Below are 72,089 nucleotides of genomic sequence, written 5' to 3'. Positions count from 1 at the left end.
AGGATTTTCATAGTTTCATAGTTGTTGGGGCAGGCCTTTAAAACCTTTTCAAAGCACTGTGCCGCCTTCTCCTTGTCTTGTTTATGCATATACATCTGTCCCAGGCCGAACAACGGCAACACAAAAGTGGAGGAAGCTAACTGTGATGCCTGGTAGTAGTACTGGAAGGCTTGGTCATAGTCTTCCTGCACATGAAAGTAGCGAGCCAACTGGTAGCAACTCTCCGCCTGTATGGCCTCCACCTCCGTGTTATGAAAAGCATGGAGCGCCAACTGTTGCACTTTACTATAGTCTTTTTTGAAGAAAAAATGGTTGGCCAGGTGGTTGCAGACCGTTGGGTTGCTGCGGTCAATGGCATAGGCTCGTGAGAGGAGCTGCACCCCATTCTTAATTGAATCCGCTTCCTTACTGTTGAGCTCTAGTACTGCCAGGCCGACGAGGGCCCCAACACACTGGGAGTCGAGTTCCAGGGCTCGACCAAAAGCCACAAAGGCCTTCTCCAGTTTATTGAGCTTGACGAAACAGTGGCCCATGCCGAGTCTCACTTCAGCTGGGCAACCAGGGTTTGCGTGCAGAACCTTTTTGTAGTAAGCGAGTGCTCCTCTGTAGTCTTTTTTATTGAAGGAGATGCAAGCCTTTCCGAGCAAAGCGGGGATGTTGCTGGTGGACTGGTTCAGGACGAACTGGAACTGGGCTTCAGCCTGGTCCATTTTGTCTACTTCTAGAAGGCACAAGCAGGCTCTTCCCAACAAGTGATCGGGATCATACATGATGATGTTGTCTGCCATGGTGTACAACTGTGTGGCCTGTATGACGACCTTCCTCTTGTTGTCTTGGGTCCTCTCTTTCCGGGCCTGCTGCACGTAGTGTGCTGCCAGTGTGTCGAGGCAGGTCATCTGGTCTTTTTCATGATCTCCGTAATCCAGGTTGCCATCGATGCGGGCCGCCTCGAGTAGCTTCACAAAGTCATCCGTCTGCCCCTGCTTGTAGTACTCAAGTGCCAAATCGATCCATATATGCAGCCGGGAGTGTTCCTGCTTCAGAATACTGATAAGCTCATCCCCTTCTGGCAGGTGGTCCAACTCTAGCTCAATCACCTCGTCTGTGTCCCGCAAAGGGATGTCTATAGAACCCCGAGACATCCTCAGTGATGGGAACCCCACCCGCTTGTCGTGTTTTAAATACTCTCCAATGCCATATATGGAGCACATGCTGAGGTTATCAGTGGGGACGAAGATATTGATGATGTCACTGTGATGTTGCCCGTGATGACGTCAGTGCGGGCTCCATATTTGGGAAGGTCCACTGCTCAACATCAGGTCCGGGGACCACCAGCGGGTCCAGATAGACCATTATGGGTCTGTGTTACGGGTCCATTGTGTTCCATTAGTACACTCTCATAGTTAAACTAGAAAGATGCAATCGGAAATTGCAAGTGTGGCTGCCGTGACGCGGCAGCCACACTGACCATTGACCATTCAGTTCAATGGGGAAAATGAATTCACTCATACATTAATGGACATATATGGAGATCTCTGTGTCAGTCCTTGTCCCTTTTATGCCCATAAATAGAGATCCCTGGTGTTATCAATATTAAGCCCATATCTTCGAAAGCCCATATACGGACATACTGTGTCAGTCTCCATATTTGGGAAAAGTTAAAATTTTAATGAAAGTCAATGGAGAAAATGCATTTACGAATACCGGTACATTTATATAAATTAAACTATATAACGTATCTCTTAGAAAACGCATGCGTGTCAGTCGATTTGACATATGGCCCACCTGAATGCAACCAAAACTATGTGAGTAGCGTGGCAAAAAAAAAAAGTTTACTTAGGAGACGATGGAAGATGGAATAAAGTCGGTAAAGTACTATAGTCTGGTTGCCACACTAACAGTGTATAGGGCCTATTGGGGACTGGAAGAACCTCTCTCCAAACGAGAAGAACAAGGCTCGAGGCCCGAGCCTCTCTACTCCGCCTAAGTTGCACTAAAACTTCAGAAGGTGAGGTTATGCGTAGAACAAGAATGAGTATGGATGTGCCAGTGAAATCAATACTAAAAACAGGAGACTTCTATTTAAAATAATAGCAGTTAACTTTATTATATCAATACCGTTTGCACAAATGGGCTATTCTAAGTTCTAAGTAAAATCTATGTAAGGAGACAAAAGAGAAAATAATCCAAGTACCGGTACCAAGAGGTTCGTTCAGTAAAGTACACAACAGCAAGCTGTAGTGTTCTCGTAGAGACGGACGCAAAATGAAAGTAACAAGAGTCTTTATAGTATTTCGCAGGTCTTCAGCAGGGGAGGTGAGACTTTTCTGATTGGTTCGTGGGAGGAGTCCCGGGCTGGACTCTATTGGCTGTTTCTTCAGCTGAGCAGGCATGATTGGGCCATACACTCAGAGGGGCAAGGCTGTCTGCCTCCGCCCCATCACCACGTGATCTTCACTCCTCCTTCCCCCGCCCCTGGGCTGTGCCAGGAATCGTTGGGTTTCTCTTTACAGATAACAGAGAAATGTAGCTTTTCCAAGGCGGCTGAGACCCCGCAAGTGCGTGGGTGCGGGTATCTGCACGTACAGGCTGACTTGTGCAAAACAGGTGCAAAACATCATTCACAGAAGATAACAGAGAAATGTAGCTTTTTCAAGGCGGCTGAGGAGTATCGGTGCGCACAAGCTAACTCATGCAAAACAACATTCACAGAGCATGCACTACTATATCATTGGTGACATGAGGTGAGCATGAGCTGATCACGCTCTAGGTGCATGCTGGCGTGCGTGTGAGACAGGACTGTGCGTGAGTGGATGAACCTTAAAATGAACTCTAGTAACCTGACTGTGGGACAATACTGTAAAACATTGGCTTTTGGTACTTAGATATAATATAAAAATATAGACTTACTTAAATCAGCTTAGACCAGATATTTAGCAAACGTTTTGGTACAAAAAGTATTTACAATGTCATCACATCATATCATCAAATCCCCCTTTGATCTGCCTCCAGGGCAGATCACTAACTAGTGATGTGATACTTGGCACATTTTTCAGAAAAGTTTAAACTCCCCCTTTGGACTTCTTTTAAGAAGTCCACCTAAACTGGGTAACGTTTCTGAAAAATATGGTGAGCGGGGGTCAACAGAATCAACACTTGTTTTTTTAATAACTTAGAAACAATAAATGGCACCCCCTTTGGGATGCAACTAACACATAAACAATGGCACAGGATTCTATGTTTCTGATGACATCTATTTCATACTTGTCAGTTTCTATCTTTTGACCATAAGGTCAACTTGGTCCCTGAATCCAGAGTTTTCACTTGGTTGGACAGACCACAGTTTTTAGCCACTGACATGTCAGTCTATAGTGGGGTATTGTTGGTCAGATTCCCTAACTTTTTCTGTTACAATTGTGATCAACATACCCCTGTCATTCCTGTGTGACTGTCCAACTTTACTTTTTTGGTTGTAAGACAACATCCATAAGATGACATCAGAAAACATGAATTGACACAAGACCCCCTTCGGGGTAAAACAGAAATCTGTGCAGAAAATACCTAAAACTATATCACCTAGTCCTTTGGGGATGCTAGGGATTCACACAAGCAGGGAAAAACAATTTCTTATAGAAAACAACGGGTTCAATGTGTAAGTAGACTGGAGGCTGGTCTATGCGTGGGTGGATTTAAACCATCAGTATGTAAAAAAACAAAAGCTCACTCAAATGCCTCCTCGTAAACAGGAGGTGGACGGACCTGGTCCGTAACAAGATCCAGGAGAGGTTGGTGGACCTCTCCTTCGGTCAGTTGGGCTAGCTGGAAGTCAGTAGAAGGGTAAACAGTGCGGACAGCTTTGTTAATCATGCATTTCAACATTGGTATGGCTACGAAAATGATGAGCCCTACGATCAACAGGACTGGGAGAATGGTGGTGACAAACCAGTTGCTAAAGCCCCCTAGTAAGCTAAAGTCAAACCAAGTGTTTGGAATCTGGGGCTGTGGGATGGTAGCTATGGCATCACGAGAATGGGAGATGAGGGAAGAAATGTTAGCATGATTTTTAGGGATTAAGAAACAACATTTTCCACCTAGCATTTTGCACACACCACCTTCCTTAGCCGTCATCCAGTCCAGGGCAGCACGATTTCTGAGGACTACTGTCCTGATTTGGGACTGTTCGTTGGTTAGGAGCTGACCTGCCAGCTGGAGGTCAGAGAGGGAGTCATGTAACATTAGCAGCTCGGCAGCTAGAGTGTTAATCTTTTTCAGGGTGAACTCTTCAGTCACACCAGAGGTGATAAAGGTGGTGGCACCTAGGCCATAGGCCATTTGGGAGTCTGAGTCAGTCCATGGGTCCTTGAATGTGTAACCTGGATATTTGGCCCTAATGTATTCTAAGTTAGTCTGAGTCTGGTCTGGAGTGGCCCAGGCAGTGGTGGGTGTTAGGCTCCTCTTAACTCTATTGTGGGCATTGTCATCTTCTGGGGGAACAACAGGGTAAATTATAACACTGGTAAAAATATAACCCGGGTGGCAGCAGCCGTTCCATTTGGGTGGGAGAAAATGTCTTGCGGCTCTGCCGCAAGTCCACACAGCTGCATAGCTGAGGTGAGAAACGGATACATTAAACCATGGACATGAGACATTTAGCAGGGTGCCATCTAGAGCCACAGAGGTGCAATAACCGTCATTAAGATGGATATTGCGTTCGCACAGAGATATACCTAACGCTACAGTGCCTGGGGAGGTGTCGTGGGAACACAAACATACGGGGGCCTTGATGGGTTTGACAGGTAGAACGTGAGTACGTTGGGTCATTGATTGGGCTGGTTCAATACACTTCAGGGTACCATCTAGGGAGGAGTTGGTGATGGTTATGTTCCTGTCTATTAAATGGGACATTGCTAGTAGCTGGAGCATGTCACGGGGAGAGGTGCAGTTTTCAGTGGAGCTATCATGGTCAGTGAGAGAAATGGGGGTTACCCTAAGATCAGGACGGTGATGGACACAGACCCAACAGTCAGCGTCCTGCATTGCATGGTGGGCGGCAATCGCTGCCTTAACACATGCAGTATTACCTTCGCACCTCTCCAGGTATCCGTGGACACGATGTTTGGTGATGTCTGGCAGTTCAGAGTTGAGGTCTCTAGTAAGCCATTCATCGAGCTCCTCCTCATCATTGATTTCTTCTTCATAAATGATGCGTTCAGGAAGTTTAGCTGTGGCGTTAGGTTTGGGAGAAACGTCAATAAATAGTTTGGCATAAGAGTCTCGTCCTGACAGAGACACACTTAACCATATTTGACCTGTGTCGCTGAGTTGAGGGTTTTTTATTTTTACGATCACGTAAGGACCAGCCCGAGCTAGAGTTAACCTTCCGTTAGCTCGCCCAGTTGAGTCACCATCAAAGGATCCCCAATGTTCCCTTTGGGCTCTGCAGTCTCCGTTATGGCGATTGGACAGGGGGCGGGATCCTGCAATAATTTGACAATTGTCTTTGCAATTTCCTAAGCATGCGTATACATGATAACCAGTGCCGTAGTAAGTATACCAGTACCCTTTCACGTGAGTGGAACAATCCACTCCCTCAGTACAGAACATGTAATGATGATAATAATCTGATGCTTGGTAACTTCCGGATATGCGGTTTGCACTTTGGACAGGAGTTAGCAAGTGTACAAACATCCATATTTTGAGGAGCGTAAGTACAGTCAAGAGCATGGTATACTTCAGACGGCTGGGCTTGGTGTTCCTATATATCCTAATATCACTCTCTGACTTACTATATGTTTTCAACTCTTTCTTTAAATCTGGGCATAGTCAATTTCTAAATTATGTGTAAGTGTAGGTTCTTATCTAAACGCCCAGATCTCTCAGTTATCCTGTTTTGGCGTCAGAGGTGGTGTTCATGCAGTTTATCAATGGAAGTTTCTGTGGAGACATAAAACAACAAACATTAGTACATGACAGCACAACATTTAACAGACTTACTATCATTTGAGCAAAATCTTTGAGTAGTGTGCTATTACACTACGTTCCCCACCATCCCCCTTATGTTTCTGATACAGGACTACATTGAAAATGCCGTCCTTCTCGGAAACATCTAATAAATGGCTTAATGGCTTCCTCTGCTGCAGCTACCCTCAATCTTCTTGGGCAGCCCTAGTAACCTTGGTCTTGGGCGTAATTTTGGTTCTGGCTGAAGTAGTCAGTCATTGCTGCTTGTACGGCTATGTGTATGTCAGGTGGGGCTGTAGTGGGGGCTGCTGGGTATTGCCCTTAGAGAGACCTTGGAGGGACCCGTCCATCCCTGCGGGAGAGGGTGCTGTGTAAGGGGGGGGGGGGCAGGTTATATGGACTGTGAGTGGGTGCATTTTGGTGTGACGGAGGCGGCCCCTGGTCGCTTCGCTGATTTGGAGGGAAGCCCTCATAATCCTTTCTTTTCCTCTCTTCTGCTCTTGCAACCTGGTCCTGCCATTCTAACAACCTTTCTCTTTCCAACTCTAGCTTTCTCATCTCCTCAATCCTTCAGCTGGGTGTCTATCCCTCACCCTGGCCCTTTCGTCATCTAATCTCTCTCGCTCTGAGCCCTCAGAGGAGTGAGCATTTTCACTTCTCTTTCCCCTTGTGTCAGAGCTCCTCCCCTTCAACTTACTTTTCTTTCCTGTTTTCTCATCCTCGCTGGAGGACCGTCACTATCTTTACTTGCGGTTTTCCTTCTTCTCTCTTGCTCCCCCTTCTCTTACTGTTACTCTTTCTTCCCCTTTCCCCTTCCTCAGATTCCTGACCAGGGGAGCCTCCTATGGGTGTTTCGAGTGATATGGGTGTTCCTAGAGTTGCTAAGTTAGGGTAGCAGCCTCGCATGGGGTCTAGCGGGGTGGACTTCAAGAACTTCTCTCTGTATTGGTCTATTTGTTGCCACTCACCGTTATCAGTTAAACAAATGGGACAATCCAGCTGGAACAGCTCTTGAATACGGCGATGGAGCTGATCGTAGTGGGTTAGTTTTTCAGTGAACAGAACTTTGGGACCTATTTTTATTTTAAAATACCACTCTGGGCTTAGGTGGGCACCCCAGCTCTGCAGTATACCTTCTAATGAGAAGCAGGCACAGTAGACTAATGGATGTACGCTTGAGGCCTGCATGAATTTAGACTATTAAATGTTGAAAATCCCCAAATTATATAGCCTGTAAGGTTCCCTGCCTCCACTCAAAAACGTAGGGTCAAACACGTTCGTTAGCACAGGTTCATACATATACAGTTCGCAGGGATGGTGTGTGCAGACAGGCTCTTCAATTGGACGGAATGGGTCTGTTCTGAAATATAATTTATTGAAATGTATAGAACTATTAGAGTCTGTTGTCCTTCAGTCTCCTCTCCTAATGAAACAGAGACAGCACTGACGGGTTTCGACCTCAATTATCCTTGTTCCTAATTGTGCCCTATTTTCTAAAATCTCTGTAAACACACAATGGCAATAACCAATGACTATGTCGAAACACCATTCAGGGCTGGGAGTTGAACTATAACCTATAAGTTTCCCATCTCTTGTAAAGTAGGCCGGTACAGTAGTACACATTGACAATTGGACTTCTTAAATTTGACTGTTCAGCTCACAATATTAAACATGCAGGGATTATCAGCCCTTCAATGATTGGATTGGGATTGTCAGCAGGGGGAACAAAGTCCTGAGGCGGAACCGGCGCTGCAGCAGGCACCCCAGATGGGACGTCTGGGCTCTGGGGCGGGGCTGATGCTACTGTAGGTACCGCTGGGACGTCTGGATCCTGAGGCAGATCAGGCACTGAAACAGGGGCCGCAGGAAGTAACAATAGGAAAGGAGTTGACTGATTAAGAGAACGACGCTCAGCGTCTGGGGGCAAGAATGGATTAGCCTGCTCAACTTTAGGGAGTGGAGTCAATGGAGTAGCACAAGTCCGACCTGTGCACTTGTGGTCTTTCCAATTAGGAATAGTGCGGCCTGCCTGTAAGTCACTCAATATTAGTCTTGCTCTGAGTTTGGTAATTTGGGACGCCCAAGTGTGGGTCCGTCCATATCCTAATTTCACCACTACTCTGCTGCCTTCCGAGTTAGTGGACAATTCACAGAACCTCTGGATTTCTGGGTTGTTCCAGATTACAGTCGGGTTTTTCGGGTTGTATGTCACCGAAATCGCGACATGTTCAGAGAACCCTTCAGTTTCAGGTTCGGAAGTGAATGGATCTCTGTCGGGCAGCAGAGACACAGATCCTGATTGGTGCTGGTCAGACACGTGCCTACAGTTTGCTAGAAAATGTTTGTAATGAGTCGTAGACCAACTTATAGTCGGGGGAAAGTCCCTCTCGGTGGAGTTTCTAGAGTGGAGTAGTACTGTGTGTATGGGCCTTAGCCCTTCATTTTGTGTTTGGGAGGAAGAAATAATGGTTTCAGTTTCTTCCCCGGGTCTGTCGGTTCTGATCACAGCTACCAAACACTCATTTGGCAAAAAGGGGAAAAAGGGAAAAGCCCAGGGATCATTTCTTATACTTTCCAATTCTTTTAGAGTGTAACTAGTTCTGGTCCACCCAGAAGGCTCTCTAAGTGGTTTGGGGATTTTTCTCGATGTCTTGCAACCCTGGCTCACTGGTTGAGTCATAATTGGATTGTCTTTGCCTTTTGAGAGTCTGTGTCCTGATTTTTTAGGTCTCACTAATTTGTCCATGTGTCTTCTGAATTTCTATGAACCAATGTTTATGATAATTGACGGCAATTTTAAAACACCAATCGAGACTGGGAGATGAACTATAACTTGTTAGTACACCAGCTTCAGTAAAATAGGCTGTTACTGTAGTACATATTGACAAAGATATTCTTACTTTAGCTGTTCGTCTTACAACAGTACACAGGCAGGAATTGTCAGACTTATACTAGGTTTAATTAATGATTTAACACTGTTTAAGTATTTTTATCCAAACCATCTAATGGTCGGAAGCTTCTTAAGACTTTCTAATTTCTGGACTCTTTGAGACAGTCAAGATTGGTTTTTATTCTAAAATGTTCAAAAATGGTTTTAATTCAAAAATGTTCACTTAGAAGGAATCGCGCGGCGCAGTCAGCGAGGACAGGGCAAATAGTCAAACCAACACTTACAACACCTCAAATGACAACCTTTGGTCAATCACATCTCAAACTCGACTTGTACTTGGCATCTTATGCTATGTGTATAACATTACCAACTGACTTGCTTGTTTGAAACTGTTAACCAATATTGTCAACGCTCACAATAACCACACTCACTAAATGCCTGCCCTCGCAGTGAACCACCAATATCAATAACAACAATATACATGTCCCATGCCTCAAACTGTAGTCCCCGATTTATATGCTGACAATATATATAATATATATGCTCAGAAGGAACGCTGGGATGTATTCTATCTACTAAAATTATTTAGAGAGCTTACAAAATTGTTTAACTATTTTTAAAACAGTCCGTTATACATTGAGTTCATTCAAATCATCAATCATTCACTTTATTCCATTCGCTCTCACAATCTCTCACAGTCCCTCTTGTCCTCCAGAGACACTGTTTAAACATTCACAACACGGCGGAGAAACCGTAACAGCCCCCCTTGTACTCCAGAGACACTGTTATTATTTACAATACGGCGGATACACCGTTGTGTTATTGGGAAATGCACTCCCCTCACACTTTTACACATAGGCAACTTCTTTATACTGCGCTCCTTACAGTAGGCAACTTCTTTATACTGCGCTCCTTACAGTAGGCAACTTCTTTATACTGCGCTCCTTACAGTAGGCAACTACTTTATACTGCGTTCCTTACAGTAGGCAACTACTTTATACTGCGCTCCTTACAGTAGGCAACTACTTTATACTGCGTTCCTTACAGTAGGATGCAGTTATACTACGCTCCCAAGCAGTGTTTGTCCCACAGATTTTACTGTAATATTCCTATCGAACTAGAATGTTTGACAGTTCATACAACAGCACAACTAAATTTAGAACCTATGCCAATGTGCACAATTTCAGTTTAAGAGGTTTGTGCTTACCTTTTTAGAAGATGTAGTAGGCGGCCGCCCGTTGTACTGGATGGAACTGGAACACTCGGGGAAAGCAACAACGCGTTTTTTCCGAAAATTTTGAATCTCGAAAATTGTTAAAAAGGCACAAAACTCATCACGTCGGGGTCACCAGGTTTTGGAAGAACCTCTCTCCAAACGAGAAGAACAAGGCTCGAGGCCCGAGCCTCTCTACTCCGCCTAAGTTGCACTAAAACTTCAGAAGGTGAGGTTATGCGTAGAACAAGAATGAGTATGGATGTGCCAGTGAAATCAATACTAAAAACAGGAGACTTCTATTTAAAATAATAGCAGTTAACTTTATTATATCAATACCGTTTGCACAAATGGGCTATTCTAAGTTCTAAGTAAAATCTATGTAAGGAGACAAAAGAGAAAATAATCCAAGTACCGGTACCAAGAGGTTCGTTCAGTAAAGTACACAACAGCAAGCTGTAGTGTTCTCGTAGAGACGGACGCAAAATGAAAGTAACAAGAGTCTTTATAGTATTTCGCAGGTCTTCAGCAGGGGAGGTGAGACTTTTCTGATTGGTTCGTGGGAGGAGTCCCGGGCTGGACTCTATTGGCTGTTTCTTCAGCTGAGCAGGCATGATTGGGCCATACACTCAGAGGGGCAAGGCTGTCTGCCTCCGCCCCATCACCACGTGATCTTCACTCCTCCTTCCCCCGCCCCTGGGCTGTGCCAGGAATCGTTGGGTTTCTCTTTACAGATAACAGAGAAATGTAGCTTTTCCAAGGCGGCTGAGACCCCGCAAGTGCGTGGGTGCGGGTATCTGCACGTACAGGCTGACTTGTGCAAAACAGGTGCAAAACATCATTCACAGAAGATAACAGAGAAATGTAGCTTTTTCAAGGCGGCTGAGGAGTATCGGTGCGCACAAGCTAACTCATGCAAAACAACATTCACAGAGCATGCACTACTATATCATTGGTGACATGAGGTGAGCATGAGCTGATCACGCTCTAGGTGCATGCTGGCGTGCGTGTGAGACAGGACTGTGCGTGAGTGGATGAACCTTAAAATGAACTCTAGTAACCTGACTGTGGGACAATACTGTAAAACATTGGCTTTTGGTACTTAGATATAATATAAAAATATAGACTTACTTAAATCAGCTTAGACCAGATATTTAGCAAACGTTTTGGTACAAAAAGTATTTACAATGTCATCACATCATATCATCAGGACCCACCTTTTTATCAAATAGGGGTCTATGGCCTATATCAAAATGGAGGTCCAGTGTGAAGTGAGCGGTGCAAACGCGACACACGACCTTGTATGGGCCGTTCTGTTTGTGACGTCAGCTACTTTATGTGTATGAGCACAGACCTCCATACATGGAGATCCGTACTATTACATTTGGCGCTCCATACTTCCGTACTTTACACACAAAGTGAAATGTAGGAGCAGTTTGCACCGCTCTCAAATAAAAATTGAGAGTTGAGAATCACTGACGTCCAGGGATATGGAGATCCCTGGTTTGTTTATGGCCCAATACGTCAGTCATCTGTGATGTATAGCCTATCTATGACCTATGACTCCAAGTTCAGGCAATGTTTCAGCCCATTGACTTATACATTATTAGGTTATTAACTGTATTATATGAAAAAATAAACATAATATGGAATGCATGGAGGTGCTTATTGGAGATACCGACAGTGTGTAAGATATTTGTCACACTGTAATAAAGTCTGATGGAATAACCTTTCAGTTGTATTGCTGTTTTTGATGATATGATGCACACTTATTTGTATTTGTGTATTTACATTATGTTTTAGTTTTTCTATATTATATATTTGATATACTATAACTAGTTACTATCTAGTATATGTTACAGTACCAGTGAGAACAAATAAATAAATAGGCTTTCTGGTGTTCTGTCCATTTTGCGAGATCAGCCACACAGGCACACAGAAAGACATTCTCATAGACCAGCCATTCTCAACCTGTGGGGCAACAAGGGTATTACAAATGGGCCCCAAATAATTTCCAATTTGGCCAGATTTTAATGATAAAAAAAGAATAATAATCTCTTTAAAAAAAAGGTTTTGTGATACCCATAACTCTGAACTATATGTATAAATAAACTAGATACCAATAATTAGGAACTATATGTATAAATAAACTATCTTAGTTCCATTGACGCCTATTCCATTGATTGATCACTAAAATAAACATGCTCTGAAAATGCACGTGACCACGAAGGCTTTTAAGATGTTCAAGTGGGCCCTGACCCAGGAAAGTTTGAGAACCACAGTTCTGTAGACCATGCTATAAAGGATTGGCTGTCAAAAGTCGGCAGCGAGGATATTGCAAGTGGGCCTGCAAATACTAGGTAAAACACTTAAGGTTAGGTAGTAACGATAATATAATATTAATATTAAAATAGGCCTAATGAATATTTTAAAAAAAGTATCATGGTATATATTCTCTTCTTTAAAACAGGGGTCTTGAACGATTTTCAGGCCAAGGGCCCCCTTTGCTGAGATGAATCTTCAGTGGGCAGCCGCGGAGTGAAAATAGCTGATCTACAAGCTCACAAACGCGACGTAGCGCGACACTGTATGAGCTTGTAGATCTGCTATTTCTGCATTTCTCTCTAACATTTCCTGCATGTCCCTGGACAACTCCTTAACACCTTCCTCCTCTGCCTCCTATTCAACCACACAGAATGTTCACGGCCTCTCCTCCTTTTCCAATCTCTTTGTTGGCTTCTGAATGCCAACCTGGATGCTACTGATGTTGGCCTACAAGGAAACCAAAGGCATGGGCATTGAAACACGATCCATCCCTACAACCCTTCCCTCTCACTCAGATCAGCTAACACAAGAATGCTGATCGTCCCTTCCCCAACACACCATGGGCAACGCTCCACATTACTAGACTCTTCTCCCCCGTTGCCTCTTCAACTGTAGAATAAATTCCCCATTCATCACAACTGCTGACTCACTTCCAGTTGCCTGCCGTCGTCAGACTCCGCCTCACTCTTCTTGCACTTCACTCCCCTTCATTGAATTTACCGTAGGTCACTTATCTCCACAAATAGGGCAAACATTTTTTATTCCAAAAACTTCCTGATCCATGTTGATGACATGAGTGTAGACATACTGTGTAGTGATTTTCGTGATTGGAGGGTCAAAACTGTAGGAGCAGTGGCCAAAAATGTGTTTTAAAATTCGGCCTGTAGGTGGCGCTAGAAGAGGGCCATGTGAGAAATGAGGGGTGGGGTGTCCGCGTTGCCTTGGCGGACGAATAGGTACTGGCCCCGGCTCTCCCGGACGCTCCTAGCCCGAGTTACGGCATTTTATGTGAGCTGCAGTGGCAGGGGGTCCTCCACTGGGGGCGCCACCACTTTTGCATCCGTCCTGGAGCAGCAGGAGTGGGTGGTCCCCAGGAATTCCCCGTGAGCAGCTCCGTTGGGGTGGTCATTTGGTAATTTTTGCACATGTGCTCATTTTTTACACTTGGGGGTCCCCGAGGGAGCTGGGGGTCCCTGGAGCTCCGGGGGTCCTTGGAGGTTGTAGTTTGGCAGGTAAGGAGTGTGTGTGCAAAATCTGGCATGGATCGGGGCAACGGTTGCGGAGATATGAGCAGGGCAAAAGTGTGACGTGTGTGACGGAGTGACGGAGTGACTGACTGACTGACTGACTGACTGACTGACGGACGGACACCTCGAGCAGCTTTCTGTAGTAAGTGCGACCTACGGTCGCAATCAACACACCCACTCCAAGCTATTATCACTGCGACAGTGTCCTTCCACTCAGACCCCCCGCACACAGAACCTGTCCCCACTAGTCAAATCTGTCTGGATGTTGAGAATGGAATACTGGTTTGGCTCCTTTATTCAACTGTTTCTCAACATCGGGTCAGGGGACCATCAGGGGTCCAAATTGTCCCCTATATATGGATCTGGGACAGGAGTGTATAGTAGATTGGGGTCCCGGAGATGAAAAGAATCATATCAAATGGGGATCTGTAGCCTAATGTATATCAAACCGGGTGTCCTTGAGTACATTGTATTTCACATAATAAACTAAGATACAACATAATCATCATTTGCTAATGCGAAGTAAGAATGCCTAAACCGTCCAGGGGCTTGAGAAGTCCTCCGACAAAAAAAGGCTCGACGGCGGGAGGTTTCCGCCGACTGCGCTCGGGTCCGACGGGGAGCGCGGCTGTCCGTTCCTCCCCTCCCTCCTCTGGCACCCGCCTTTCTTCTTCTCCTCCGCCTCCACCTCGTCCAGCCTCTTCCCCAGCTTCAGCATCTGGACCTCCAGCGTCTTCCTCTCCTCCTCCATGGCTCTGATCTTCTCCTCCTGCGAGAGGAACCTCTCCAGCAGCTTGTCTTTGGTCTCCTCCCACTCGCTCCTCTTCACGAAGGTCTGGTTCATCTCCTCCGAGGCCCGCGGGTCTCTCTTCTGCATGTGGGTGTACCCGATCATGACCGACGCCAGAGCGACGCTGGCGCCGAAGAACTGCAGGTTCGTCATGTGGGCCTGCGGCGACATCAAAAGTTCCGTCATGATTCCCGAACTAGATTTTCGTAGGGGAAAAGGAAAGGTTCATATAAAGGGCCAAGGCCCAGGCACCGAAAGAAGGCTTGAAAAGTAAAAGCGGGCTCGATACAGAAGTAAAATACGGCAAGGCTCGCGCCTTCTACGGGGTGTGATTATGAACCTGTTGAGTGCTTCATCTGCGAAAGCAACTCCAACTACTGAGTCTGTGCACTTGCTGTTGATGTTTATATCCCTGAACTGTCATGGGTTTGCGTCATACCTACGCGCTGACTGGCCAGAACACTTTGACGATGCCACGGTTACCATGGCAACCACACTGTTTCATGACCACCAGGGGCCCAAATGGGCCCTTATGGGTCTGTAACTTTGACAGGGTTTGTATACTGAGTTTCACTTGTACACTTGTTTGATTTAGATTAACACTAAGGATTTTACAATGATTCTGGTCCCGGAGATGGAAATAGTATCAAATTGGGGGACCGTGGTCTAATGAATTTCAAACTGGGGGTCCTTGAAATTACAAACATTAAGAACCACTAGCACAGATGGTACGGACTCTTTTTTGAAGCGGTGAAAGGAGTGGCTTTGCGTGTCCCGTACCTGTCCCGTGCATCTCCGCGCTGTGATTGGTTAGTTTTGTCTGTCCCGTGCATCCAGAATAGGCGCTTTACAGAGATTGTCCATTCACTCACACACACGCACGCACGCACGCACGCACGCACACACACACACACACACACACACATACATTCATACACCGATGGCGGAGGAAACCAAGGCACCAACCTGCTCACCGGGAGCAACTAGGGGTTCAGAGTCTTGCTCAAGGACTCTTCCACACTAACTCTGGGGGAGCCCGGGATCGAACTGGGAACCCTGAGCCACTGCCGCCCCAACAAGTAGGTTGGGAAGTGGCTTATTGTCGGTATCAGCCGGTAACACGCGGGAGTCTGTCCCCGTTACAATGCGCTAGACCCCTGGGAGATGGATTGCTAAGGTGGAGCACCAGACCTACCATCAGCTCCCAGTACTTTCCGCACGACTTGCCGCATCTGCGGGGAAAAAAAAGAAAAAAAAATTAGCAGACCTTGTCAATCAATCAGTCATTCAATCAAAATCCTTTCCCCACACTTTCTTAAAGGAGCTATTGTCAACTTTTTCTTGAAAAACGGACGCTAAAATAAAAAATAATGTCGAAAATATTTTATAAAAAAGATTATGCATCATATATGTGTTTCACATCTGGTGCCAACCCCGAGTTTCCCGAGTTTGTATTGATACCAACGCTGTGCCAACCCCGAGTTTCCCGAGTTTGGGCCGTTTTTGAAAAAAAAATATATATATTTTTTCAAATATTTTTTTTCCAAAAAAAAATTTGGACCTCCAGAAATGTATTAGGCATGATCGCGATCGCGAAATTGCATGTTTAACCCCCATACCAACCCATTCTTTCAAACATGGCAGCCATGTTTGTTTACATCTGAAGAAAACATAATGGCCTATAAATCATGAATGCCTGAACGGATTTCCAAGCAGATTTTTTTGTTTGAAAGCTGTGAACAGCATCTACACACGTGGTGCATCATCTAGGCATGGGCGTGCACTTTTTACACAATTGCACAATTACATGGAAGTCTATGGTAACCATGGCAACGCGAGACATTGAAGAGAAAAAATCATTGCAACATAAGTGTTAAAAAATTACCACAAAAAGCGTAAAATATTCATAAAATAATCATTTTGGCCATTGTCAGGCTGACTTTGTTTACATCCCTTATCAATCCATATAAAAGAATAGAAGAGGGATATAAACAAAGTCAGCCTGACGATGGCCAAAATGATTATTTTATCATTATTTTACGCTTTTTGTGGTAATTTTTGAATAGAAACACATAAGAAGCTTAATCTTTTATAAAATATTTTCGAAACATTATTTTTATTTTTAGCGTACGTTTTTCAAGAAAGAGTGGACTATAGCTCCTTTAAATGAACGATAATGCCATTGCCCATTTAGCTCTTACAATAGTAAATTACACTAATCATCATCTACCTTGGCTGTCATTTTACAGTTGTTCCATCTGAGATCCAGAACTTTGAGATGGGGAAAAAGTCAGCTTTAGTGGGTGTTTTTGTCCACTCAGCCATTGCAGCATTAAACAAACTGCCTTGCTGATGTTGTTTGTGTGCTCTGGGGATTACATAGCTTTCGGAGTTCTCATTAACGCTGTGACTCTTCGGGAATGTGTTTTATAACACCGGTAGTGCAGTCTCTCTACTTTAGTTAAAATAATGAATACACTATTGCTACTCACACCAAAACAAAGATGGTGTTAATGTGTCTACTCCCCTTGGTGGAAAGAACCACCACTTTCCGTGTAAAATACATTTTCTGGCCAGAAAAGAACATATTCCACCGGACAGAAAAATATTTTAGTTACTCTAGTGCGGCAATTTTTCTATAGCGATATGAAACAAATGCCTGGAGAGTGAGAGTCACACAGCGATAAGGAGAACACCTAACGCTATGGACCTGAGCTATAGCAGCTAGCAGAAGAATAAAGATACCATTCTATGTACGGTACCCACCAGTGTTGTGCAGGCAGTGGTGGACAGTAACACAGTACATTTACTTGAGTACTGTGCTTTTTATTATTAGGCTATCATTTGTATTTTTCTTTTTGAAGTATAAGTCATTTTAAAACAAGTACTCAACCTTCACCAAGCAACTCTCACTTGTAGTTGAGCAATACAAGACCAGCAGTATCCATACTTTTGCCTCAAGTACTGCGGTAGGGTTTAACCCATTTAGACCTGTTGTAACGGATACGCTGTTATACAGTACCTGTCAATCCTCAAAACCAGCTTGCAGATCTGCTCTTTTTGATACTTTTTATGTGTGACAGTATTATCAAGTAGGTTATTAATTAACGCTAAAAGCTCGACAGCAACAATTCAGCAACATTCATTCATTCATTCATTCAGACAGACAGACAGACAGACAGACAGACAGACAGACAGACAGACAGACAGACAGACAGACAGACAGACAGACAGACAGACAGACAGACAACCCTCACTATTGGACTGTAGCACCATGCACATCCTTCAATTCATAAGGAGCTACAATGTCCTACTACCCAATAGTGGCCAGCTGTTTTCTTTTTCATTATTATTATTATTATTATTATTACCCCCCTTACCCTTATTATTATTATTATGTTTTTTTTTCTTTCTTTCTTTTTTTTTCTTTTTTTTAGTTTTTTAGCTTTTTTGTTTTAAAAGTTTTGATGACAAGGCCATGCCCAAGATCGGGACACCAGGTTGAATGTGGTTACACTAATGTTATGAATTGGAAATTGAGGTTTTATGTATCCTTTTTAAACCATGACTCTGTGTCTGTCTGTCTATGCACACTGCCAGTAGGCCACATAAGTAATCATAAACACGTCCTCTCCCTTTTTTCCCCTTTTTCCCCCCAGTAATATTTAACTTAAATTCTATAATGGAAGTTGAAGGGACTGTGATCAATCAAGAAGGTTGATCTGCCACTAGTACTTGCAGGTACAAACAGTAAAATGCAGGTACGATAAGGTCTATATACTGTGCAACAATAACACGACAACAATAACAATATAACAATACTAATTAAGGTTAGGGTTAGGGTTAGTTATATTGTGTTGTGTATATAGACACAGGTACAACGTGTTAGGTGGGGAATGCGTTTTCAACTTGCATCGCCATCGCAGCCGACAGGATTTTGAGCATGCAAACGTGCTACTCTCCTACTTGAACTCATACTGTACACATGATGAAGTACTTACACATAGTGCTGTGAATCAGCTCTCATAGCAAATTGTGCACTTTGTGGGAAAAAAAAGGCATGTTTATTTTCAGCCATGGAGGGAAGTCATGTGACCCCTGAGGACCGTGAGAGCTCAACCCCAACCCAATGTCCACCAGTCCACCACATCTAATGTTCAAACATTTAATAGAACACACTTTTGGGGTGCTGTGGCTCAGGAGGTATAGAGCAGGTTGTAGTTGGGGCGAATCCGATACTTCCGTGACCACGAGAGCGAAGGTCCGTTTCTCAATGGATTTCGTCATCTAGGAGGGTTATTAAACACATTTGGCCGGGGTGTATTTTTTAAAATGGCGGGCAAAATGTTTCACAGCTAGGGTAATTTTCAGTCTCATTCACTATATAAATGAAACAATGACTCCCAAAAGATCTGCTTTAAGTTGGATGTGAGGGGTCAAACTAGCGGTTTTTAATTATTCTGAATCCATTGCAAGCATTTGTTTTGCATGAAAAACATTCCTTGGGCTAAAAACGGACCCCAAAAGACTGAAAATTGAGGACTCATCACTAAACCATAGTTTTGTTGGCTGTTTTTAGCCCAAGAAATGTTTTTCGTGCAAAACAAATGCTTGCAATGGATTCAGAATAATTAAAAAACGTTAGTTTGACCCCTCACATCCCACTTAAAGCAGATTTTTTGGGAGTAATTTTTCCCTTGTTTAATGTATAGTAAGTGAATGAGACTGAAAATTACCCTATTTGCCCGCCATTTTAAAAAATACACCCCGGCCAATTTTGTTTAATGACCCTCCTAGATGACAAATCCATTGAGAAACGGACCTTTGCTCACCACGGTCATGGAAGTGCCATAAACGACCCAGCTATTGTCCAATGATCTGGGGTTCGGCGGTTCGAATCCCGGCTCCTCCTGGCCACATGTCGAAGTGTCCTTGGGCAAAACACTGAACCCCACGTTGCCTCCAATGAGTCTGTCAGTGTCAGCTTGCCACCATTGGAGTGGTGAATGTTGGAAGTGAGGACGCTGGTGTCGACTGTTCGGTGTATCTGTCACATATCTGTTTGTGTTACGCCCGTAGCCAATTAGGGACCAGCATTCCTGGTGACGTCACCATCAACAAGTGCAACCTGATATAAATAACAAGGCACGCGCTGCCGGCGCACAAGCAGGCCATACATGCCATGAGTATGGCCTCAGACCAGGAAGCACAAAAAGAAGTTTATTTTTTTCAGTCTGGTGGTGTCAGTCCATTTCTCTGCAGTCAAATTAAGCTGCTCCAGTTGACCTTGTACAGCTGAGTGATTTCTATCACAATTCATAACTGCATCTATCACAACAAGGACAAAAATAGACAAATAACTAAATTCACCACACTGATTGTGTATTCTTTGGTAAAGTATATGTGTATACAAACACACCTTGAATACTAGTGATCTCAAAAGTATCCCTGAATGAATGGGCATCATGAATTGTGTTTGACATGACACCTTCAATATGGTCAAGACGGTTTGGTTATAAAATCAATCAAAAACCAAAATCAATCTCCTTGATGCTGTTTTTTTCATTTCCCTTCACATAGCATTTTGATGCAGCATCCTCATAAAGAACAGATTCTACAGTCGCAAAGATGAGCTTGATATGTCAGGAGAAGTTGGACTTGCTATTCAGAGCCCTCCATGCAAGCACTTTCCTTACTAAGATCCTGCTCTGTCAAATAGTCCCATGAGCCCATGTATTTTAAGTCACTGACTTTGAGATTATCAATCGACAAAATGTGAAAGATAAGTAACCAAAAAGAAAATATGCTGTGACTAACCTACTTCGCTGACTGGCAACATGCAAATGAAATACAGCCTCCCCTTTAGGCACCACCAACAATATTGCACTACACTTACTCTTTGTATGATTCTATTTATATACAATTTACATGCGATTTTATGAACAAAATCAGGGAGAAATCAATGCAGAAAAGTGGTTTGCAGGGGGAGAGAGGTCATAGAGACCTGTGCTGTCCTACTAAATTACATCAGCTACTAAATAATCCATTGCATGGGGGGCTATGTCCTCAATTCTCGGTGAACTCCCACAGGTCATTCTCATAGCCTTCGTGCACATGCTGTAGAAGCGCCCTTCGCCTGCTCTCGCAGTATCTGAACTTATCCTGTACTTTCTGCCTGATGTCCTGCAGGGAATCCTCCGAGATCTTCCGCTCCAGGTAGCCGGACAGCACGTCGGTGGCGTTTTCCAGATCCGCCTGGTTGTTCTCGAATATAATGGACTGGTTGTTCTTCCTGAGGTAGAAGGCAAAGGCGTAGGTGTACATGAGCGTGAGGCGGCACTTTCCCAGCACGTCCACAGCCGTCTTCAGGAACTTCACCTCGATCCAGGACATGTTGTTCTGCGTCACCTCCTCCATCTTCTGCTTGACTTTATCGTAGAGTTTGTGCTCAAAGCTCAGGCCCTGCATGTGGTTCATGTAGCGGTTGAAATAGAACAGGTACCTCTCCAAGGCTGCCTTGGATTCTTCTACCCTTCTTTTGTCTCTGTCTTCAGCATAACTATTGCAGACATGGGCACCATAGTGTGTCCGTGGACCCAGGCAGATCCAACAAAACTCAAATCCGCAGCTCTGCTTCCAACAAATCATGTGATTGCAGCCGCCGTTTTTCTCTATGGTGACGTGGCATTTTGGACAGCCCTTGGTATTTGCTTCGAACCAGTTTGCAGTTTCGCTGTCATCGTTACACTTCTTGGTCCATTTCCTCAGCATCTCACACCTCAAAGGATCATGACAGTTTTCTCCGCAGCTGAAGCAGAACTGATGGCCACACTTGCACCTCACAGACGTGTCATTTGGAAAATGGACCTTGATGACGTTATGGCAGCCGGGTTTAGGACACCACGTTAACAGTCGGTTACACTCTACAAAACTATTTGTGATCAAATGCTGGTACTTCAACTTCACCTTTGGATCTGATATGAGACGCATGACCATGTTGTCATCGACCAATATGTCACAACGATGAGCAGGACAAGAGATGGTCTGTGTCTTTCCTTCTTTCATGATCTTGTCGGTCAAGTAATATCCCCAGCACTCCCTGCAGAAGTTGTGTCCACACTCCAGGCCAGTGAAGTAAGTGTTGGGGTAGTCCAGGTAGCAGATCTGACACGGGACATCCCGTGCAGTTGATGTTGTGTTGATCAGAGGACGGGTCTGCGAGTTCTTACTGGGATCGACAACATGGCATTCGGAGAACAGCTTGTCCAGGTCTCCATCAAAGTACCTTTCCAACAGCTTCTCTTTGTCCCAATTGAAGTGACTGAGGAAAATGCGCGTGATCGTCACAGGGTTCTGGATGACCTCGTTGACCTCCTGGATACAATCCAACATATGCTGGACGAGTTGCTCGGTGGTCAACACTTCATGATGGCAGTCCTCGTCGCTTCCCAGTCCGTGGCCACTTCCATCCATATTACCACTCTCGCCGTCCAACGCAGGATCAACGTCAAACTCTTCGGGCTCTGAGGTCATGTCTCCTTCATCAAAGTCCTCTGTGGAAAGGAAGTGGTCTGAAAATACCTCCCGTTCGTACTTGATTGGCTTTGCTACTTGCACCTCCCCCAATCTTTCCATTTTCAGGGTATCGATCAAACAAGTATCTCTTAAATGCTGTCGAGCTTCATAGGCACTCCCTCATGCAGTGCTCACCCGTGCATTTATACTTCAGATGTACCGATTGGACAGAAGTCTGGGGACGTCAATGTGTTGTCATTCTTCATGCCCAAATATTTACATTCATGACTTCCCTGGAGGAGATGCACAACCCACTGGCTTTTATTAATGTTAGCCATAGGCACCACTGATGGCTGTTATAAGCACCAGTCTAGGGAATGAAGCAAGTTGGGAACCTATGCCCAACCCGGCTATGCAATGTGTAATGCATCGTACCCGGAGTGCCCATTATCAGACTACCTTGCACCCACCCGTCTGTCTGCCTGTCTACTCAGGAGCCCAGCCACCTGGTTATGCAATACCCATTGTACCCATGGTCAGAGTACCCGTTGTCGGTCTGTGTCCCTTTTATGCCCAATTGCACATATATGGAGATTATGTCTGTCTGTCTGTCTGTCTGTCTGTCTGTCTGTCTGCCTGTTTTCCTGAATCCCTTTAATGACCATTATGTAGATCACTGATGTTATCAGTATATGCCCATATATTGGCCGTTCAGAGCTGTCAACATTCATATTGGTCTTAGAAATTGGCCCGAATATCGAATATATATTTCTATAATGTAACCCTTCTTGTGCCCATCCCGAACAAGTTTGTCTTTTTTTCAATACAATACAATGTTTTTTTTTGCTATTTTACTTACCCTGAGCTGCTTGTAGAGATGTGGGTGGTCCTGGCTCGTCCTACGCTTTCCAACGACTGAGTCTAGATGGTCCGACGATTTATTCCATTGAAAATGGTTTAGAATAAAGTTTAGAGCCCCCCCAAAAAACTCAATCTATACTGTCGGCGGCGCGACGTATTCCGGGGTGCCGATCCCGATCTTGTCCGGCTTTTTTAATAAAATGAATTAATTAATCGGAGGCCTCAACGAAGCCCCGGTCTAATTTTGGAACCAGGCTGCCTACCGCGCTCTCTTTCCACCACGTAAACGCGTAACGCTGCCGCACCGCGCCGCCTAATCCAATACATTCTCAGATCTTTAGAGACCTTTTTCTCTGAACTGTTCCCAGGGCAGCGACAACGTTTTTTTTTTTGCGGCTACATAGCCTCAGATCGGGCTTATAAAAAAAAAAAGCCGATAGCTAACTCTTAGCTCTCCTCCTCCGGTCCTAACACTGCATGCAGTGAAATCCCAATCCACTACTGCCAGGGTATCCGAATGATACTATGAAGCCTTAGGGAGAAATGTCTGGCACTCTAGCGGCCTCTTGTGGCCTTGGCACGAAGTGGGTTAATACAAATATTAAGCATATGCAAGTTAGACAGATGATGCTGAGCTAAGAATGCTACATTTTGAAGTTTTATATTTAAACATGATAATGAAAGTATCCATGCACACACAGTGACAGTTTGTGGGCCTACATATTAAATAGGTTATTTCGCTCACTTGCGCCTGTATGCGCGAGCGTGTGCCATGCGCCTGACGTTGCGCTCCATTTGTTAAAACATCCACAGTGAGTATAGCGCTGTCTATCTTGATATTATAGCCTACAGTGATATATAGAAATAAGAAGTCCATCCATCCATCCATCTTCAACCACTTATCCGGAATCGGGTCGCGGGGGTAACAGTTCCAACTGAGACCTCCAGATTTCCTTATCCCGAGCAACTTCCTCCACTCCCTCAGGGAGTATACAGAGGGGTTCCCAAGCCAGTTTGGAGATAAAATCCCTCCATCTGGTCTTTGGTCTGCCACGGGGTCTCCTCCCAGTGGGACGCGCATCAAGGACCTTCCTAGGAAGGCGCTCGGGAGGCATCCGTACAAGATGCCCGAACCACCTAAGCTGACTCCTTTCCAAGTGTAGGAGCAGCGGTTCTACTACAAGTCTCTCTCGGGTGACTGAACTTCTCACCCTATCTCTAAGGGAGATACCAGCCACCCATCTGAGGAAACCCATTTCGTCCGCTTGCACCCTCAACCTTATACTTTCGGTCATGACCCACACTTCATGACCATAGGTGAGAGTAGGAACGAAGATTGCTCGGTAGACAGAGAGCTTTGCCCTCCGGCTCAACTCTTTTTTCTTCACCACAGTGCGATTTAGCAAAACCGCTCCTGCTGCTCCGATTCTCCGGCTGATCTCCTTCTCCGTCTTCCCCTTTCTCTCATTCGTGAACAAGACCCTAAGATACTTAAACTCCTTCACCTGGAGTAAAGCCTCATTCCCTACTTGGACTGCACAATCCATCGGTTTCCTGCTGAGAACCATGGCCTCAGATTTAGAGATGCTGATCCTCATTTCGGCCACTGTACACTCAGCTGCAAACCGATCCAGTGAGAGCTGAAGGTCTCGAACCGATGGTGCCATCAGGACCACGTCATCCGCAAAAAGCAGTGAAGCAACCCTTAGCTCACCGAGCCTTATACCTTCTCCACCACCACTTCGCCTCGAGATCCTGTCCATGAATATCACAAACAGGATAGGTGACAAGGCGCAGCCCTGGCGGAGACCAACCCCCACCGGAAAGGAATCCGACTTATTATCGAGCACACGGACACAGCTCTCGCTTTGGGCGTACAGAGATTGGATGGCCCTCAACAAGGACCCCCTCACTCCATATTCCCGCAACCCCTCCCACAGAACCTCCCGGGGTACCCGGTCATATCCCTTCTCCAAATCTACAAAACACCTGTAGACCGGATAGTCATACTCCCAGACCTTCTCCAGGATCCCTGTCAGAGTGAAAAGCTGGTCAGTTGTTCCACGCCCAGGACAGAATCCACATTGTTCCTCTTGTATCTGAGGTTCGACAATCGGCCGGACCCTCCTTTCCAGTACCTTGGCATAAACTTTCCCGGGGAGGCTGAGCAATGTGATGCCTCTGTAATTGGCACACACCCTCTGGTCCCCCTTTTTGAAAAGTGGAACCACCACCCGGTCTGCCACTCCCTCGGCACTGTCCCAGACTTCCATGCAATGTTAAACGGACGTATCAGCCACGACAGCCCCTCAACACCCAGAGCCTTCAGCATTTCTGGATGAATCTCATCAACCCCCGGGGCTTTGCCACTGTGGAGTTGTTTAACTACCGGTACCTCAGTGACTTCCTTCCCGGAGATTGACGCAGACCCTCCATCATCCTCAGGCTCTGCTCCTGTCAGGGAGGATGGGTCTGATGTTATTGGATTTAGGAGTTCCTCAAAGTGTTCCTTCCAACGCCCTACGACTTCCTCAATAGGAAGTCATAGAATATATTATGTTTGTGCAGTCAGTTACCAACAGCGCTTAATAAAGCTTGTTAATTTTCAGCATTATGTTATTTATGATGAGCCAAGTACAATCCTTGTTACAGCCAAACTTCATTGGCAATCATGTACTCATTTATAATTTGCGTGGAACAATCAACGCAACGATTGATAGGACCTGTTAAGATAATGCATTGCGCTGTATAGAGAGGCCCTTATACGTGCATCTTCGGTAAACACCCATAACTACTGTAAAGGTAGCCTTCTTAACGGAGGCCCGGAGCCTCCGTAAGGACCGCATGCAACTCCCTATACGCATCATCTCCTTGATCCGTTTAGCTGTCATTTACAGAAACAGAAGAAAGAAAGAAAGAAAGAAAGAAAGAAAGAAAGAAAGAAAGAAAGAGTCAGTCGAGAGGGGTCTGAATGCAGACCACAGATTACTAGGACGGATTCCGAAGGCTCATAGGGGCGGATTCTGAAGGCTCATGGGGTGGATCCTGAAGCGGAGGTGAATTCTGAAGGTTCATACTACTACCCAATAGAATCATGGTACTAATGTCACGTGCACGCTACAGGTAGGGAGCACTCCGTTAAAGTCGGACAAGTATTATAGTCCGGTTGCCCTATTAGGACACTAATAAAGTAACTTAAAAATGTTGAAAATACCCCAACTGAGTTATTTTGTTAACCCAACACTGTTCCAAATTAGAACTGACCCAGCCAGTGGTTATGTATACCAGCAGGGTTGGGTTATGGGTGTAACCCTGCATGTTGGGTTGGGATTGTACACCCAAAATGGGTTAATAGTGACCCTGCTGTTGGGTTCATGTGCCCCTCCTGTTGGGTTGGGATCATACACCTAATCACTTTACATTTATTCAATTTTAGTGACATCAGTGATGTCACTAAAATTGAATAAATGTAAAGTGATTAGGTGTATGATGGCTTGTCAACTCTCCTGGATTTCCCAGGAGTCTCCTGGATTTTGAACCCCTCTCCTGGGAGTCTCCTGGATTGGCAAATCTCCTGGATTTCTCCTGGATTTGGTATCAAACTCCCAAAATTCACCAGAACACAGGAAATTACATCTACTATGTACATTTTTTTCGGGGGGAGGACCCCCAGACCCCCCGATTTAGGGTTGGGGGCAATGCATGCAAGAAAGATCATATACGTGTAATGACTTAAAGATGAGAAGTCATTATTATTCACCTACATTTGGCATTTTAAGGCTGAAATTGTACCAGTGCTAGTAAAGCAAGCCTGATAAAAGTATCAAACATGCACAAAATTCAACAGAACACAGGAAAAATGTATATCTGTTAAGAGGTTTTGGGGAGAGGACCCCCAGACCCCGGTAGGGAGTTCCGCGCACCCCCCCAAAAATGTATCTCCTGGATTCTGACCGTCCAATGTTGACAACCCTGGTATCACTTTGTCTTTACTTGGAAGGGATTATGACTGGGCTACATCCACGGCGATCATCTACAATAGCCTATGTTGTTTTCTCTGTCTTAATACATTAGTTAAGAATAGAAATGTTTGTAAAAATATCTGTTTGGAAGCACAGTTGCATGCTGGGTAACTGCTTAGTTTACACTTAGTTTAACCAAATAGTGGTGCAATTCACTAACCCATGTGCTGATCAAACTGAACCCAAAAGCCCAACCCAACAATTGTGTTATGAAATCAATTCATTTTATTTCATGGTGTGGGTGGGGCAACTACAGCCCGACAGATTGATTAAGTTGTCAATGTTTGGTCAAACTAACCCCTCTGACCGAAATTTAGAGTTAGGATTTAGTGGTCAGTGGTGTAAAGTAACTAAGTATATTTACTCAAGTACTGTACAAATTTGGGGGTATTTTTTATTTTTATTTTTTTTACTTTATTGAATTATTTCCAAATGTCAGTATTTTTACTTCTACAACATCTCAGAGGAAAATATTGCACTGAATTATATGAAAACGTTAAGTTGATTTGTAGACTTGTATCACACATTTTGTTTTACCACCACTACCGCCAGTGGGTGGTATTGTGTGTGGTCTGGTTTATTAACCAGGCAACACATCAACCACTTCAGCCCAACATATTTCAGCCATTTGAAAATAGCAGATCTACAATGCAATGAGTCGCAATGCAACGCATTGTGAGCTTGTAGAGCTGCTATTTTCTAAGGGTTTTTATATATTTTGAACATGTGAAATGAGACATGCAAAATGAGTACTTTTACTTTTAAGTTTGATGCAAAATGAGTACTTTTACTTTTATTATCTACATTGCGGTATTAATACTTTTACTTAAGTAAAACACTTTTTCCTACCATTGCTGGTGGTCATGCAGACCTGATGTTGTGACACTTGTCTCAAGTACCAGCTCTTATGCCTTAACTTAAAGGCCTGTCCATACTGTCTCCGACCACCCAACCTTTTGTCAGAAGTCCAGTTCAACTACAAAACGACGTCACTCGCATCTTCTGAAAAGCATTACCCCGAATAAGAGTTCGGAAAGCTGCACTTCGGGAAGTCGGAACTCTCTGAGGGAAGTTTGGTGGTCGGAGACAGTATGGACAGGCCTTTAAGTTAAGGCATAAGAGCTGGTACTTAAGACAATCGAAATAAAGCAGTGTTTTCAGCCGGCCTGTTGGAGGTACTGCCGCGTGAAGTGGTCAAGCTCACTCTCCAGCGAGACCGCCTTATCCCGCAGCCGCTCGGCCTTGCTCTGCAGCCCGTCCAGCAGCTCCACCTTCCTGTCTGCGCCTTGGATCTCGTCCTCCAGGTACTGCAGAGTCACGTCGACCTGTTGACACAGCTGGGCCAGGGTGCCCGAGAGCTCCTGCTGGACCTGGCGGCTGCAGTTGTTGACGGTGTAGTCGGCCACGAGACACAGCTTCTTGCTGGCGTACTCCACAAACTGGCTCTTGAAGGCCCTCTCCTTGGCTTTGGTGGTCCACATTAGCCTCTCGTAGACGTACAGCAGGCCGTACACACCCGCCGACAGGACGATTAGTTGGGCGAATAGTCGCCCAGGTATCGCCTTCCAGACCAGGCCCCCAACAGTAATGATTCCCAGAGAGGTGCGGGAATTGAGCGAGGTAATGCCACTTACCATGGAGGTCACGAGTTGTTCCTGGGCCTGGGAGCTCTGAGGGGAGGGAAGCATGCTGGCGCTCACCTGTGTCAGGGCCAAGGGTTGAAGAACCTGGTCATTGTGGCCCATGAGCACCCGCCGGGCGTTCCTGGGCCCCAGGAAGCGGTTGACCAGCATGGTCCATCCCAGGCTGAAACGGAAGCCGATGTCCGCCTGGAAGTCACTGCACAGCTTGTCACAGGCCAGCTCGTAACTCAGGCTGAAGCCCTGCCGAGGAACCAGCCTGTCCGTCCGCTCTCTGACCCGAGCTGGAAGCAGAGGCTTCAAACTCTCCATCATCTCCGTCTGTATGGTCTGTGCGCCGGTGATGGCTGCGGAGCACCTCCCTGACATGTTCCTGCCCAGGCCTTCCTCAATGTGCTTGCGAAGCTCATTCTTGTAGATATTGAGCACCGAAGGGTGGAAGTCCATATGGAAGTCGTCTACCAACTTGTGTAGCATGTTTATCTCCTCAGCCATGCTTTGGGACACTTCACTCTCCACCTTTTGGGTGGCGTTCTTTATCTTGGTCGTATAGGCCATGTTCAGCTGGTCCAGCTGTTTTTTTATAGACCTCAAGCGAGCGTGGCGGTCCTTCCGGGTCTCTAGGCAGCGGTCCCTTTGCTCCTGGATGCAGTGGACCCCTTGCTCAGGATGCTCTTGAGGAGCTAGGACAGAGTCCATCATGAGGCGCAGGGCTTTTGAGATCTGCTTGGCCCTCATTGTGTGCTGCTCAAATTTGGTCTTCACCGCAGACTGCGAGATGCACTCCTCAAAGCGCCTCTCGAATTTCTCAAACTCAAACATTCTGGCCTGGAACCCTTCTGAGAAGGCACCAGCTTCTTCCGGCATTCCCTGGACTCTCTGCACCCTGGCCTTTAGGACCTCCTTGGCGGAGACAAAGAAGATACGGTCACTGGCCTGAGCTCTGTCCACCACTTCCAGCTCATCCACCAAGAACCTGCTGCAGCGGTCCATGTGCTGCCTGCGGACGTCTTCCATGTTCTCAGGCTCCGAGGCTGAAGCGTCCCAGCGATTGTTCAGGATGAAGATATTGGGGCTGGACAGACGCTCCTTGACTTTGTGGAAAAACGACTTCTCAGTCTGCATGAGTGTGGACTCGGAGTTGGCCACCAGAATAAACACGTCTGCATCCAGGCAGAACTTGTCAATCCAGCTGTCCAGCTCAGTGGTGACATCAATGCCAGGGCTATCCACAAGGACCAGGTCATCCCTAAGCAGGGCACACTTGTCTTTGGGCCACATGACACACACCAGGCTGCCCGCATCTAGGTCCTTGTCCTGGTGAAGAGCGTGGGCCAAGTGGTTCACCGTCTCGATGCTCTTCCTCTCTTCTGAGCCCTCGGTGAGCAGGAACGTCTCGTTGCCTTCTGTACCTTCCACCCGCAGGAAACAGTTGGTGGTGTGCCCGATGCCCGTGGGCAGCACCTTGTCACGTAGCATGGCATTGATCACAGAACTCTTCCCGTTGCTTGTCCTTCCAAAGAAGGCCACCTTCATGTGTCTGCGGGCCAGAACCTCTCCGATCCCAGTCACCTTGGACAGGTATCCATTTACCTCCTGAACCTGCTCTTCTGTGATAACTGGGTCTAACTCATCGTTCATAAGTGTGTCTAGAAAGGAAGTACTCTCCTTTGTGAAGGCACCCAGCTGTTGGAAGATACCATTAATCTCCTTCTTGGCTGTGACAAAGTGCTTGAGCGGCGATGCATTCGCTTTGCCCATCAATTTCTTCTCATTTGCGCTGTGAATCATGTCGGAAACAGGTTGTAGTAAATCCAGAGATGGCAGTTGGGTGGATGACTGAATTATCACCAAGTCATGCTTGATTCTTCACAAAAAAGAGTAATTCTCAAAGCTAATATAATGTCACAGTCTATATTCAATTGGTTAATGGGCATATATGGGCATGAAAATGACAAGGACTGACAGATATATAGAGATCTCCAAATAAGGGCATATTGGTCAGCTCAAGATGGCCACGAATGGCCATCTTCTGACATCAGTTATCTATGACATAATGATGACTCCACATTTGGCCAAGGCTTCAGTCTGAGAGAGAAGCAGCTTTATATTTAAATGAGATAACAAAACCAATGCCTCAAAATGCACTGTTAGCAGCGGGCCAGCAAGTTTGTGGGTAAATTTAAGTGGCATGCACCGGCCCTCACTCACGTCGCACCACCGATCTGACCAATATGCCCATATTTGGAGATCTCTATACATGTGTCAGTCCTTGTCCTTTTTATGCCCTTATATTAGCATTAGCCAATTAGCCAATTTGAATATAGTCTGATGACACTACGTCATTAGACAACATGTAGTGTCATCCGGCCCGCTGGTGGGCCGGCAACGTATTGCAAGTGGGCCTCCAAATGATTTGCAAAACACAAACATTTGAATGATAATATAACATATAACATGACCCATTTAGGCCTGAACACATTATGACGCAATATTTTATGCTTTAAATAAATAAATAAATAGCAGATATACAAGCTCGTAGATCTGCTATTTTTGAAAAATTGTGAAAATTTGAATTTTGACCCGATTCTATAAGTGTCTTTTGAATCCTTCAAAGGTTTTTTTTTTAAAAACCTATGTTTCTATGTCAGCAATCTGGCCAGCCATCGTCAAAGAAAAGGTCCTTTTCACTTAACTGGAGCTCAGTTAGTCTTTCTTGAGAGACTACTATGTCAGTGGTGCTCAAACGTTTTCATGTGAAGGACCCCCAAAATGATATGTATTTGGCCACGGACCCCCATTTCAAAATATCTAGTTCCAGGGACCACCCAGAAGCAAAATTTGAGTTACAAACGTTCGCTTTGAAAATACATATATTCAAAGATTTGCACACATTGTTCACGACTTTTTCAAAAATAGCAGATCTACAAGCTCGCAGCGCGGCGCGGTGCCGCGCTGTGAGCTTGTATATCTGCTATTTTCCACTGGTTAAAGCATTCAATAATTCTAGGCCTAAATGGGTTAATAGGCTATTAAAATTTGATACCAGTATATAAGAATATTTAAGTATACTATGTTAGTTTCATTGATCCAAGGCTGTGGAACACAATTGATTGATTTATTGATTGATCATGAAGATAAACATGATCTGAAAATGCACACCGGCCCACCCATCTGACCACTTAATGGCTGCTGTGTTACTTGTTCAGATGGGTGGGCCGCCCATATATGGAGATTCTGATTGGCAAGTCTGGACAAGCGGATCTCCATAAATATACTGTATGTCCATATTTTATGCCCATACTCTATATGGAGTTATCAGTATATTCCCATAAATGGGCATGCCCATATTGGCAGTTCTGGACAACAGGATCTCCACTATATATACTCTCCTTCACACTCACAAATTATGCTTTATATACATTAGGGTTCAACATTTTTGAGTGGTGCTAACCGCTCCTACGTCTGGCATTGTGTCCCTATGTCGCTTTGTCCATAGTAGGTCAATAAAGGTGAGAGCCAAGAAAGTGATAGAGTTGGCATCTTACCTCAGCCCATGTTTGTTCATGGCCAACTCTACACAGCCTTCTCAAGAGGAAAGAAAGCCAACACTGTAAAGGTTTTCATTGTAGGTAATGATAATTGAACAGACAACATTGTTTACAGAGAACTACTTTAATTATCCATCGTACTATTATCCTATCCTTTCCTATCAAGATTTAACCCAGAATATTCCTCAATGGTGTGGCCAACTTTTTATTTTATTTCTAATTTGACCATTGCCCCATATTGTGAACAGTAGATATCACAACATTATTCTGCCTGCAAACAAAACATAATTAATCATCTTCTTTCATATTTGCCTTATGAGGCCCTCCTTCCTATATAAAAACCCATTGCCATGGGAATTCATCACTGATGCAACAATCGGTAGATGTAAACCTCCATGATTATTTTTTTGTCAGGATATGGCCAGCGCAGGAACACTCTAACAGTCAATGGCGTGACCAACGTTTTGTATTTTTTATTTGACTATTGCTCCTTATTTGACCAGTAACTACCGCAACATGATTTGTTGTGATAGTTACCTACCTATACAAACTACATTATAAGGAAATCATTATGGCAGCAGACCCCAAAAAGTCCATGTCGATAGACATTTTCCTGTCATCATTTCTGTAACCCCAAAACCCAAAAGTCCATTGAGCTCAATAAACCTTTTATTTTAATACTTTGCCTACGGCCATAACCTGTAACTGGAAGTAGCAGCCCCTATCATGTTATGTTATTTAGAAACAGATCCCACTGCACTCTCCAGAACAGAACCAGAGGAGCTTCTCAGTTTCCTGTCAGCTTTGTTTTCTCAGTTACCATCAATAAAAGCCAGGGCCCAAAGAACGACAGCATTGGCATCTACTTATAATAAACTTTGAAGAGGTACAAGCCCTGTACCTCTAGTTAACAGCATGTGTGTATACTGTAGAACAGGGGTCTTCAACGTTTTCAGGCCAAGGACCCCTTAGTTGAGGGAGAGATGAGGCAGGGACCCCCACAACCTTTTCATAGATTGCATAATACAGTAGTTTCATTGTTTGACAGCACAATCATCAGTATATTTTGGAGTCATGTCAATTTATTAACCACTTGAGCCATCATTACCTAATTCACTTGACCTTTTACTCTGTACTTAGTCTGCTTTTTTCCCCCTCTACACCAAACCTCTTTGCCGAAAATAGCCGATCTAGCGCTGCGAGGCGTTGTGAGCTTGTAGATCTGCTATTTTTGGCTACAGTTCTCAGAATATAGACACCAGGGTTCAAGTTGTTAATATAAAAAGGATTGGAAGATTTGGAGGACCCCCTGTAGTACCTCTGAGGACCCCCTAGGGGTCCCGGACCCCCTGTTGAAGACCCCTGCTGTAGGAACATGACGAGAGGATGATTAAATGTTTGTCAGGCTGTCAGTCCAGTGGTGAAGAGTGCTAGAGTGGACTGTATGCATCGATGTTCTATTGCTCTTCTCCTTAAGGGGAAAGTTAAAAAAAGAAAAGAGTCACTGTATATACATGTACACAAGCACGCCAGTACTTGACAGGAAAGGCGGCCAAACGGGCGTAATAAAGGCGTCACGCACGTGCATCAACTGTCAGGGAGTGTTCTGAATGCCAGAATTTGGAGTAAAAATCCATATTAATGGTTTAGAGGTATGCAGAGTGCCAAGAACCACAGGAGTTTCTTGAATGTTGACTTATTTGTCATTCTGGATCATCAAACAGCAAAAAGTAAATAATAGATAACTTTGCCTGGTATAAAGCTGTACCACATTATGTATAGGCCTATTACCAACAAAAGCGACTGATGGGACAATTTGGCGCCTTTGCAGTCAGGATGGAAAAGGTCTGACGTGGACAATCCTCTTATCCATGGGTGGTGTCGTCTTCCACAAAGTCTTTGGCCTGCTCTGCCGAGATCACATCGATGTGACTGACCTTGTTTCTGAACTTGACTCCATAGAACTTATGGGCCGATTCCAGCAGCTCGGGCCTAAAGGTGGTGGTGATAAACTGGGCGCGGCCTGCCAGTTCCATTATCATATCTGAGACAGCCTTCCTGTGCTGTGCGTCGAGGGCCTGATCGATTTCGTCAAACAGGTAGAAGGGGGCGGGGTCACACTTCTGAATGGCGAAGATGAGAGTCAAGGCCACCAGAGACTTCTGACCACCAGAGAGCTGCTGCATCTCCCTCATTTCACCTTGCTCCCCCGTGAACGACACCTCGATGCCAACTCCTGTGAACCGGTCAACTGAGGGAGCACTGCTCTGGGAGCCTGAGTGCCACTCGCCACCAGCACCACTTTCACTCTCATCCTGGGACTGGCTTCCCTCCGTGTCGTCCTTCTTCATGACTAATGCAGCTTTTCCTCCGGGGACCAGCTTCTGGAACACCTCACTGAAGTTCTTAGACACCTGTTTGAAGGTGAGCTGGATGGCCTTGTACTTGCGCAGCTCCAGGACGTTCATCAGCTCTGTGATAGACTTGTAGCCACGGGCCAGCTCCTCCTGACGCTTGATCAGCTTTTCCTTCTGCTCGGAGAACTTGACAAACTGGTCCAGGGCTTTCTTGTTCACGTGGCTGTACTTCCTCAGCTCTGTATTGCACTGCTCCATCGTACGGAACAACTGTTTAAGTGTCAGGGTATGGTACTTTTCAAAGGCTTCCTGGGGCAGAGAGCCAAGCTCTCGAATCTTCTTCGTGCACTCCTCTTTCTTCTTCCGCAGCATGACCTGTCGGTTGGTCATCTTCTCCAGCTCCTTAGTGTCATGGTTGACGGCATCATTCTGTTCCTTCTCAATGTTCTTCCAGCGATCCATGCTCTTCACGTGGTCCTTGATCTCAGCTTCTTTTTTGTCAATCAGACTGTCCAGACCTTCTGATCTTGCCAACGCGTCTTCGACACGTTTGTTGATGCCGTCCAGCTCAGTGGTGGTGGCTGTGAGCACCGCGCCTCCCTCAGTCTCTTGCAGCTCGTTCAATTCCTGTTCAACTTGGTCAAGGCGTTTCCGTAGGTTCTCATTGAGGTAGGTCTCCACCTTGTTCATGATGCCCTCCAACTTAACCCTCTCATTCAGAAGCTGCCTGTTGTCCAGCTGGATCTGACGAATTTCATCATTGAGGTCATCAAGGCGCCTCTGGTCCTCCAGACTGAGCTGAGAAAGGAGGTCTGTCCCCAGCTCAGCCTTCAGTGACTCCCTGGTGGACTCCATAGCATACAGGCTGGACTCCAGACTCTGCAGACCATGTTGCTTGGGCATGAAGGTCTTCTCAGACTGCTGCATCCTGTCCTTGAGCATCTTCATCTCTGACAGAATGCTGTCTCGGGAAGCTTTGAATGTCCTCAGGTGTGCCTTATACTGATGCATCTGGTTCGTCAGCTGGTCGATCTCGTTGTTGATGCGTTCAATGTTTTTGTGAAGTTTCTCATTCAGCTTGGCCTCCAGCTCGCCCAGCTCCTCCTCAGTCTTCCTCATGTCCTTCTGTAGCTCCAGGTGAGACTTCCTGGTGTCATAATAGCCTCCTGTCAGAACTCCACGGTGGCTCACCTGGTCACCCTCCAGAGTAATACAATCCATAGTGAGGGCTCTGGCTAGCTGTGTGGAAACCTCCATGCTGCGACAGATCAGAGTCTTCCCAAACACATGCTTGAAGGCCTTGTCAAACTTTATGTTGTAGCGCAGCTTGCTGATCATAGGAATGGCATCGTTGGTCTCTGGGTAGGCCATGTCCCTAACATTCAGCTTGCTGAGGGGCAGGAAGGTGACCTCTCCAGGCAGGTTCATCTTGTTAAACTCCATGAGGATTTTGGTGCTCACCTCGTCCGTCTCTACAATATGGTAAAACAACCTGGTACCAGCAGTCACCTCCACGCAGGTGTAAAAAGCAGGCTCACACTCAAAATTGTTCATGACAATGCCGTGATAGCCATTGATGACATGCTGGTTTATGCCCTGCTGGTGGAAATGCTCCAGAACCTTGTTGATGCTGTCAATACCATTCAGAATAGACTTGCCAGTGGAAGCTCTTAAGAGCTGCTTTTTCTTCTCCAGGTCCTCACGTTTGTCTGCCAGGGGCTGCTGCTCTGTGTTCTCCTCACGCCACAGGTAGTCTCTTTCACTTTGCAACTCATCTTTCCTGTTCTTTACTTCATAGTAATTTGTATTGAGCTCCTCAATGTTAGTCTTGACTTCATTGACATCTTGATTGAATTTATTGTACCTCTCCAAGTTCTTCTCCTTGTTGGTCTTGGTGTCTTCCAGATCTTTTTGGATGGCAGTGATCTGTCTCTTTTTGTCATTGATGGCCTGGTCCAGGGATTTCAGCTCCTCCACGATCCACTTGTCTCTCTCCTCCTTGGAGATGAACTGGGTGGCTCGAGCTTGCTTGGCGTACAGATCCCGTCTCTCCTGTGTGGCCTGGGCCTGTCTGGCAATGCCACGCTCCTCTTTCTCCTTCACCGTGTTGAACTTCGGCTCCGTCTCCTGGGTCTCCTTCTGCTTCTCCTCAATCTTCTCCAGCAGCTTTTGGTGCTCCTTCAGCAGACATTCCATCTGTTCACTGTTCCCTGCCAGCTCATCCTTCAGATCCTTGGCCTTCAACTCCAGCTTAGTCCTCTGTTTGATCTGCTGCTGGTGTTCGGCCGACAGTTGCTCTCTCTCCTCCTGCATGACAGAGATCTGAGATTTTAGCTCTTGCACAATGCGCTCTGCTTCCTCCACTTTGTCCCTGGCATCTTGCCGATCGTCACGCAGCTGTCCGGATTTGTCGCCACAGGTCTCTCTCTTTGTAGACAACTCATCCAGTTTGGCACAGGTCTCGTTCAGCTCCTGGTTGTAGATGGTGTACTCCAGGGCCCTCCTCATCTTGTCCCACATCTGGTACTGAGCCAGCTCCTCCTTCTCATCCTCCAGGGTGTGCAGACGCTCCTCGATATATTTGATATTCTCACTGATCTTCTCTCGCTTACCCTCCGTCTCCTGCATGAGGGTAATGCTCTCCTCTTTGCGTTCATCGTAAACCCTGGTCCCTGCCACCTCTCTCAGCAGTTTCAGACGCTGAGAGTCAGGAGCTGTGGCCATTTGGTTGATCTTTCCCTGTTTAACAATGTAGTACGGGTTACTGCGAGAGAAGCCAGCACTTTCCAACAGGTTCATGACGTCAGTCTTAGTCACTGTCTTTTTATCTAAGACATACTGGTCCTTCTTGGCACTGATTTCGCGGCGGAGGGACACCTCCTCTTTGTCGATCGGCAGCCTGTTGTCAGAATTGTCAAATATAATCTCCACAAAGGCCAAAGTGACACGAGGCCCAGTTCCGTCATGGAGCAAGGCCAGTCGACGCTCAGTACTAAGGTTGTTGAAGTCATCACTGAGCACAAACTGAATGGCGTAGAAGAAATTACTTTTTCCAGACCCATTTCGTCCGACAATTACATTATTATTTGGACTAAATGGGTCTACAATGGTTTCATCCTTGTAACTTCGGAAACCTTGGATGATGACCTGTTTTATGTACATTGTGATTTAACTGGGAACCTTCCTCAACCTGGCCTGGAGATACACTCCCTTTTTGACAGGAATTTTATAAAGAATAAAGGATACAATCGGATGAAACTATACCTTGCATTGGTTCTATCTGCAGCAAGGCTGGAATGAATGCACTTGCGCAGGGCTCTTGCCACTTAACATGTGTGATTTGTATGGCATATTGATGATGTCACAATGATGATATCAATCATCTCCAAATGTGGGTGTGGTGTCAGCCATATGATGTTTTTCACTTAATTAAAGAAATCACTCAATCTGATAATTCACACCTAGTGTGAAGTGAACCGTGCTATTTTGAGTTAATTCAACCTTTGTCAAGTCCCCCCCCCCCCCCATGTCGCTCTGTTACTAGGTGGGACAAAAAAAGCTTTTTTTTCAGTTTTTGTCCATTCACTTCCATTATAAAAACAAGATTTGTCATAGCCTCATTTATTGCTATTTAAAGTACCAAAAGAAAAACATCCACGTGATATTAATAAAAAAGAAAAAAAAAGTACAGTAGTTACATTGCAAAACAGGGTTTTAGTTTTTCCCCCGAAAATACATGTTTTAATTAGTTTAATCCTCTGAAACAGGCAGAGGGCAGAGGGAGAGAGAGAGAGAGAGAGAGAGAGAGAGAGAGAGAGAGAGAGAGAGAGAGATGAGATGAGATGGGTGACTCGCACTGACCAGGAAATGGAGGAACTATAGCCTCGCTCTCAACATAAAATGTTTTTTTATTTTATTTTAATTGTAATTCTGCTCATTTAAAATATATGTACCCAATTGAATATATTAGTTCGATATCGTTCATGTGAACTAGTTTGTTGAAGCTTATCATTATAATTATCGAAATGGCTATGATCTCGCAGCGCCGTACTGCGCCGCGGCTGTGCCGCACATCACTGCACCGCGGTGAAAGAATGAAAGGACTTTGTCCCACTGCCCCCGGTAGCAAAAGTGGGTGATTTTTCTGGTTGGCCAGTCAGGGACCAATCAGAAGGCTGACAAAGGGTGAATTGTGGGCTCGCCTGAAAGGCGAGAACACTATGTTATCTCTTAATTATTTATAGCGTGAGTTCCGTCGCGTGAGTTCCGTCGCAGACAGTACAAAGGCAGGGCCCTTAGCCAATGAGGTGCAATCGAGGTGTGGAAAATCTGGGAGTGGTGTTAGCTGGAGTATTGGTTGAGCTTCACATGACAGTTGGCACGCTATAGAATATAGTCATGAGCGAGCCAACACTGTTTCGGGGGAACAGTGTCTCTAGTTGTGTTAGTTGTCTCTGGCACCTAAAACTAGTCCTTTGTTTTTAAGCTACAAATAGTGTTCAAACTTCAACTTGTTCAGCTTTACAGCATTCTTTTGACTTTTTGAGATTTTTCCCATGCAGCGAATTTCTATGGGAAATTAATTGTGTCTTAACATTTATATTACTGCCATGCACATTGTTTGGCACTTAAAGGACAACTTTATTTTTTTACAACAATATTTTAGATTGTAATTAGAGAAAAGAAAAGATGAGTGTTAAAATGTTTTCATTTACTGCTTTCTATTGTTTTAACGATTTTAGTATTTTGTTTTCAGCGGGGGGGCATTCGTACAACTGGCAAAATATGTCTTTTTAGACACCGCTTGGCTTTACTAATTAACATACGTTTTATGCCCATATATGGAGATCTCTGTCCCAATGTCATCAATATTAAGGACATATCTGGAAATGCCCATATTTGGTAATGCCCATATATGGGCATGTTTTGACATAAGATTGTTAACTATCATGCAGGGGTCTCCATTAGGGTTGGGACCCGAAACCGGTTCTTTTTAGGACCCGGTTCCATGATAGCGGGTCCAGAACCGGGTCAATCATTTTTGCCGGTCCGATTCTCTTAACGGGTCTCATCAGCGCGCATTTAATGTGCATTCCATTGCAAGCAGCTGTGGTGACGTCAGGCCACCTCTACAGAAATAATGCTGGGAATGTCCGCGTCACTGAGCAGCGCGAGTGAGAGCGACGACAACTGAACACACCAACAAGCAGTGTGATAAACAAACAGCATGGTGCCGAAGAGACAGAAGTCTTCCAAGTTTGGCTGTAGGCTACTTCAGCTCACTGGAAGCGTGTTCATTCTGACGTCCATGAGCGGCGCTCGTCGGCTCGTTCGGTCCGCGGTCTTCTGTCCTCGCGTCTTTCTTTTCATTCACATTTCACATTATGCTCCAAATAACACCCGCAGCTGCAGAAGACCTCGCGAAAGTTGATATGTGAGCGGACTGAGGCGCTCCTCTGTGCCGTCTGCCTGGGTGCTTCTCTTCTTCCTTGTTACGTCTTGCAAGTTGCAACGCAAGTAAAGCCTGACTACTTCGCTGTGTTGCATGCCGAAAATAGCTGATCTGCAAGCTCACAACGCGTCGCATCCACAAGACAACGTGAGCTTGTAGATCAGCTATTTTAACCAACGCTTAAAGCCTTAAACATATAGATGGGCGCGACGTTTAGAAACCTGACTTCACAATAGCCCCTTTTCCACTGCAGCTTTAGTACCACACCACACCACACCACATGAATATATCTACATTTTCAATTACACAAAAGTAGCCCTATTGGTAAGAAACAAATTGACCCTTAACTGTGATTATATTACAATATAAATTTGTATTACAACAACTATACCTAAATTATTATTTATTTGAACGCCCATTAGGCTTATGTAAACAACTACTGTTAAATGGTCTCAATCGTTCATGTTTGATTTTTCTATAGGACATACAGAAGCGTCAGTGTCAGAAAATATGAAAATATATATATATTGGAACCGTTAAGAGAACCGTTAGGAACCGGAATCGTTAAGAGGGAATCGCTAAGGACTCGGAATCGTTAAAATCCTAACGAGTCCCAACCCTAGTCTCCATATATGGGTAATTGGTCCGATATTCATCACTGGCCTGAGGCGTCTTACTAGTATTATATATTGTGATGTCATGTGAAGCATGACAACAGCGACAACAGTGAAAGCTTCACTTTTACTTTTGTGCAAAGGTTTACAAAAAGCAGGTTCACTTTGCTGGCAAAAACTTCTCGAACCGAGAACAATAGTGTGTTGCCTATAGAAAATGGCTGGGAAATGAATTCCGTCTTACCATTTATATTAGATATGTGATGTCAAGTGAAGCATGACCAATCCTGCATGATTGGAATCAGAAAAGGGTCCATTTGGGATACAGAAAAGGTTACATCCATGGATGTTTTCTCTAACCTTTTGAAAAGGTTACACAAATGTCCATTGAACAATGGACTTTTGGGATTAGAGAAAAGTTAAATGAAATCAGGTTTACTTAAGGTGACAAAACGTTATTGGACATAGAACAAAGTGCCTATAGCAACCACACTAATAATATTAACTAGAAAGATGCGATTGGATGTTGCAAGTGTTTCCTATTTATTGTCTGGGTAGCCAAAATGTCATGTGAAGTTTAACCAATCCTCAAGCTAGCACCACTCCCTCATTGAACTCAATGGGCTTACTCTATAATGGTGATGTCACCAAGAATGCTGCTTCCTGATTGGCTAAAAGTTGACCGTAATAAAATAATGGCCGGACTAGAACAATAGTCTGGTTGCCCTACTGGCAACCACTCTAACAATGGTGTTGAAATTGAACTGGCTCTACAGGAGAAAGACGTTTAGAAACAACAAGATCAGAAGAACATCCACAAGCCACCGCACCTCGGCCCTCATTTATCAACGTGGTGCAGATCAAAATTTGGGTGTACACCGAAATTTAGGGAAGTCTCGACATTTATCATTTCAACTTGACTTTGACGTTGGCGTAGGGTAGGATCAAATCTCACGTCAATTCCAGAGGTGGTGTAGGATGAATTGTAGACGTGCGGAGCAGCATTGTCTAACTATCTGACAGGCAATGGAAACATGTATCCACTCGAAAATGTATATCCAACACAATAATAAATAATCCTGTGAAAATATTACATTTTATAAAAGCATAGCCTATTATAGCCAGCTACATCATGGACATGCACGCCGATTTTATTTCCAAGTTACAATCACAAGCAATTAAAATCTAGCAATATAGAAGCAATCTACTGTTAAGTGCTTTAACAGTCTAAATCTTAAGATTGCAGACCTGACAAGCACATATATAACCTACGAAGTACGAACGCATGCGAGAGCATTTTCGGGACCAGCGCGGCGCCGCTGTGATTTTACATTACCTACCGTGAGGCGTGAGCCTCCAATTTATACAGTGACGCGAGTCCTTTTAAATATGGATAAAACCCGAAGGTCCAAACCTGGCTGTGCCCAGCCCAACGCACGCACGCTGCGGATGATTTATTTGGGGGTCCACCACGGCCCACCGGGGAGAAGACCAGCCCGTGCGGGAACGGTGCATGATTGCAAGTTCAACTTCAAGCACTCAAACGCGCATTGTGCTCGTCGCCGAAATTGGGTTAAATTTATATCCAAAACGTAACTGTGGGGTCTCTCAATTTATACAGTCGCTGTATAAAGTACTGTAGTAGGCTTACACTATGCTGGAGTTAATGATGAAAACCGACGTGGTGAGACCATGACATTCTTTTCGTGGACCGTGAGGTATTATACAAGTGTGTCCTATATGGAGTTATGTATTAAGGATAAAACCCACCCGACGCTTCAAACCTTCAGATTATAACTGCCTCCTTGTCAGTATCTCTCAGTAACATCGCATGCACGGCATCCCGTGGTTTCGGTAATACATGATTTTGCTTTCTTTTTTCTTCTTTTTTTTTGTAACCACTCAAACGCGCACTGCGCCGTCGCCGATATTGGGTTAAATTAATATATTCCATTTGTGACAATGACTGGTGTGGTGTCACTCCTGTAGGCTGCAAGCTTAGGCTACTATACAAAATAAATGGTAATAATGGTTCCACAGTGAACCTAAATGCTGCTGGGCTTGGTGGTGTGTGCTGCGTGCGTGCATGTGTGCGTGGTCTGTGTGGGACGCGGACACTCTTCTATTGGCTTTCCTTTCCTTGTTAGGTCGTATTCAGGTCGTTCTAGTCGTAAAATCGGGGCGTTTCGAGAATAATTAAGGGCGTGTTATTTAGATTTCAGCCTGCGCATTTATCAACGCTGGGATCAATTGTACGCCAGGTGTGTCTGTTTAGGACGTGTTCGTAAATGCCACGCAAACGTTGCCCTACGCAAAATTTGGTGAAAAAAATAGACAATTTTTTACACTCCATTGATAAATGAGGGCCCTCATGTATAGGATCCTCAGCTCGATACATAACAAAATAATATTTCCATCACAATTTCAATGTTTCAGAGATATAGTAATAATACTGGGTTTGTAAAGAATGAATGACATGGGCTATAAGGTTGTCAATCTTCTTTTTAAGGTGAATGACCTTTAGATCCTTAGATGTTTCTGACATACCTTTAGAATAAAAATTGCACCGGTGCGAAGTGAGTGGTGCAAACAGTTGCAAACACGATACACGTGTGCCGGTCTGTCCGTGACACCAGTTACTTTATGTGTATGAGCACGGAGATCCGTACTAATACATTTAGGCTAATACACACTAAAGTGAAATGTAGAAACATAGTGAAAAATTGAAACTAAAAACAGGTTAAAGAACTAAGTGGTGAGCGAAATGGGGGTGAAAGGGGAGAGAGAGTGAGAGCAGGACAAGATTAATAGCATATCCTGGCATATATGACTAGACGGTCATGCACACAATAAATAAAATAAAAGGTTAACTAAAATATCACTCAAATATAAGTGGCCACAGGCTCAGACTGCAACATAGCTTGTAAATGGGCACAAAGAAAGGACCTTGCTTAATCCAAATCAATAAAGAATATTGACTATCAAAGATTGAATATCATATACGGTAGATCATGAAAGTATTAGCATTAGTCATCATGAAAAGAAAAAGAAACCTCATTCTGCAGTGCATGTGCAGTTTTAGCAAAAACTCAAATCATCAAATTAACAGATTATACAGCAAACAATGATGTACAGTTAACAGCATAATGAAGATAGCCAAAAGAGTTGTTCGCAGATGCCAAAAAAGTCAATGCACTTAGCTGTCATAAAACGGAAATAATAGTCCACCTTGTTACACAACATTGTCCGCCTTAGTTGTCAATTAATGCTCCAGTCAATCATGCCAAAATAATAATCAATGCTTAGATCACGTGACGTAATACATAGAAGCAGTTGACAATCAATCAAACTAAAGTTAAGACAAAGTCTTGGATACAAGTCCCCGCCTCCACGGGGCAGCGGAACGGTTTTGCCTTCCCTTCCACCATCACTCTTATTACAACAAAGACAGCAAACCTCCGGAATTTGTTGATCAAACCAGGGTAGAAATCAGGAAAGATATGGATTCGGACACCAGTATAGGCGAGGTCCTTCCTTTACCCAGCGAGGGGAAGAATCCTTACTGGAAATGTAGAAACTTGTGTAAACAGATCTGGATCTGGAGCTGAACGTGGGAGAAGGATGAACATTTTTGGATAGTAAGCGCAGTGGGAAGGTTCCTCTTTCCAAGAAGCTGTGGAATCAACTGATTCAAGAAGGCAATCATATATATATAATATCTTCCTTCATATAACTTCCTTCACTCAAACGGAGGTCTAATGACCGACTTCTGTTCTCAACATCAAGTTTATCCTGCAGGGCAGCGTTTTCCTTTACAAGTGCTTGCACACGTTTTGTCAGATAATCATTGGTATCTTCAATAGAACTCTGACATTGTAGACAAAGATCAATGACCATTGCCGAGTCTAGTTTAAATGGTCTCCACCAGTTAAACTTCGATCCCCTGATTGACTTCCCAGGGAGACTGTGGCTTGTCCCATTGTGATAGAGCAGCTGATTACAGAGATCATTCACAATAAAAAATACACTTTAACAGGACCAAATTAGCGGTTTGCAGTCCAAGATATGGCACACATCTTGTTCCCTGTCCCGAGTTAGCACGCGTGATCTCACCAGTGGAATTTGCGTGCTCGTGATGATGAAAGCAGACGCGTCTCTCCGTGGTTCAATGTGAAGAAGCTGTCAGGAGATAAGTTCTTCTTCTCCAATGCCTCTTTGAGACGGAGAGGAGGATCCAGGTAGTGCTCGCATGCGAAGAGAGTGTGGAGCGTTCCCCAGTGAATGGCCACCGAGTGTTCAGCCTGAATGTCTTCGTGGATCTGAACGGCTTCTTCTGGATCCACATGTTGTCGACGCAACACGTCCCTGGGCAGGTAGGATCCTATAGGGATGGCGGCGAGGTCGAACGGTCCAAAGTGTCGTCCGATCTCCAGGAAGGAGGAACAGTAACCAGTATCACCGGCGAAGAAGAACCGATGAACTGGACCCAACACTGACCAGCTCCCCCACAGAGATATATTGTCATCCAATATGGTACGTTTGCTCCAGTGCTGAGCAGGGGTGCAGACAAACGTGATGTCGTCGTGACCCGGTACCCAGTTCTCCTCCCACCAGTCAAGTTCAACAACGTCCTCACAGCCTGCCTTTACCAACCAATCCTTCAGCCCCAGGGGTACGAACCAGCGTAGCTCCCCTCCAAAGCGAGAGTTCAGACTGGCCACCGATCCCGCATCCAGGTGGTCGTAATGAGAGTGACTGATCAGAACAGCGTCTATCCTGGGGAGCTCCTCGACGGTGCAGGGTGGTCCGCGGTACCGCTTGGGGCCCACGAACTGTAGCGGCGAGGCCCTCTGGCTGAACATGGGGTCAGTCAGGATATTCAAGCCGTCCAGCTCCACCAGCACACTGGCGTGTCCCAGCCAGGTGACTTGGAGACCTGGAGGTGAGTACTCACGGTAATTCAGGACTGATGACGGACTTTCGACAAAATATGGAACCATCACTGGTAGCTCGGAGTCCAGAACCTCTTTGCTAGTTGGTACGTTGCTGTTGTTCCTGTCCAGCAACAGGAAGCGGAGCATAGTGCCGTAGGAAGGGGCCGTCGTCCACGTTGGCCAGGGGTTTGTCCAGCGGCCATATTTGTCCCGACACGACCTCGTCACGTCTTCCAACAGTCCGTGACTCGTAGAGAGAGTACCGTCGTCAGCCTCTCCGTCACTCTCCTCTTCACCTAACAGCCATCTCCACCAGCTTATCGTTTGATCCTTCTCTTCCTCGGGGTCATCTCCACTCCCTGAGCTCATTGCTTACCGGCCAAGGAGTGGCGTTTGTGTGACTACCAGCAGAATACTTAGCAGAATATTCGTCTTGTGATATATCTGCTCTCGTGGCACTCAAGAAGGCAGCGACAGGCAGCTAGGTATTTCTCAAAATTCCCCTCGCCCTCTTGGGTGGTTCGGATTTAAGTGGATCACAGTGATGTCACTATGATGTAACCACACCCAAAAGCAGTGGATCTCAAAGTGGGGTTGTCATATAAGTAAACTGATGGCCTACATCTTGGCACAAACGGCTCAAAGTTTGTTGTGTGTAAAAGTAAAATGTCCGGGCTCTAAAGTAGACTGAAGTGTGGCCTACATCTTCCCTAGATATAGCCTACATCTTGGCAAAAAACAGCTCAAAGTTTGTTATACGCCCAGGGTCTCATTGGCCAAGCTTTGCAGGACGTGCTGTGATTGGCTAGCGGGACGCTTGAGGAAATTAATTCATTAAATGGCACCGCTCACTTCACACTAGGTGTGATTATTCTTTCGTCCATATTGCCCACTCTTAAAAATAAATATATGAGCATGGTATGTGCCTATACGTGAGGGATGTGTAGTGGCCGGAACGTCTAGTACATAATATAATACAGACAATGCAACACAATATACTATACTATAATACATCATGGAATTAAGATATCCTCACAACTCTGACATCATGGAATTCCACATTAAGGGCATAGCGGACACCATAGTGACAACACTTGTGAAGACGCAAGCGTCAAGGCAGCTCAGCTTAAAACCAAACAGCCCAAGACAGATAATCCGGAGTATTGTGAGAGACTCCTAGGCCTCCAGCAGAGCAATATGGCTATAGGGGTCACAAGCCAAATAACCTTTCTACTGGCCTAATCAAACGATAACCATTCTCTGTAAGCACTGAGCTCATGGAGGAGTCAGCTCCCTCAGACAGACAAGCGTCAAACGACGAGCTAGTGAAGGTGGGTGGCAGTGAGAGGCTGTTAGGTGAAGTGACACGGTCGCGTCGGGACAAACACGGTCGCTGGTCGAACCCCTGGCCAACGTGGACACGTCCATGTTGGCTTGTAGATCTGTTTGCTTTCTTCAGCAACCTAGTTAACTTCCTGAACAACAATGTGCCTACGAGTAAAGAGGTTCTGGATTCCGAGCTGCCGGTGATGGTTCCATATTTTGTTGACAGTCCATCATCGGTTCTGAATTACCGCGAGTACTCACCTCCAGGTCTCCAAGTCACCTGGCTGGGACACGCCAGTTTGCTGGTGGAACTTGACGGGTTAAATATTCTGACTGACCCCATCTTCAGCCAGAGGGCCTCGCCGGTACAGTTCCTTGGCCCCAGGCGGTACCGCGAACCACCCTGCACCGTCGAACAGCTCCCCAGGATAGACGCCGTGCTAATCAGTCACTCTCATTACGACCACCTGGATGCAGGATCGGTCGCTGGTTTGAACTGTCGCTTTGGAGGGGACCTACGCTGGTTCGTGCCACTGGGACTGAAGGATTGGTTGGCGAAGGCAGGCTGTGAGAACGTTGTTGAACTTGACTGGTGGGAGGAGAACTGTATACCGGGTCACGATGAAATCACATTTGTCTGCACCCCTGCTCAGCACTGGAGCCAGCGCACGACACTGGACACCGATATGTCTCTGTGGGGCAGCTGGTCAGTGTTGGGTCCAGTTCATCGGTTCTTCTTCGCCGGTGATACCGGTTACTGTTCCTCCTTCCTGGAGATCGGACGACACTTTGGACCCTTCAGCCTCGCCGCCATCCCTATAGGAGCTTACCTGCCCAGGGACTTGTTGCGTCCACAGCACGTGGACCCAGAAGAAGCCGTTCAGATCCACATGGACGTTCAGGCTGAACACTCGGTGGCCATTCACTGGGGAACGTTCATCCTTTCAAACGAGCACTACTTGGATCCTCCTGTCCATCTAAAGGAAGCCTTGGAGAAGAAGAACTTAACGCCTGACAGCTTCTTCACATTGAACCACGGAGAGACACGCCGGCTTTCATCATCACAAGCTCGCACCTTCCACTGGTGACATCACCTGGTTAGATACACACCGATGGACGTCAGCTCTGAATGTTCGCACTATCACTATTGGACTAGCAATAATGGAAATGTCTCAGTGTTACATTACTATGCTTAGTGTGTCTGTATTGTGAAGTCCAAAGACAATTCTATTAAACATGAAATCAAGTAAAGATTGCTGAGCCTATGAAAGAAACGTATTGTTGTGAAATTAATTATACAGGACGTAGTGATTGCACAACCGAGCCTGAAGGCAATCAAAGATACAAGATACAATGGACTACCAAACTTAACTCCCTGTATCTGTATGACGTGGGTCTGGGTGCTTTAGGGAAATTAAGTACATTTTTTGGAAGAATCGTTCACTTTGTGATACAAGCACCACATTTTGCACAGTTTCCTCTGGACCTACCTTTTCCAAAAAGCATGTTAGCCACTCAACTAAAATCAAATAGGGTTGGGGTCCCTCCCATTGACTTTCTATACGGTAATAATAATAATAATAATAATAATAAAGCTTTATTTGTATAGCACCTTTCATGACATGAAATGCAGCTCAAAGTGCTTTACAGAGCAGAAAATGAAGCACAGTTACTTAACAGAAAAAATAAAATACACATGAATACAATAAAGCAGAACAATAAAAACATAAAACATTGAAGAACAATTTCAGAACAGTGTGGACGTCAATAGCATCAAAGAGATAAAAAAAATAATTCAGCTAAAAGCAAGAGTAAAGAAATAGGTCTTGAGCTGTGCTTTAAAGCTATCCACAGAGGCTGCCTGTCTTAGGTGTAGTGGGAGTTTATTCCAAACTGTCGGTCCGTAGAAGCAGAAAGCTGCTTCACCATATTTTTTATATTTCATTTTAGGCACATCGAGTAGGTCAGCACTAGAAGACCTGAGTGGGCGGTTTGGAACGTATCTATGCAGGCAGTCATAGAGGTACGAAGGTGCCAGACCATTTAGAGCTTTATAAACAAGTAAAATAATTTTAAAATCAATCCTAAAAACAACCGGGAGCCAGTGTAGCGACGTTAAGACTGGAGTAATATGTTCTCTCATCTTAGCTTTAGTTAAAACTCTGGCTGCCGCATTTTGAACAAGTTGCAAACTGTCAGTTGTTTTCTTTGGCAGACCAGAGAGAAGTGCGTTGCAGTAATCAAGCCGAGAGAAAACAAAAGCGTGGATCAGCGTTTTTGCATCGTCCAATGTTAGATAGGCTCTAATTCGCGCAATATTTCTAAGGTGAAAGAAGGCAATCTTGGTGACATGATTAATGTGTGTATTAAAATTCAATTCAGCGTCAATGATCACTCCCAGGTTCTTTACAGAAGTGTTACTTTCTTTAGACAGGTTACCAAGTCTACTTATTATTGATTCTCTCTGCGCAGTAGAACCAATTATGAGAACTTCTGTCTTGTCCTCATTTAGTTTGAGAAAGTTCTCACTCATCCAGCATTTTATGCTAGACACACACGTCAGAAATGGGTCTAGAGCACAGGGGTCGTCCGGAGCTACCGAAAGGTACAGCTGGGTGTCATCAGCATAGAAATGGAAATTCACACCGTGAGCGGAAATAAGTTCTCCCAGCGGCAGTATATAGAGGGAGAATAATAAAGGACCAAGAATTGAGCCCTGTGGAATACCAGAGCAGATGTTGTGTTTGTTTGACTCAAAGTCAGCTAGATTAACAAAGTAGCTTCTGCCTGTTAGGTAGGAGTAAAACCAGGACAAAGCTGTGCCTGACAGCCCTACCCAGTGTTCAAGACGTTGTATTAGAATTGTATGGTCAATTGTGTCAAAAGCCGCCGTTTGATCCAGCAGTAGGAGAACGGATACATTTTTGTTATCAGCAGACACCCTAAGATCATTAATTACTTTTAAAAGTGCAGTTTCTGTGCTGTGTCCTTTCCTGAAGCCGGATTGGAATTTGTTGTGCACCTTATTGTTCTGCAGAAATACATCCAATTGATGAAAGATAATTTTTTCTAGGACCTTGCCCAGAAAAGGCAAATTGGAAATGGGTCTATAATTACACAGCATGGACGGGTCGAGGTTGTGTTTCTTGAGTAAGGGCTTAACTACGGCCGTTTTCAGTGTTTCTGGAAAGACACCTGATTGTATAGAGTTATTTACTATTTTTAGGATATCTCCAATCACACAGTCTACAACCTCTTTGAGAAATGGCGTGGGTATTGCATCCAGCGAGCAAGAAGACGATGTCATTTGCGATATGGTTTTACGAAGTTCCTCTTCATCAATTTCACAAAATGATACTAGGCTGCCCCTAGATTTATCTACACTTTTACACATGGCACCATTAACCGCATTTGCATTTGTGACAGTATTATTCATAATACCAGCTCGAATGTTCACAATTTTGTTGTCAAAGAAGGATGCAAACTCATTACACTTTGCTTTAGAGGCAAGGAGTGACTGCTTGTAGGACTGGGGGGGGGTTTAAGAGGCGTTCAATAGTGGAGAATAAGACCCTAGCATTGTTCTTGTTCTCATTAATAATTCCGGAAAAATAGGCCTGCCTAGCCAGACGCATGGTTTTATTGTACGTGGCTGTTAATGACTTAAAAATCTGTAGATGGATAGTTAGTTTATTTTTTCTCCAAGCTCGCTCTGCTTTGCGGCATTGTTTCTTGAGTGAGCGTATATGATCGTTTATCCAGGGTGTTTCTTTTACTTTATGTTTCTTTTTAGTTTTCATAGGAGCCACTATATCCAGAGCTGACTCTAATTTAAGATTAAAATGTTGAACCATATCATTTTGTATAATAGGGCTATAATACAATAAAAATCTGCTTTAAGTAGCATGTGAGGGGTCAAACTACTGTTTTTCATGATCCCGAATCCAATGAAAGTATTTGTTTTGCACAAAAAAACATGCCTTGGGATAAAAACGGCCCCCACACAACTGTGAAAAGTGATGACTCGTCACTAAACCATGGTTTTATGTGGCCTTTTTTATCCCAAGGAATGTTTTTTGTGCAAAACAAATGCTTGCATTGCATTCAGGATCATGAAAAAACCCCTAGTTTGACCCTTCACATGCTACTTAAAGCAGATTTATTTTTTTGTATTATTTTACTGTATAGAAAGTCATAGAAAGTCAACCCTATATTTTCAGGAAACTTTGTGCAAAATGTGGTGCTTGTATCACAAAGTGAACGATTGTGTCACTAATTTCCCGGGCTATTTAGGAGACCAGAAGAACACAACATCCACAGATACTATCGGCTAGGGCTCACCAAAGGCAGGGATGGGGGGCACTTAGGAGACCATATTATGCACCATTTCCCATACTATTGGTGAGGCATGGGCTTGTCTTGGTAATTTAAGGATCCTGTGACTGGGTTACCTTGCATTTCACATGCAATGTAGTCTGGGATAGGTTTTGGTATGGATCAGTGAATGAAAGATGTGAATGTATTATCCCTTTGAATGTGAAATGCTCTGTTTGCAGTATGTCTAACATGTAGTAGCCTACCAAAAAATACTATTGGGTCGGGTCAATATAAACCCAGTAGGAGCGAGATCATTTAGCGACCTACAACCGGGTCGCAACGTGGTCGGTAGTTTTCAGCGACCGGGTCGCTAAATCAACCGACCGGGCCGGTAAATCACCGACCGTGCCGCTAAATCGACCGACCGGGTCGCTAAATCTACCGACCGGCCTGCAGTTTTAGGTCGGTAGATTTTGCGGCCCGGTTGGTAGATCTAGCGACCCGGTCGGTTGATTTTGCGCCCCTGTCGGTAGATTTAACGACCCGGTCGGTGATTTTGCGGCCCCGTCTGTGATTTAGCGACCCGGTCGGTAGGTTTCGTCGGCAGGTTAGTTACTGAGGTACGGTTACTGAGGTCAAGTTTAGGGTAAAGGGTTAGGGTTAGGGTTAGGGTTAGTAGCCCGGTCGGTGGATAAGCGACCCCGGTCGGTGGATTTACCTACCCGGTCGGTGGATTTAGCCTCCCGGTCGGTGGATTTAGCGTCCCGGTCCGTGGATTTAGCGACCCGGTCCGTGGATTTAGCGTCCCGGTCGGTGGATTTAGTGTCCCGGTCGGTCGATTTAGCGTCCCGGTCGGTCGATTTAGCGACCCGGTCCGTGGATTTAGCGTCCCGGTCCGTGGATTTAGCGTTCCGGTCCGTGGATTTAGCGACATGGTCGCTGAAAACTACCGACCACGTTGCAACCCGGTTGTAGGTCGCTAAATGATCTCGCCCTCTCTCTATAAACCAGTGATACCTCATGCTATAGCTCGGATTCAAGTTTTATGTGAATTGAAAAAAGTACCGTAATTGTGGGACTATAAGCCGCACCTGAATGAATATATTTACATATATATTTACATACCTGACTATAAGTCGCAGTGTCCTTCCTGCTTCCTGGTGGCCATCAAGGAAGATCAAAGAAGGAAGGGACACCGACGTCATTTTAGGCTCCATGGCCATCCGCCATGACACTTTGGGTGGCGGAAGTGGCACCGGAGGTTCGGTGAATAACATTGCGTCTATGAGCTTCGGCTGGGACAGCTCATGAACAAAAAATAATTCTGAACAATAGAGACCTTTATAAAACACTCAGCTCAGGAATATAAAAGAAAACATGTCACACATTGTTTTGTGCTGTGTTGCTTTTCGGTGAGTATAACATTATAGAGGCATCTAAAGAGCACAATTTACGTTTCTGAACTAGATAGTATCGCGAGACTCTCCACCATTCCCTGTCTGGAATCCAAATCTCGCGATAGCTCAGGGACAGAAACAGCCGCCGCCGCTGTTTAGCTGCCTCAATAACATTATGTACCGTGCACATCGAAAAGCATGTGATTGTAAAAATACCTGTGATATGTCTTCTTTTATATTCCTGCAGCGATTATACAACAAAGGTCTCAATCGTTCAGAATTATTTGTTGTTCATGAGCTGTCCCAGCCGAAGCTCGAGACGCCAATGTTATTCATCGAGCTTCCGTTGCAAGTTCCGCCACCCAAAGTGTCATGGCGCATGGACCGTGGTGTGCCAACTTCCGGGTGGTTTCCTCTCCTTCTTTGATACTTCTTGGTGGCCATTAGCTGTAAAAATCTAAATATAAATCCTTGTTAAGGACCATTGTAAAACTAACTAACTGGCCTTTAGCTGTAAAAAATCTCTATATAAGCCGCACCGCTGTATAAGCCGCAGGGTTCAAAACATGGGAAAAAAAGCCGCAGCTTATAGTTCTGGCGAATTACGGTAGTTCCTGAAAACATTTTGGACAATCAACCTTCTTTGTGATGTTTAGTCACAGGTCAGGTTCCCTCCATCCGTACAACAGCTGCTTTGTTATAACAAAGCTCACAGGCTTATCAAGATATCCCAACCACGGACTGTTTCAGACAGGGACATGCAGAGAATGTTAGAGAGGCATTCATGGTCTGGAGAGGGCACTTTTTACAGACGGATAAAAGGGCAGGGGCTCAAGCAACCTTTATTTCCTTGTATTTATAATAATTCATTATAATTTCTGCCAGGCTCAAAGAGTAATGCTTTTATGTGAAACCCTTCACGTACACACATAGTAGTTTAAGGATGAACATGGCCCTTAGCCAATGAGGAGCAGCCAAAGGGTAGATCTTTGTGCCCATATGGTGTTCCATGCAAGCCCACACTGTTTCGTAGGAACAGTATTTCTAGTTGATAATATGTGATCCTTTTGGAATAGTCACATTGTTCTCTTATTTTAGATGCAGTCATAAGCAATTATAACTGTCAGAAAGTGGTTTTCAAATGAGGCTGGAACCTTGCCCAAATATGGCGTCATTATGTCATAGATACGCCGTGGATCGATTACGTCATTGAATGTCCACACTCCAGGTGGAGATAGGCATGCCACTGAACGCTCCACAACCTCAACTGCTGTTGATTGGCCCTAGACTGCCCGAGGTCACTCTTCAGAAGACATGGCAGCGCCCCTGAGCCAAGCGCACGTCACTCCTGCCAAAAAGAACACGGCTAGAGGGCCACGACGCGTCGCCAATCAAATCCCAGAAGAGATCCTGCGAGACCCGGAGCTACAGGACGCCGTCCGAGCCTTGCCCGCTAATTACAACTTTGAGATCCACAAGACGGTGTGGCGGCTCAGACAAGCCCAGGCTAAGAGGGTGGCCCTGCAGCTTCCGGAGGGCCTGCAGATGTTTGCCCTCGTCATCGCCGACATCGTCGAGAGGTTCACGGAGGCGGACACCATCGTCATGGGCGACGTGACGTACGGCGCCTGCTGCGTGGACGACTTCACCGCCCGCGCCCTGGGCGCCGACTTCATGGTGCACTACGGCCACAGCTGCCTGATCCCCATAGACGCCACGGTGGGCATCAAGATGCTGTACGTGTTCGTGGACATCCAGATGGACAGCGCCCACTTCCTGGACACGGTCAAGTTCAACTTCCCGTCGGGGCGCTCGCTGGCACTCGTCAGCACCATTCAGTTCGTGGCGGCGCTGCAGGCGGTGAGCGCGTCGCTGAAAGCTGACTACGAGGTACTGGTGCCCCAATGTCGGCCCCTCTCACCGGGCGAGATCCTGGGCTGCACCTCCCCTCGCCTGGAACGCCACGTCGACGCCGTCATCTACCTGGGAGACGGGCGGTTTCACCTGGAGTCCGTCATGATCGCCAACCCGGACATACCCGCTTACAGATATGACCCATACAGTAAGGTGTTCACCAGGGAGTATTATGATCATGACGCCATGAGGGCCTTGAGGTTCCAGGCCATCGACAAGGCGCGCTCGGCCAAGAAGTGGGGCCTGGTTGTGGGCACCCTGGGCCGGCAGGGCAGCCCCAAGGTCTTGGAGCACCTGGAGTCCAAGCTCGAGTCGTCGGGCAGGTCCTTCACTCGAGTGTTGCTCTCCGAGGTTTTCCCCAGCAAGCTGGACTTGATGCCAGACGTGGACGCGTGGGTTCAGATCGCCTGTCCGCGGCTGTCTATCGACTGGGGCACGGCCTTCTCCAGACCCCTGCTGTCTCCGTATGAGGCGGCTGTGGCTCTGCGGCAGGTGGGATGGCAGGAGGTGTATCCCATGGACTTCTACGCCAATCAAAGCCTCGGGCCATGGACACCTAATCACCCGGATAACCAACCAGTTCGGCCCGCCCGAAGACACAGCCAGAGGCCTGGCTCGGAGCCGGCACCTCCCACCACGGAGTGTGCACAGGACCAGTCCGCCTCCTGTGGTTCTCAAGGGAAATAATATAAATATATATAATATAATTAGTTTTCCCCAAGGGCCAAACTATGTCTAGGGTAAAAAGCCGAGGGCCACAACATTGCAGGGGTGGCGACGGTGGCGTTCCCGCTACTCCAGTGACAGTTCGGATATCGTTGTTGTCGGGTGAAAATCTTGCATGTCCAAAACCGTTAATTTTGCATTGGTGGTCGTGGTCGTGCTTGCATAACATCTTCAGACTAGGATTTAGGTCTAGGATGTACAGGCTACAGACATACAACATATGACATCACTAGACAAACATGATGCGTACACACATTTTACTATGGCAAAACGCTGAGGAAAAAGGCTACAGACACACGCACAGCCACTTTAGGAGCGGTTTGCACCGCTCAAAAATGATTTAAACAGTGAAAACAGCCGATCTACAAGCACACAACGCCTCGCACCGCGAGGCGTTGTGTGCTTGTAGATCTGCTGTTTTCGCTATTTTTGTGTGACAAACTTGTTTGATGAAGCAGAGCTTTACCTTGCGAAAGAACGTGCACATTTTGAGATACGGGTTTTCCACCCGACAATGATATACTAGTGTTGTTGCTGCTCTTATACCACCATTATTACTGGGGTTGGTGGGGGCCAGACAGTAGCCCCCTGCGGCTGCAAATGGCCCGTGGGCCGCCTATGGAACCCTGATATATACTATCCTAATGAACCAATTCCCTTCCCCTGATAGTATTTTATGGGAGATTCACCATGCAAGCGACAGGTGAGTTGGCACTGACTAACTGCGCCGTGGTGAGTGAGAGGGAACTGCATGCTGGACAGCACGTAACTGTGAAGGCCACTCCGGGTTCTCAAACCTTTTCATGTCAAGATTATATGGATTTGGCCACGGACTCAAAATATGTTGTTCCAGGGACCCTCCAGAAGCAAATATTTGAGTTAAAAAAGTTCACTTTAAAAATGTATATATTCAAAGATCCAGAAATAACAGATCTCATCATAGTGCGGCACTCTGCGCTGGAGCTTGTATATTAGCTATGTTTGAATAGCTAAAGTATAAAATAATGGTTAAAGTGGTTGAAGTCTAAAGTGACACGGAGGCTTTCCGGGTCTACACGGGTTAAGAAACTGATCATGCTCAGGGGCGTCACAAGGGGGGGAGTTACTAACTAGGGCCCAAAAGGTGGAGGGGCCTTAATTATGTTATACTTAAGCCATTGAAAAATAGCAGATATACAAGCTCACAGTGCGGCACCGAGTGCCACGCTGTGAGCTTGTAGATCTGCTATTTTTGAAAAGTCGTGAAAGTTTTGCTTCTGGGGGATCCCTGGAACTAAATATTTTGAGATGGGGGTCCGTGGCTAAATACATATAATTTTGGGGCCCCTTCACATGAAAAGGTTTGAGCACCACTGACAAAAAAGAAATCAAGATTTTTCAAAAATAGCAGATCTACAAGCTCGCAGCGCAGAACTCGGTGCCGCGCTGTGAGCTTGTATATCTGCTATTTTTCAATAGGAATTCAGTTAGGAACACATTATTACGCATTATTTTGTTCTTTAACTATTGAAAAATAGATAGCTCACAGCTCATAGAGTGCCGTCCTGCGACCTTGTAGATCTACAATTTTTGAAAGACCTTCTGTGTCAGATTGTCACTTTTTCAAAACTTTTTCAAAACACAAACGCAGTACATTTGGGTTTGCATGTGAAGGACCCCCCAAATGATATGTATTTGGCCACGGACCCCCATCTCAAAATATTTAGTTCCAGGGACCCCCCCAGAAGCAAAATTTGAGTTACAAATGTTCGCTTAAAAAATACATATATTCAAGGATTTGCATACATTTTCACGACTTTTCAAAAATAGCAGATCTACAAGCTCGCAGCGTGGCACTCGGTGCCGCACTGTGAGCTTGTATATCTGCTATTTTTCAATAGCTAAAGTAAAAATAATTAAGGCCCCTCCACCTTGGGCCCTAGTAACTCAGTCCCACTTTTCCCCCCCTTGTGACGCCCCTGGCTCCAAAACAACAGAAGTGCCCACAACAAACAGGGGTTCGTTCCACTGCTCCAGTGAGCATTATGTGTGCAGCTAACTGCTCTTATTATCATTATTATTGGTGATGTTTCTGCCTATAATTACTAATCATTTTGAGCATGGGATAAAAACAAAATGAATAGCATGCACGTTTATACAAAATATAATCCCAGAACCAGAAAACAAATTAAAAGGTTTGATTATTACAATCTGCTTGAGGCGCAGCTTTGTATATAGCAGCCAGTGGTACATACAACAGCCTACTGAAATTCTTCTTGTCCTACAGTATAGACCTCTTTCCATATGCTTGTGCCACACACACCTTTTTAATTCAATTACAATTCAAGTCAATTCAAAGGAGCGTTTACATTGCCAAAGCAAGTTTCAAAACAATAAATACTGTTGAAAATGGGGGACATAATACAGTATATACAGTTGTAGGGGGTACAGCATTGTGTAAACATTGTCACATTTTGTCGTTATCTACAGTACAGTATATACAGGGTTTGAAGCTTTTTGGAACAAATAGCAGCATTTATTTTTTCTCAATACGATTTCAATAGTACACACACGCACACACGCACGTGCGCGTGCACAGTCACGTTGACTAGCGATGTCAACTTTCCCCAACAATGACAGCTTAAGTCACTGCCCATTTCCAATGTGATTAAAGCAGTGACCAAAATGACCATGTTTCTTAACTTTGTTGGATAAATGATGCAAATTCACAGTACCTTTCTCTGGGTCCAAGCCGTGTCTCCCCCAAAAAGCAAGCATCTCACACCCACAAAACATACAATTTTGTGGGTCTTTCCTTTTGTGTTATTTTAATATCCTTTGGACGATGTGCCCCCAGTCTCTTGACTTCTATTTTCTATCCTGCGGACATAAGAGAAAATCAATTTAAAAGTAGACTTCGATCATTTGAATGGCGCCCGCCATTGTTAATCCTCTTTCACCTTCGCAGAACAAAGCACAGACACGCAGGTACATTGTCATTGGTCAAATGTAAGCAACGTCGGTGGCCTGGGATTGGCCTGGGGCAGAAACATATTAAGCCCCAATGGTGAGCAGGCATGTCATGTCTGTCAATCACTCAAATCAATGCTAGTCAATGGAAGCTGATTTGGGCCAAAAAAAAAACAACAACAGCCCATTTTGACATATTGATGCTGTTGCTGCTTTAGTTTCCAATCAGCATATAAAATGATCTCTTCTAAAACATTTGAATAATAATTTCTCATTTTCCTTCCATAAGATAGGGAGAGCTAAGCCCCACCAGCCCATTGTTACCAGCCAGCCCTGTATGTGGTTATGTGGGTATGTGGGTATGTGACGACACTTGGTGGCACCCTGGGCGCGTCTTAACGGAAGAGCTTGAATTTGGCTGAAGTTCTTGCATTTAAGGGAAGTTGCGGTGCAGGTTATCCCCCAGCGAAACAAACTGAAATGTATTGTAGCTCTTAACTCACTCTGAATATTCATCTGTGTAACTTTTCAATCATGTTTTGTTTGGATATTGGATATTGTTTATTGCGAGCACAGCCACTCTCTGCCTTATGTCGTGCCGAGGCTTTTCTCTTCGCAGATGAGTAAGCCTGGATACGTGAGGTTATTATACATATTTCTAGAGTTACCCCAAATGCCCCCTTTCTGATTGGTCAATACAAAGAATTAGAGGATTACATTCCATGTGACAACACAACTGAAAATTTCCCCAAATTGCACCTTTCTAGTTACATTATCTACAACTCATGTAGATAATACGTGAGTTATAAAAGATTGGATATTTGAAAATAGTCCATCCACTTACTGTATGTTCGGATGGAGGGGTGTTTGTGCGTGCGTGCAGCGTGCGTGCGTGCATGCATGTGTGTTGTGATTAAGGTGGCCCATAATCATTTATTATGTGTTGCTTTAATTGTATTTGTTAAATGTTTCAACGCAAGAACAACACAAGAACAATTCAGAGCAAAATCATTCAGATAGATTGTTAACAAACTTCCCCTTTTGTGTTGTGCAGTTTCTGTTGAGTCACTGTGCTCTGCAGGGTCAGTGTGTGAGCACACATGACATGTGTGAACTGCAATGTTTCCTGAAACGGTGTGGTGTTGGAGGTTCTGTTTGCGTCTTCCTTATTGCTAAAACAGCCACAGACAGACATAGTCGTATTTTGTCGTTAGTTCTCTAAGCCTCTCATCCTCATAAGATGTCCACAGATATTTATGCAATTCCAGACCTGACAAAGAAAGTGAGACAGAGAGATGGAGACAGAGGACAGACAGGGGGCACGGAGGACAAGTGGACAGCTGGAGCAGGAGAGGGGAGACATGGAGGAGAGAGTGGTGGACATCTACGAGGGTGTGGACGACCTCGTCTCTGGACCACAGGAGGACAGGACGGACAACACAGCAGGAGGACACACTCAGGGTGAGTTTGACAAAATGTGTGAATTGTTCTCAAGGTGGTTTCTTTGTTTCAAAGTGAAGAAATTGTTTATTTAACCCCAAAAAAGCCAGTATTTCCTGCAAAACGTAACAAATACAGGTATATCTTTTCAGTATCATTCCTGATTGATGTGTAACTTGTTTTTGTCTCTCAGTGGCTGCAAGCCTATATGTACTTTACGTTGGAGGACAGTGGTCTAAAATCGTGAGGAGGCCTTTCAGAGTTGTAGCTCTGTGTCTGGGGATGCTGTGTCTTGCGTTGCTGGGTGTGGTCATAGGCCAGGCTGTGCGCCGTGAGTATTCCATGTCACAAAACCTTTGTGACTGACTTGAGTTTTGTCTCCTAGCTGTGGCAACAATAAAGTCAGGGGGCCGGATCTTCCTATCCATAATACGGTAGTTGCTTAAGCCACCATCTTCGAGAAGGGTGCCAAAATTGCACCAATTGTTCCATCTTTGAATTTGCATCATCTGCATTCTGTGATGAAATTCGTAATGATGTTGCAACCTAAACTCATATCACCCCTAGGCTACCATCTAGTTATACACAAAGGTCATGTCATTTCCAAACCTGAAGGGTTCCCAGCACAGTCAAACTCTATATGTACTACTATTATAAGCTCTTAATAGCAGTATGGATATAGATCTAATGCATGCATTAGACCATTATAATATGCATGCAAAAAATATATTTTTACTTCTTCTCTAAGTTAATTTTCCACACCGATGCTTCACCTTGTCACATCATAACGTCGTTGTCGGATGAAAACCTTGTATGTCCAAAATCGTTCGTTTTGCATTTATCATTTTAAAAATGATTTAAACAAGTGAAAACAGCCGATCTACAAGCACACAACGCCTCGCACCGCGAGGCGTTGTGTGCTTGTAGATCGGCTGTTTTCACTACTTTTGTGCGGCGGCCTTTAAATGAAGCAGGGCTTTACTTTGCGAAAGAACGTACAAATTTGAAACTTGGAGGTTCGAGGTTTCCGCCCGACAACGACGATAATCTCCTTTCGTGTCTTTAGCAGATAATCCAGACTATAGCCAGTTAGTGAACAACCTGACCATGGAGAGAGACCATTTAAAGATCAACTACAACAACTTGACCCTGGAGAGAGAGAAGTTGCAGAGTGAATTAAACCAGCTTAAGGAAGCAGGTCAGGACATCTTTTGAAGAGATATTATTTTGTGTATTTTATCAATATTTGAATTATTGTCAGGGATGAGGTTTTGCTGGTCTCACAGTCATATATTTTTGGTAGTAAAAAAAACATGACATTCTGCTAACAAGGTTTAGTATTTGATTATTATAATTACAGTACGTGTTAGATATTGATTATCAGTGCATTGGAAATCCACCAATAAAATGTATTTTTGATGTGTAGTCAAGTGGTGTCCCAGTGGATGGATGAAGATTGCAGACAGCTGTTATTACATTTCTTCTGACAAGAAAACATGGGGGGAAAGTATAGAACAGTGTCTGAAGACAGGAGCAGATCTGGTGATCATTAACAGTAAAGCGGAACAGGTTAGTGTGTGTGTGCGTGCGTGCGTGCGTGCGTGCGTGCGTGCGTGCGTGCGTACCTGTGTGTGTTCGTAAATGTTTGCCTAGGCATGTGATCGTGTATACTTTTTATGGTTAAAACCTATCTATAGAGAAAATTAAATCATTGACAAATCCCCAGGGATTCATCAGAGGATTTAACGCTTGGAATGGAGCGTCACACACATGGATTGGGCTGAATAGGACAGCAGGAAAATGGACATGGGTGAATGGAAAAGCACTGGAAAAACAGTGAGACATTTCAAAACAATGTCTACACATTTTATTGTAATTCTATCAAAAAGTCACTATAATGTGAGTGATTATGTTGTTTATTCTGCAGGAACTGGGGCGGCTGGGCTGACTGTGCATACTACTGGCACGATGATGGAACATTCTATAGTGAATCTTGTTCAAAGACATACAACTGGATCTGTGAGAAGCAGGGCAGGAATTTCACGGCGGCCACGACGGCCATGGCCGTCGTTGCCCCTCTCTTTGGCCGTGTGCCCCTCGAAAAATGACATGCCCAAACGGCCACAGTGGCCGTGGTGCCCCGGCGCCCACAGCAGTCCATTAACTGCTTTTACCGTTTTATAATATTATGATTTATATATGCAATGTAACTGGTAACTAAAGGTTATATTTATATTTGGATCTGAGATGTAGTGGAGTAGAAGTAAAAGCAAATTGGAAATACTCAAAATTACAATAAACAATTAAGTACAATACTTAAGTAAATGTACTTAGTTACTTTACACCACTGCACATGGCAAAACCAGAAATAAACAGCCTCTTGATATTTATTTAGTATTACATTAAACCTTAACGTTTAAGCTAAATTAAGTATGACTGGCGTGGACTTAAAATCATTGTTTTAATTGATGGCCTTGTTGCCCTGGCACTTGGCCTTTGTGCCCTCAAAAAATGTACAACACTAAAGGCCTTGCCCCTAAAATGACGAAATTCCAGGCATGGTGAGAAGTGAAGTTTCTCTTCACTTCATTGATGAAACTGAAGCTCACCCACTTAAACCGCCTTTATATTGATGGCCGATGTCCCTAGGGGTGCTAGGTGCTTCTCCATCTATACCAAATCTCTTCATAAAAAGTGTCCAGTCTGCATACAGTACACCATGTTATGAGCTTGTAGAAGATTCAATGTAAGAAGAGTTTGCAAAAAATTACTAAAGAATACAACAAAAAAAAAGAAATGTTGAAACATTGGTTTAATGCTTTTAATGTTCTACTTTGCTAAGTTAAACAGTAGTAACTAGTAATGAAACTAGTAATTAGTTGGTTATTATTTATTAATGTATTATTTTGCTGAAGTACAAATTGTTTAAGGAAGGAGCGGGAATGTATTTGCAAAACCAAACCATTTCTTATGTTAAAACAAATCATAATAAATGTGCTACGGACCACATACTCATGTCATTATTTACTACAGTACTATCTCTTTTTTTGTTAATTGCGTTTAGATAATAGACAGATTGTCTTTCTAACTAAGGCCCAGCATGTGGCCTCCTTCAAAACTGCCCTGGAAACTTGTGTGAATGTTTTTCTGCAATATGTGATTATTGATGTGTCTGCTGCCGTGTTATGTTTTAAACTACAGTACAAGCTCAGTTGTCATCAGTTATCCTTTTAGTTATTTTGTTACTGTCGCGGCAGGCCATTTTTCTATCATTTGCACAGTGATTTGCTCATAATGGACCACATAGTAATACTGTGTGCTTTCACTAAATTTGAAATACAGGGCTTTAACTTGTAACCGACTACTTATTGTGCCATTGCTGTTCAGATCACTTCAGTAATCTTAGTGCCATTACATAAAAAACACTTCAGTCAGTCAATCAGTCAGTCACAACTTGATGATGTCAAACAATGAAATCAATGAATGAGAATCTGCACCACAGGACAAGTCTAGTTCAGTGTCCGTCATTGTTGTTGGAGAGTTTTGCTGTTACAATAACTATCCAAAAAGAATTGCCTGGCTCCAGCCAATAGACCCGCCCACTCTCTGAGTGGACTGCTTCTCTTGGTCTGGAGTTGGCATATGACGCGCGTCTTTCTGTCGGTGTCTTGGCACACCGACCAATAAAATCAATGCAAGACGGAGGAGGGGTGGGTCTAACTTTTGAAAATCAACAGAAACAGTGGAGGGAGGGGTGTCTCACCAGAGTTCTTAATTGCCTCCTTTGAACTTCAAAAGAGCTACAACTACAAGTGTCAATAGCTCGTTAGTGATTCTCTCTAATCAATGAAACATCAAAGACAATTACCTGTCTGGTGCCTGTCATATAGGGGAGGGGAGGGGGGGGGGGGGGGGGGGGGGAATGTTTTGTGTACACAAGTCAAACACAACCAACCCCACCGGATCTCTTGTGATTGGGAATTTCACATTTTAAATCCCCTCCCCTTTGAAATCTCTTGTCAATGGGACAATGTCAGACTCTGAAATGTCAAGAGTCTGAAATCAGGCTACAAAAAGAATGCCCAAAGAGAAGGGAATATACCAGGAGGACACATTGCTGAGGTGAGCAAGGGAATGCTATTAAAAACATATCTTTTTTTAAATAGGTCATACTGGTGTGTACAAACTCCCAAATAAGAAACACCATTTGACAAATGTGCTATATAGCACCAAAAGTGCTATATAGCATTTTTTTTTAAACATAAAGTTGGTGATGAATAAGTTACGGATACTTCTCTCCCTTTTCAGTTCAGTTCCCTCCCATAGAGTGATGATGATTAATTATGAACCTCCTCATCATGTCCTGTTCATCTACACTGGGGTCCTTTCCACTCATTGTAACAAACAGAAAGGAAAACAAATGTCACAAGTAAATTAGGTTGAAACCATCAAAAGCATCCTGCCCTGAATTTCTGACAGCTACATTTTATTTTTTAAATAATTGTGTCTGGCAGTATATTCCAGAAATGTCTGAATGCATGACTCTTTTTAATCAGTATTTCACATATCTCCAGAACCATTCATGCAATTGACTTCAGGTTTGTTGTATAGGGGGAGAGCCTGCACGATTGTAACGTTTTTCACATTTCAATATTTTACTCAGAGATTCTTTCACCTACATATGTAATATTTTCAGGCAAAGGACTTACACATGTCTGCTATCATAAACCACTTCAAGTTTTTCATTTGATAAAACAGGTCATGAGTTATTAAACTGAGAGTGGACGCTGTTCCGATGTTACATTTGAAGCCCACACGGGATTAATTGTAACAGCATGATTTACAAATGTAACACAGCTAAAGAACCTTAATAAACAAATTTTTTTTTGTTTAAATCAATTATATTTCATTCAAGCAACTCTTTTACATTGTTTTCATACCAAGGGAGTGATAAGATACTATATCATACTTTAGGAAAATATTAAATATTACAAGATGTACCAGTTTAAGCGTTTGAGTGAATTCCATGGGAAAATACATTGATTACCTAAATAAATAGCAAGTTTGATTAATGCAACATGTTATACATCCCTAATCTGACTTAAAATACACTGTAATTGAATGTCAGCTGACTGAACACAATATTGGCCAATATGTCAAATATTTCAATATGATATTATCATGTTAAATTGTGTTACAATTGAACCGTTTTGGCACCCCTGCTTTGACGTTGCCTACAGAACAGAACTAACATGCATAGCAAGTTAAAACGATGTAAACTAATGAAGAACAGATACATGCAGACAGCCATCTAGATTTTATCCCCGCAACATTAAAGAAAAGATTTGCAGACCAAAGATACTCAAGGTGAAATTTTTTACGCATTTTGAGAAATACCAGTTTTTCTGCAATAACTCGGTCTAGGCTGGATACAAATAGTTCTTACTTCCTGGAGACGTTCATTACGTCCCTGGTCACAAAAACTGATGCGATGACGTCATGATTGCATTGACCAATCAGGAGATAATGTGCTTGTTACAATTATGAAGCGTTACAATTGAGGCGGCTATCCCCACTTGCTAACCATGTAAATTGTCAGCTTCTCTCTCTCTCTCTCTCTCTCTCTCTCTCTCTCTCTCTCTCTCTCTCTCTCTCTCTGTGTGTGTGTGTGTGTGTGTGTGTGTGTGTGTGTGTGTGTGTGTGTGTGTGTGTGTGTGTGTGTGTGTGTGTGTGTGTGTGTGTGTGTGTGTTTGTGTGTGTGTGTATGTGTGCACTCGGTGCCGCGCTGTGAGCTTGTATCTGCTATTTTAAAATAGATAAAGTATAAAATAATGAAGGCCCCTCCACCTCTGCAAGCTGATGAAGCATGCTAGTACACAGCCCTTGAAGATCTGCATCTTCCCTCATGCCCTATGGGCACTGGGCAGTGGAACACTTGGTTTGTGCTGTCACAGTATATTAAGACTCCCTAATCGGGAGATAAGCAACCGCCACGTTGCATACACAAACTTTAGAAGGCAATCGTAGCCAATCAGGAGGGAATATGGGAAATGGGACAGATCCATGTTGATGACATGACTTTAGAGATACTTTGTACCACTTTGCATGATTAGGCCAAAATCTGTAGGAGCAGTGTTCGAAAAATGTGTTTTGTAAAAATCAGCCTGATGGTGGTGCTAGAAGAGGGGCATGTGAGAAATCAGGGGCGGAAGTTGTGATTTGCCATCCAATTTGCGTGATTTTAGGCCAAAATGTGTAGGAGCAGTGTTCAAAAATGTGTTTTGCTAAAATCGCCCTGATGGTGGCGCTAAATGGGACAGATGCATGCTGATGAGATTACTCATACTGTGTACCGCTTTGCGTGATTTTAGGCCAAAATATGTAGGAACAGTGTCCAAAAAAGTGTTTTGCAAAAATCAGCCTGATGGTGGCGCTAGAGGAGGGCCATGTGAGAAATGAGGGGTGGAGGTTGTGGTTTGGCAGCCAAAGAGTGTGTGTGCAAAGTTTGGCATGGGTGCATCATCAGGACCCAGTCTGGCATCGATGAGAATGAGTGATCAATGTGATCATTGCATTAGTGATCTAAAACTGCTCAAAGAAATGAAGGGAACAAAACGTTCCCTTAATTCTTTGAGCTTTCTTTGAGTTTAGGCATTTACAGTTTAGGCATTGAGCACTGAGCAGTACTACAGTATACTACCAGTAAGACTCCCTAATCGGGAGATAAGCGACCGCTAGGTCGCAGTGTGATTTTAGGGCAAAATGTGTAGGAACAGTGTCCAAAAATGTGTTTGAAAAAATTGGGACAGATCCATGGTGACGACATGAGTGTAGACATACTGTGTACCGATTTGCGTTATTTTAGGGCAAAATCTGTAGGAGCAGTGTCCAAAAATGTTTTTTTTTTTAAATCGGCCTGATGGTGGCGCTATATGGGACAGATCCATGTTGATGACATGAGTGTAGACATACTGTGTCCCTTCATTTCTTTGTGCAGTATACCAGTATAAGATTAGGCCTACTCATGAACTCTGCACTATGAACTGAACTGTGACAAATAAACTTTTGCGCGTGCGTGCGTGCGTGCGTGCGTGCGTACGTGCATGCACGTGTGTGTTGTGATTAAGGTGGCCCATAATCATTTATGTTGTTGCTTTAATTTTATTTACTAAATGTTTCAACGCAAGAACAAAACAAGAACAATTCAGAGCATCATTCAGATAGATATAGTGATACAATCTTCCCCTCTTGTGTTGTGCAGTTTCTGCTGAGTCACTGTGCTCTGCAGGGTCAGTGTGTGAGCACACATGACATGTAGTGTGAACTGCAATGTTTCCTGCAACATTGTGGTGGTGGGGGTTCTGTTTGCATCTTCCTTATTGCTAAAACAGCCACAGATCGTCATATTTTGTCGTTAGTTCTCTAAGCCTCTCATCCTTATAAGATGTCCACAGATATTTATGCAATTCCAGACCTGACAAAGAAAGTGAGACATGGCACGGAGGACAGTGGACAGCTGGAGGAGGAGAGGGGAGACATGGAGGAGAGAGTGGTGGACATCTATGAGGGTGTGGACGACCTCGTCTCTGGACCACAGGAGGACAGGAGGGACAACACAGCAGGAGGACACACTCAGGGTGAGTTTGACAAAATGTGTGAATTGTTCTCAAGGCGATTTCTTTGTTTCAAAGTGGAGAAAGAGTTTATTTAACCCAAAGAGGCCAGTATTTCCTGCAACAGGAAAAGTAATTCAGATTTTCTTGCTCCACAAAACGTAACAAATATATAGAGTGGCCTATATGTCTTTTCAGTATAATCCTTGATTGATGTATAATGTTTTTTTCGTCTCTCAGTGGCTGCAAGTCTGGTATCTGTACTTAACGTTGGAGGACTGTGGTCTAAAACAGTGAGGAGGCCTTTCAGAGTTGTTGCTGTGTGTCTGGGGATGCTGTGTCTTGCGTTGCTGGGTGTGGTCATAGGCCAGGCCGTGCGCCGTGAGTATTCCGAGTTTGTTCACTGACATTTCCTAGATGTGGCAACTATAAAGAATTGCACTCATTTTCCGTCTTTGGACATTCTGAATGTTTAGATTTGTGTGATCCGTATTCTGTCTCTATATTGGACCTTATCAATCTTTCAGATGTTTCTGAATGAAAAGATTCATTCATTCACACAGTTATGTGTGTAGTATGAAGGTTGTGTTAATACGTATGTGTTACATGTCAATCTATATAAATAATAATAATTATTGTTAATACTATTTAGGGCTCTCATTTAAAATTCTCCAGGGCTTCCAGCATTATGGATTGAGGTTAAACCCATTAAAGGAGTAGTTCACCTCTAAAACTATTTTTTTCTATTGATTGCTCACACCTTGGAGACTTGAGTTCTATAATATTTTTTATTTTTTTGTCGCATTCCTAAGACAAAGAATGTATTACAATACATTTACCCCCATTGATTCCGGATGGGGCCCCCATCCGGAATCAATGGCGATACATTTACTACAATCATTTTTTTCATTTTGGGGTGAACTACTCCTTTAAGGTTACAAGTTACAACCTAAACTCATACCATCTCTACACTAAAGCATCTGGTTATACATGAAGGTATTAGCATGGCATTTCAAAACACAGTCAAACCAGTTAATAACCGTATTATATGTATCTAATCAAAAAAGAAGAAAGAGTTTACTCAAAGCAAATGTTCCACACCGATGCTTCACTTTGTCACCGTCCTTAGCAGATAATCCAGCCAGTCACCAGGTAGTGAACAACCTGACGCTGAGAGACCATTTAAAGATCAACTACAGCACGCTGATCCTGGAAAGAGACGAGTTGCAGAGTGAAGTAAACCAGCTTAAGGAAGCAGCTGAGAAAGGTTAAGACCCCTTTAAAGGGATATTATTTATTATTATTGATATTTCAATTGTTAGGCATGAGGTGGTAAGAAGTCAGAGTGAACCTTCAACATTGCTGACTTATCACCACTGCAATAGAACACAAAAACACCCTTTTAGTTTTTTAAATTGACATTTTCTTAAAGAAAGTTTAGACATATTAGACTGTATATACAGTATACTCTCTCACAGTCATACATGTTTACGTAGTCAACCTAAAACCATATGATTATGACTCAGGTTTAATACTTGACTACAATCATTATCATAATTACAATTACAGTATGTTATAATTCATTATCAGTGCATTGAAAATCTTTCAATACCGTTTTGATGTTTAGTCAAGGTGTGTCCCAGTGGATGGATGAGGTTTGCAGACAGCTGTTACTACACATCTATTGAAAAGAAAAGTTGGGAGGAGAGTAGAGAACAGTGTCTGAAGACAGCTGGAGCAGATCTGGTGATCATTAACAGTAAAGAGGAACAGGTTAGTGTGTGTGTGTGTGTGTGTGTGTGCGTGCGTGCGTGCGTGCGTGCGTGCGTGCGTGCGTGCGTGCGTGCGTGCGTGCGTGGCGTTGTGTGCGTACGCGTGTGTGCGTACGCGTGTGTGTGTGTGTGTGCATGCTTGCGTACGTGCGCCCAGGCATGTGATGTAATATTGTGATTTTAGTGAAATCTTTTGTAGAGAAAATTAATTATGGTTTAATCATTTTATCAGGAATTCATCACCAGAGGATTGAACGGTTGGAATAGAGCATTATACAAATGGATTGGTCTGAAAAGGACAGCAGGAAATTGGGCTTTGCTGGATGGAGCACCGCTGACAACACAGTGAGACATTTTCAATGTTTTTTCTATTATAATTCTTTCAAAGTCACTTCATGTGAGTGACTGAGTGAGTATGTTGTTTATTCTGCAGGTACTGGGGCATCACATATCCTCTTGACCAGAAAGACTTGAACTGTGCATACTGGTATTATGATGGAAAATGGTATAATTCTGCTTGTTCAAGTACTTACAACTGGATCTGTGAGAAGTGAACCGCAAAATGTTGTGAGCTTGTAGACAACGTAAAAAGTGTAAAAAAAAAATCCATGAAAAGTGTAAAAAATAATATGAATTTTGAAACATTGTAAAAGTTTGTTCAAATCAGCGATTTCACGGTTACAGTAATCATTTTTATTGTTCTACTTTAATGAAAAAAACATCATGAGGATGCAACTGGGACGTATCATCAGTGATGTAGCCTGGGGTCGACGGGTGTTTCGGGTCTCGCAACATCATACACCCTCGCCCAGGTGACCAGGCCGGGGTTGATCAAGTCCCGACTTACGTCCCAGTAGCTATCCACGATCAGTCCTATTAGGGAAAGACCAGGGTCACTCAATGTGCTGCACCGGAACTACTCTGCCGGGATTGGGGGCAGCGCCACTCTGGCACATGGAAGAACTATATGGGTTGACTCCTGGCCGGGCTCCTCCTACGTCTCACCAGGTCCTCTCGGACCTCTCCTGCTCTCACCAGGTTCAGAACCTGTGCGTTGCACAGGTTAAGTTAAACAGTAGTATTTTTTCTTCTTTTTTTTTTTTTTTGCTGAAGTACAAATTGTTGTAGCCATAATTGCATTAATATGGAAGGAGTGGAAATGTATTTGTAAAAGCATCCTGTTTTTGTATGTAAGAAATCATAATAAAAGGTGCTGTAGAACTGGGAACATACTCATGTCATTATTTGTGATGTCAACATTATACAATGCTTATCATTGTTATCTACTCTCTTTTTAATCCTGTTTAGATAATAGACCGATTGTCTTTCCAATTAAGTCAGTGGAAACAATGTTTGCAGTTACACCAAACTAACATTAAAAAACTAAGAGAAGGCAATATACCAGGACACATTGCTGAGGTGAGCCAGGGAACACTATAAAAATATAATCTATATTAAACAGGTCACATTGCTGGTGTGTACAGAAGGGTCAATATGAGATAGTTTGATGACAATGTGCATTTGCATTACATATAATATGAACTTTCTCATCCTGTCCTATTCATCTAATACTAATAATTTTATAATTTATAAATGTAATAATAATATGATATGAACCTCCTCATCCTGTCCTGTTCATCTACACTGGGATCCTTTACACATACATGTACAGTAGAGGGGGGGGGGGGGGGGGGTCACAAGTAAATTAGTTTAAAACCATCAGAAGCATCTTGTTTCAGGCATCTAAATTTTATGTCTTACATGAGTGACAATGTATATATTCCAAAAATATCTATATGCTATGCATAAGCTTACTGTTTGTCTGTGCGTCTGTATTTCACATAGGCCTATATCCAGAACCGTTCAAGCAATTGACTTCACACTTGCTGCATACATATACTAACCACATAAACTGTCCTCTTCTTAGTGATACTTCTCTCTTTTTTCCTCATCTGTTTCCTTTCACAGAGTGAAAGAAGCACGTAGTGTCAATATGAGATGACGAAGACCTGGGCCCCTGCCTGGACTTTAGTCACAAGACTAGCTCTAAGATACCAAGTGACTCTTTAAGAGTGCCGTTACACACTCAGTCTATAGTGATACTATAGAAATCCGTAACATTGTTGCTCTCCATGGGGAAGTTATGTATTTACACTAAGCTGCTGGGGGTGATCATGCACTGTATCCATATAAAACGTCACAACAGTACTACATCACTCACTCAGAGAGTTTGCTGTCTGACATGTATGTATTTATGTTGTGTGGCTACAAAGTCCACCACAGCATTAACCCAAGTATTGCATTTAATTGGAACTTTAAATCAAATTCTGTCTTTTTGTGTATTAATGCTTTGCATCTGTAAAATGCAGTGATGAAAGTGGTGTTCACACTGTAGGCCATGCACCGCGCCATGCATCACAACCCATTTCTGGCATCAATGTGAGATTGTGATCATACATTACTCATGAACTCTGCACTATGAACTGAACTGTGACACATAAAGTGTTTATTTCAATGTTTTATTTTAAATAATGCTGCTTTTAATACTGTTATTGCTATCGCATTGTGTTTAGATTTTGGTGTGCAAGTGGAATTTTAGTGGTAAGTGTAATTGTTTTATTTGTACTAGGTATTATATCGTGTTTTATGTAGTGCTAAGATGTAATTTCTTCTGCCATGACCAGGACCTGGGTAACCTGGGTTCGTTCTGAACCTGTATGGAATGACAAATACAACTCATGAAAAGAGTGCCCTTTACCCCCCCTATCCGCGGCCCTGACCCCTACTACCCCGCACACACGCAACTGACGCAAGTAAGCCAGCATGAGACAGGAAGTGGCGAGTTGTGTTTTGAGCACACAGTTTCCTGTGCTGAAGAAAAGGCTAAACAGGGGAGGAGGGTGTTATTGACCACAAACATTTAAACGTATTATTATTATTATCTACAAGATCAACCCGGTATCATCACTATTATAAACACAACAAAACTGAACCTTATTTTTATATCTCTCTATAAAGTGTCTCGGCTTCTGCTGTGTGTTCTGTTTGCTGTGAGTACCACGGGGAGGACTGTGACTGTGAGTGGTCAAAGGTCAATGCTCTTACAACAATATAACAATACAAGTGTCTCATACAAGGACCCTGCTTTACTTTTGATAGTGTGTTGGTTTTTCTAGTGCTTCATTAGACATGTTGAGAATGACCTATTCACACAATACAGTAGGCATTAGACTTAGTACGGTAATTGGCCTGTCTTTGCGCTG

At 44.2% G+C, this 72,089-nt stretch overlaps 7 protein-coding genes across 7 annotated transcripts in view; 2 read left to right on the top strand and 5 right to left on the bottom strand.

The window, feature by feature from the left end:
• The window catches only part of LOC308283527 (RNA polymerase-associated protein CTR9 homolog), a gene marked incomplete at both ends in the record, with an annotated part of 3,363 nt that extends 2,221 nt beyond the window's left edge, over positions 1-1,142 (bottom strand). Inside the window, one exon of the mRNA XM_080723969.1 lies at positions 1-1,142. This exon is cut by the window's left edge and continues 2,221 nt beyond it. Coding sequence (XP_080580095.1) covers positions 1-1,142 — 1,142 coding nt within the window.
• Positions 1,143-20,492: 19,350 nt separating this feature from the next.
• On the bottom strand, positions 20,493-22,061 carry LOC308283106 (E3 ubiquitin-protein ligase arih1-like; the record flags this gene model as incomplete). The annotated part of the gene is made up of 1 exon (XM_080723490.1): positions 20,493-22,061. The coding sequence occupies one exon, from the start codon at positions 22,059-22,061 to the stop codon at positions 20,493-20,495; it is 1,569 nt and encodes a 522-aa protein (XP_080579616.1).
• Positions 22,062-27,981: 5,920 nt separating this feature from the next.
• Positions 27,982-30,255, bottom strand: LOC308283105 (mitofusin-2-like; the record flags this gene model as incomplete). Its single annotated transcript, XM_080723489.1, has 1 exon — positions 27,982-30,255. One exon carries the CDS (start codon positions 30,253-30,255, stop codon positions 27,982-27,984), a length of 2,274 nt encoding a protein of 757 aa, XP_080579615.1.
• Positions 30,256-33,880: 3,625 nt separating this feature from the next.
• On the bottom strand, positions 33,881-37,534 carry LOC308284179 (structural maintenance of chromosomes protein 3-like; the record flags this gene model as incomplete). The annotated part of the gene is made up of 1 exon (XM_080724729.1): positions 33,881-37,534. One exon carries the CDS (start codon positions 37,532-37,534, stop codon positions 33,881-33,883), a length of 3,654 nt encoding a protein of 1,217 aa, XP_080580855.1.
• A 7,013-nt stretch (positions 37,535-44,547) lies between these two features.
• LOC308283104 (N-acyl-phosphatidylethanolamine-hydrolyzing phospholipase D-like) lies at positions 44,548-45,741 on the bottom strand (the record flags this gene model as incomplete). Its single annotated transcript, XM_080723488.1, has 1 exon — positions 44,548-45,741. One exon carries the CDS (start codon positions 45,739-45,741, stop codon positions 44,548-44,550), a length of 1,194 nt encoding a protein of 397 aa, XP_080579614.1.
• A 908-nt stretch (positions 45,742-46,649) lies between these two features.
• LOC308283103 (N-acyl-phosphatidylethanolamine-hydrolyzing phospholipase D-like) lies at positions 46,650-47,786 on the top strand (the record flags this gene model as incomplete). Its single annotated transcript, XM_080723487.1, has 1 exon — positions 46,650-47,786. The coding sequence occupies one exon, from the start codon at positions 46,650-46,652 to the stop codon at positions 47,784-47,786; it is 1,137 nt and encodes a 378-aa protein (XP_080579613.1).
• A 5,940-nt stretch (positions 47,787-53,726) lies between these two features.
• On the top strand, positions 53,727-55,013 carry LOC308283102 (2-(3-amino-3-carboxypropyl)histidine synthase subunit 1-like; the record flags this gene model as incomplete). Its single annotated transcript, XM_080723486.1, has 1 exon — positions 53,727-55,013. The coding sequence occupies one exon, from the start codon at positions 53,727-53,729 to the stop codon at positions 55,011-55,013; it is 1,287 nt and encodes a 428-aa protein (XP_080579612.1).
• Positions 55,014-72,089: the final 17,076 nt, after the last annotated feature.

The sequence above is a fragment of the Nannobrachium achirus genome (genome assembly GCF_963921795.1).
Source record: "Nannobrachium achirus genome assembly, chromosome: 4".
Lineage (NCBI taxonomy): Eukaryota > Metazoa > Chordata > Actinopteri > Myctophiformes > Myctophidae > Nannobrachium > Nannobrachium achirus.
Note: the sequence above shows the minus strand (reverse complement) of the source record. Positions and strands in the feature narration are given on the sequence as shown.